We start from the raw sequence: 72,089 nt of genomic DNA on the forward strand, positions 1-72,089 counted from the left end.
ATCTCAAGAACTTATGTGAGAAGTCCTTGTCCTCCACTTTCTCACCAAGTGCTTTGAGATCACTGATAAGCACCTCCATCCGATGGAACATGTCCGACACACTCTCATCTTCATTCAACTTGAAGCTAGCAAACTTCTCCTTGAGAATGTATGCCTTTGCACCCTTCATGGCTTGAGTGCCCACAAATGACTCCTCCAACTTCTTCCATGCCTCATGAGCCCTCTCAACGTTCTTGATTTGCTCAAATGTTCTCTCAGCCAAAGCATCATGAATAGCACTAAGAGCAATGTCATTGTTTTAGAGTAGCACATCTTTGGTGGTGGTGGGAGCCTCTTCATTGGCAATCTCAATCTTGGTCTCCACCATCTTCCACACCTTTCTATTGATTGACTTGATGTATGTTGTCATCTTAGCCTTCCAATAAGGATAGTTGGAGCCATCAAATTGGGGTGGCTTCTTGGTGTTGTTGATTTAAGCTATTTTGACACCGAAGGTTGTTGAGCCTCAAATCACAGTGACCATGGCTCTAATACCACTTGAAAGGTCCTAATGGCTAGACGGGGGGGAGGGGGTGAATAGCCTATTAAAAATTTCTACAACAACACTAAGACAAGTGATTAGTCAATAAGATGGCAAAGCAAATTTTGTGCTAGCACTACACTTGGGGTTGCAAGCAGCCTACCCAATTCTAATTTCTATGATCTCTAGTATGTCACATAAGAGCTATGTTGCTAAATTGCACCTAGGTGAACAAAGCTAGCTATATAACTACAACTAAAGAGCAACACAAGCTACAAGCACTACACAAGGTGAATACAAAGTAATGAGGGAGATGGGTAGAAGTGATATATCACCGTGGCAAGTGATCGATCAATGAATATTAATAAAAACCGAGGAGACAATCATGACATAATGATTTTTCCTCTGAGGTTCACTTGCTTGCCGGCAAGCTAGTCTCCGTTGTGGTGATTCACTCACTTAGAGGTTCACGCACTAATAGGCATCACACGCCTAACCCACAACCGGGTGCCACACAACCAACACAAGATGAGGATCCACAAGCCACGCACAATCCACTAGAGTTACCTTTGGCGCTTCATTGGGGAAGGCACAAGAACCCGTCATAATCACAATGATCGAAGACAGAGATAATCACCTTCCTCCGCTCGATGATCCACCAATCACCAGGTCGTCTAGGTGTCGGCAAACACCAAGAGTAATAAGAACTCCACTAGTCCAAATCGCCCAACTAGTGCCACAAGATGCTAGAACACTAAGCAATGCACTAGAGGCTCTCCAATCTCACTCAAGATGATGAAATCAAGTGTGCAAGTGAGTAGAGTGGCGTGCTCAGCTTTCAAAGGGTGTATACAGCTATTAGAAGTGCCAAGAGAGTGGCCAAGGCCGACCACTAGCTCTATTTATAAGCCCACAAGCAAATAGAGTTGTTACCCCTTTGGAGCAGCATTCTATGAGGTCACTGGACACGGTGGTGCCTGGCACCAGACATGGTGGTGCCCCTCCCAATAGTCACTTTCCAATGGATAGCCATTGGGGCATCGGACAGGGTGGCGGTGACCACCCAACCATCTACCCGAATACCCCCTTCTCTAGACTTTTATGGCAGTGCACCGCCATAAGGGCAGTGGTGCCCACGGTAGTGACCAACTTGGCTTCCCTCGCTCTCGGGTGAAAAGCGGTGGGGGGTGGTGCCACGGCGGTGCACCGCCCTCACCACGGCGGTGTACACCGAACTCACCGGTGCCCACGCTCACTCTGTTGCTTCTTGACCACATCTAGGTGGGCATCGCCCTAGGGGTGGCAGTGCCACTAGATAGGGTGGCGGTGCCCTACCAGAGCACCTCCCTCTTGGTCTCCTCTACCGGTCACTACCACTAGGGTGGCAGTGCACCGGACAGGGCATGGCAGTGCCCCTATGGTAGCACACCGAGCCTAGCAACGCCTCCTTTACTTCACCTTTTCACCACCTTTACAAATGTGCTTGTCGACATAGAATTTTTGTACTGTGCCAAGGACACACGCAGCAAGCCAGAAGGGTCTGCTCGATGGAGCTATAGATCCATCTAGCTTTAGCGCAGGGGTGGTTGATCCTGCACACTGCTCCCGAGATGTGCCAGTCAATTTGACCATGTAATTGACAAGGAGAGAAAGTTCATCAATAATTAAGGGCAAAACTTGCCGGTGTTGCCAGATAGTCCCGAATGTACGGCTATGAGAGCCAATATGAAAGGAGATCGACTAAATAGTCAATTCCAGTATATTCATGAGAATAAATTGATTAAAGCTCATTGGGTTGTATAAGAAGAATTAGTTATCATTCAGGGCAAATATCATTAATCGAACAGATATTAATCAATGGCAATAAGATGTCAACAATGATCGGTTTGTGTTGAGCCAATGATTATAAGTAACCGAACCCCTTTTCATATAAAGAAACAATTCAACATCACTTAACCATTTAATAAAGATAAATCTAATGAACATGTTAGATCTCATCCATCACTATGACCAGTGGGGCATGAGGTAGAATCATGTAGGCCGTAGAAATAACAATAGATTCGACGACCCTAACTCATTACTAATATTAGTAGGGCATGAGACAGAATCATGCAGGCCATAATACAATAATAAGATCATGGGGCTAACATATCTTTCAACTTATCTTTACTTCAATGGTCTCATGATGCGAACTATTTGAGGAAGTGCTCGATATCAGTTAAAACAGCCAATTCAGGCATAGCGCACAGTTAAAGTCATGCCTTATCAGGAATAGATCTACCAGATAACGGTCCCTAGTCCATGGTGCTAACAGTGGGGTGTGAGGCAGAATCACATAGGTCGTGATAATAGGCCATGGAACAGTTCTTGCTAGCCAATAAATCTACTCAAGACGCAACATGCCTTAACCACACGATATGCACGATCAGGATTGACATAAAACAGCCGATAAAACATAACTCATCATTTAAGGTGTAGATTAGATCAATTTGAGGTTAGTAAACGATGGGCTAAACAAGATATAAGGCCAATCTAGATCAATCCCAATCGGGCAGAGTGATATTGCTGTAATTAGATAAATAATAAAAGCAATAAACAATATCGGTAACTTAATGAATCTACCAAAGACTGCTATCCTAAGGTAGAGCCGATAACTCGACCTTGATCTAGTTCATGCAGTGGGGGTCGACCGGGTCGATGCAGCCATACCTGAACTAGGCAAGAATTGATAACTAACTTATACCAGAGTCGCAGTGGATGTTGACTGGATCGATGCAGCCATACGAACAGAGGTATAAGCCATGATGGTACTTACAACAAGCAGTGGAGGTCGACCAGATCGATGTAGCCATACTTGCTAAAGAACTCGCCGAGATCTACTCTACTCCTACTCCTAAGGGGTGGCCGAAGCCGAAAAAAGTAATTGACTTGTATTTGGATTGATTGATGATCTCTTTACAATAGCCAGGGTTTGGTATTTATACCCGGGCCCTGTGCATGACTCCTGTCTAAGCATGACTTATTACAATTTTTGACCCTAGAGAAAACATTCCTAATTTAAGATAACTTGGACTCTAATCTTTCCCTTTTTGTAGAGTCTAGCATGTTTTGTCCTGGCGCCGAATGTAGCCTTTGTCATTATCTGTTGGCGCTATCTGAAGAAAGCCAATTCTAGTTTTTTGCATCTGAATTAGCTGGTTCCGATCTGCACACAATTGATTCCTTGACGACGCGATCTTGGGAGCTTTCGAGTCCCTACGACTCTTCTTCCAAATTTTGGTGTAAACATATGCCCCCCAATTTTGGGATAAAAATAATTTTATTCCAAAATTATCATGTCTGTATCCCTGATTGGTCCATAGTCATGGGTAGAGAACCCTGATCTAGGGTCCACTATTCGTTGTTGCTTGCATCCACTCATGAGCCCATGCCTCAAAACTTTTTACAAGAGCATCGCTGCTTCATGGGCACTTGGATTCATCTTCCCGAGCCGGCTATAAAAGGCCTATCTGACCCTAGCGAGAGTAGTTCAACAATTTAGCCATGTTTTTCTTCCATTTGCTTCCTCGAGTGCTCTCGACTCCGCTGGACCCTCCATGGTCTATCCTTTTGCTATGAAGATCTTGAGTGCCTAGAAGAATTCTTGTGCATAGGGCGACTGTGTCTCCCATCTTAGCACCTTGTCGAGCAAGAGAATTAGCTACTGCGTTTAGAAGAATCCTTGTGATATCACCTGAGTCTTCTCTCCATTCTTGCAGAGCTGTTATAGTGTTTGCAAAGGCTAAAATGTGTGGAAACTTTCCCTTTGTTTGCTTAGTCAAATGCCCACCGAGAAAGCCACAAGCTTCTTTCCAGCGGCTTCAAGAAATCAGTTGGGCATTTGTTAGACAAGCGGCCTTTTCCTTCCCTGTCGCAATTTCATTAAAGGGCCGATGTAACTTGGTTTATGATGACTTTTTGGCCCTGTGGGGATTCAAACTCCCTTCAATCCAAAGAGGCCTTGGTGGGTTGATTGCTGGTCAATGTAAATCTTTTGATCTATCCTATGGCATTCTGTAATTTGGGAGAGCAATAAGTCTAAATCTGTTATCTCTTCGTTATCTATTCCTTGAATTCTCGGAGCGTCGATCCTTTTCCATATCTAATTTCAATTTCACACTGCTGGTGAGATCTATCTCTCTACCTTCTTGGGCCATATATATAGGCCATGGCCAGGGATCGAAAAACAACTCGCTTCACCTCAAACCTTCCACGTCCTTAGTATAGTTTCTGCTTCTTCGTAGGCTTGAGATCATGGAGAACAGCAAGAAGTTGGCTAAGGAGGCCCTCAACAGACCTGCATCATCACGCCAGTGCCTTCAACGGCAGGAGAGTGCAACTCGTGGTGCCCCCACTGCTTTAGGGAATAGGACCGACTCAATTCGGCCTTTAGGGTCTTCCTCTTTAATAGCTTGTCACCAGCTTCCTTGTTATCAAAGGAGGCGGGTTGACAACGACAATCTACTTACCTCCATTGATCGGCATGGTCAGAGTCTCACTAAATGTCTCTTCCTTGTAGAATTAGCTCTGGCCATGGTTCGATATCGATCACCTCCCGAGGCCGATTTAGTGAAGGATAGATTGGCTAAGGCCAAGGCAAAAATCACTGGTGAGACATCTGTCATGACCTTTGCTCCTTTTTCATTTTCATTCTCAAGATCTTGATCACCTTCCCCTTGAATCTTCTTAGATTTGTCTACCCAACTAGAGAGCCTTTGATTAGCCGCAGAGCACGTGGTGGGATTCATCAATGCCAGATGTGCTGTCCTATTGGTTTGCCTGTACGATATCATGAATCGCGTCAGGGAGGTCGCTTTGCATGGCGTTCGTCATGGTGCCACCGTGGCGTGGGCTCCCATGCAAGCTCATTCTGGCCATGAACTTTGGTTTCTCCCCCATGGTCTTCTAGCAATGGCACACCCTAGGGATCACAAACGCCTGATTAAGGATTTCTTTAGTGCTGCTAACTTTGTAGCCTTTATCTCCCAGGCTGATGACATAATAGCCAAAGTGTTTTCTGGCCCGTAGTTTGTAATAGGTGATATTAGCAAACAATTCCTCTGTCTTGAGTGATTTTTCTTTTGTTTCATACTTCATACTATATGCATCACTCTATTTATGTTTGCTTTGCTCCTGCGGGCGATACACATTGTACCGGCTTTTACCCTTCTAGGTTTATTTTTTTGCACCAGAAGCGATATCCTTACGATATCGGCCATTAGAGCTGTCAAACAAGCAAATTGGTTGTCAAGCATTAATCCAAACGTTAGGGTAATATTCCTTCAAATATTCCCCATTCAATTGCTCTGTCGAATCCTTCTTCCCCTTTTAGTGTTTCCAACATATAGATATTACCCGATGCACAATGCTTGATCCGATAGAGTCTCTCCCGATTAGTTGACTACCTTTTGCCAGATTTGTTGTCCTTTGACCTGATCAGCAATTTTACTTTTCAAACCAAATCTCTCTTAGAGAATTGTTCATTCTTGTCCCTTTTAATCATAACATTGCAATCCTTAGTTTATGGGCTTTAATGCTTTTTCAAGATCGCATAGTCGAAGGCAACACAAATCTTTTAAGCTATTCACCACAAAATCCTTGTAGACTTCGGCATAACGCACCTTGATCTGGTTTGAACTCCCCAAGGAGGGACTGTATTATGGCTATACACGGGTCCATAAGGCAACTCTATTAGCCCTTTTGCCCTTGGTCATCAAGGGTAACTCATTCCTAGCCTTCTCGAAAGTCTCATCTCCCTTCCTCATTTGAAGATCAGGTCCTTTGTTCTGGCTGAAGAACCGATTTTAAAAATAGCCGATCCCAGACTCTTGGCTTTGATTCTATCACAGCCTTTATTAAGGGAGCCTTTCGATCTTCCATCCTTAGTCATATGACGCCGTATTCTCTTTGACATTGGTGAAGTGGCATTTCACCTTCTATTAATTGCGGTTCCTTTCGCACGTCCTGAGGCATCCGTCTCTTCGCTTCATGTCTTCAAATACCAGCCGAGGGCTTTGGCCTCAAACACATCTCTATCCATAACTATTCCTTCACTCTCTTCCGCCTGCCAAAACCCTACAGCAGTTCCCTTCCCCTCTTCTATAGATACAATCATTTCTCATGGTCGGTGAAGGTAATCGAGGTAAGCGCGCGGCAGAGGAGATCCTGACAAAAGACATGCCGATGAACTAGCATCTCCGATGCATGAGGTGAGATTGGCAACCTCTATTCATGATGATGATCTATTCAGACCCGCCTATAGGTTCATTGTGAATGATAGCCTTCATCCTTTCCCTAGGACTAACAAACCCACTGATGCTGCATCTTCTGTGCTGGCTTCATCATCAGGTTCTTCCAACTCATATGATGGTGATGATGCCTGGCGCTTCTTCCAAGAATGGAGGGCGGCCGAGGACCGTTATTCCGAGATGATTTGAAACAATGGCCAACTGGAGATTCATCTAGGAGTCCTCCAAGCGGCCCTTAATGCGGCTGAGGAGGAGGCCAGCACCGTTCGAGCGCGGCTGGCTGAGTCTGACGCCATGGTAGCAGGTAAGATGAGCTCCATGAACGTTTCTATTCTGGTTTCTGTTGCCTTTATCTTGATATTCTTCTGCAATCGCCGGCGCAACTGGAATCTCTCTAATTGGCGGTGAACATGGCCACGGACACCGTCAATGCGAGGGGTTCCCTCATTGATGCTCATCTCCAAGACATCCCAGCCTACATCTAGGAGATTGCTCTTTATAGTGTTCATCACGGCGCATCGGTGGCGCTAACTATGGCACAGGTCCAAACCGGGCATGATCTCCACACCATGGAGATTGGCTTCCCGATTAGCGATGGCCCTGAGGGACATGATGATTTGATAGAAGATTTTACCACAGCAGCGGAGGCCATCATGGACATCACGTCCCCTTAGGATGTGGTGAACAAAGTCTTTGACTAGATTGTACTTAGGGGAACCAACGAACAAAGACTTCTCTTTCACGAATGCACCTCAGTGCAATGCCTTACTGTTTTTACCTTTTGTTTTTGCTCTATAGGTGATACGTATCGTATCAGCTTTTATTGTCTTTGAAGATTTTCATTTTTGAACTAGAGGCGATACCTTCCTGGTACCAGCTATTAGAGCCGAGAATGAATCGGCTATCAAATGTTGACCGGGTGTCAGAATAACATACCATAGAACTTTTCATATCAAAGGTCAAACGATTAATCAACTCAGGTCAAGTGTCCTATTGAGCAAAATAGAACTTCTTTAAGAAATCCATTAACTCCGAATCGCACTTACACTTCGACTCAGCATTCACATACGTCGGCCTAAGTTCATCTCAACGCTTATTTTTCCTTTAATCCAATGGCTGATGTGAAGCCATGATTTTTTCTACTAAAACAAGCTTTTAGAGCCGATCGCTTGCATCGACTGTTGGCTTTCATTGCTAATTTTAATGAAGCCTCCTTCCCATGACTTGCCAGAAAAACATTCAAAGTCTCCTAGTTCCCAAAAGACCGGATCGGCTATTGCGATGCTCATGGACTCATCAGCGCAAACCAGTTCGATGCCATTTCCATGCCATTGAATCAAACACTGATGCATGGTCGATGGTATGCAGCAATTTGCATGAATCCAATCACGACCGAGGAGTACACTGTAAGACCCTTTCCCATCAATGACAAAGAATGTAGTGAGCAAAGTCTTGTTTCCAATTGTTAGTTCGACATTTATTACCCCTGGGTCTTAGATGTATTACCTCCGAAGTCCTTAAGCATCATGTCAGTCTCCATCATATCTTCTAGTCCTTTGTAAAGTTTACGAAAAGTAGTGTAAGGCATAAGATTGACAGAAGCACCTCCATCCACCAACATCTTGTTCATCGGCTTCCCATCGACAAGACCTTTCATATATAACGCCTTTAAGTGCCGATGTTTGACTGCTTTATCAAATATTGCTTGCTATACAACCGTCAACTTGGCAACCATCTCCTCATACTCTGATTCATCAAAATCCGAATAAACTTCTTGATCTGTCAGAGCTTTGAATTCCAATGGCAACAGAAAAGCCATTTGGATATTAGCTGATGGTCGCTTTCTATTGGCTATTTGCTTGGTATGCCACACTTGAATCTTACCGGATGCTTGAGCCTGTTCCATCTCTTTATTCCTTAGGCGTTGCACCCTTCTCTTCTGGCTTCTTGTTAAACCTCCTAGGCACCACTAGCCTTCCTGCTGCACAAATCTTTTTTAGTGCCTTCCTCTTCATGATCAGCCTAGTTTTGATCAACGGCTCTTTTTTCCAGCCGATCATGAACACTTTTATTTTTTAGGCACCGATCCATGTTATTATGATGATATGCATCTTGAGTATGGATAGACCGGTGATTGGTTTGAGACTGCCTATACTCTTGATATTGATTGCTGCATTCTGGACAGTCATGTCTAGTAGGCAATTTCAAACCATCATTCCAGCAATGTCTGAAGAAGGGACAATTCCAATGTAATTCGGCCTGTTCCCTCTCATACCTCTCTTGTCTCAGTTGATGCTGGTACGCTTGATCTTTTAACCAATGCTGATAATTCTTTTCCTTCTGTCAATGCCATTTATTCAACAGAATCCAAGATGTGACCCACGGCTTTGTCGTCTCTGTTTTTGTCGTCTTCCCCTGCTCGTATCGGCTCTTTTGCTCATCACGACGTCTTGTAATCTCTCTATACTCATCAGCCGATATTTGCATCTCGGGATCGACTGTTCTAGCTTCTTTTGATTTGGTTGATGTTAGGACCTTAGTTTTTTCTTTGAATAGCCTAGCATCAACCATGTTTTGATCTCTTAGGAAAGGATTATCATCAACTTTCATTTTCCGAGGCATATCAAATTTGAGCCTCCCCTACTGAATAGCTCTCTGTATATGCTGCCTAAAGATTTTGCATTCATTAGTGGAATGAGAAGTATCATTATAGAACTTGCAGAACTTCTTATTCTTCAACTAATCAGGGGGCAACATGACACGACCATCGGGCAACTTGATCTGCCCTTTCTCTAGCAAGAAATCAAAGAGCTTATCTGATTTGGTGACATCAAAGTCATAGCTCTCCTCGACTCCTCTTCCCCAAGGATTTGGCACTATTACTGTCTTCTTGCCCCAATTCCATTCAGCCGCAGCAACCTCTTCTTCCTCATCTTCATAATCATCATCAACTGAGTATGGATCATAAGCTTCGGCTACTGTGGTACTCTTCTGGAACCAGGTATCTCTACGCATGCTCTAGAATTGGCTATTGAGCGCTGCTACTCGTTGAGCCAATTGTCCCAAGTTGTCAAATTCTTGTCCCAGTAGGTTTTCTTTCTACATCGGCATCATTCCTTGAACAGCTAAAGCAGCTAGTTGATCATCGGCCAAGTTTAAGGAAAAGCATAAGTTCTTGGTTTCTCAGAACCTTTGAAGAAATTTAGTGCCTGATTCATTAGTCTTCTGTGTTATAGTTCTCAGATCGGTAATCTTCTTTTCTCTAGTCCTAGTGTAAAAATATGTATGAAACTTCTTCTCTAGGTTAGCTCAATTGGCAATGGAATTGACTGGCAATGATGAAAACCAAGTGAAGGCTGGCCTCAATAAGGATAGAGAGAAGAAATGAACTCGATGGGCATCCTCAACTAACGCTTCACCCAATTGTGTAAGATACCGATTGATATGTTCTATCGTGCTTGTACTGTCTTGGCTAGTGTACTTAGCGAATTCTAGGAGCCTATAATTTGTGGGAAGAGCGACCAAATCATACCATTCTGGATATGGGCGTTTGTACGAAAAGGTTAGCCCTTTTGGCTTTAGACCGAACTGATTCTTCATCATCTCGGTCACCCTCAGCAATAATTCATCAGCTTGCGGATTTGGATTCCTTTGCACCTGCTGACCCATCTATGGATTGAAATCTCGCATGCCTTGATATCCTGGATTTGGCATCATGTGGAGGGTATTATAATCTATGCCACAGTGATACCCTTGTGGAATCTCAACCTGCTGGGTCCTTTGCTGGCTTGCTGCTTGAAGTCTCTGATTATAGATATAAGGATCCATATCCCTATGGATCCTTTGAACTAATGGTGCTATTTTTTGAGCCAACGATGATATGTGGCCTGATGTGCCAAAATTGATCACCTGGTTCTAACTTTGCCTCGCCGGCTGTTGCACATGCTGTACTGATGGTCCAGGATTGTACTGTGTTTGATTTGTAGTAGTTCCTTGAGTTTGTTCAGATGAACCTTGGACTGTCTGGACATCACCATTACCAGCCAGTGCTGCTTCTTGATGGCTGGTACTGACTTGATTGGTCCCTTAGGTCAATGGATCTGGAATGTTGTAATAAGCCGATCTGCCTTGACCAATTGGAAATCCATGAATCGCCTCTTTCATGGCATTGTGGAATACGTCCACAAAAGCTTCGTTATGGCCTGATATGGCATCACGAATAGATTTGTCCACAACTTCCTTAAAGAAATGCCTGTCGTCAGCTTCAGTCGTGTCTGTCTGCCCATGTAACAGAACTCTTGGTAGTGGAAATTTCTAACCAATTGTGTTGTCACGTGTTTTGGTGTAGGACAACAAACATTTATTCTGAAACTCTTCTATAGCTTTGCTGATGATACCCTTATCCCCATTAGGTAGATCTTCATAATGCAACATGAGGATGTCATTGTTGTTGTGAACTGCCATGATGATTGTGGTGTCCCACCGGGTGTGCCAGAAACATGTGTCGACACAGACTTTTCATCCCATGCCGAGGACACATGCAGCAAGCCAGAAGGGTCTACTCGATGGAGCTGTAGATCCACCTAGCTTTAGCGCAGGAGTGGTCGATCCTGCGTACTTCTCCCAAGACGTGCCAGTCAATTTGACCCTGTAATTGACAAGGAGAGAAAGTTCATCAGTAATTAAGGGCGGAACTTGCTGGTGTTGCCAGATAGTCCCGAATGTACGGCTATGAGAGCCGATATGAAAGGAGATTGACTAAATAGTCAATTCCAGCATATTCATGAGAATAAATTGATTAAAGCTCATTGGGTTGTATAAGAAGAATTAGTTATCATTCAGGGAAAATATCATTAATCGAACATATATTAATCAATAGCAATAAGATGTCAACAATGATCGGTTTCTGCTGAGCCAATGATTATAAGTAACCGAACCCCTTTTCATATAAAGAAACAATTCAACATCACTTAACCGTTTAATAAAGATAAATCTAATGAACATGTTAGATCTCATCCATCACTATGACCAGTGGGGCATGAGACAAAATCATGCAGGCCGTAGAAATAACAATAGATTCGATGACCCTAACTCATTACTAATATCAGTGGGGGCATGAGGCAGAATCAAGCAGGCTGTAATACAATAATAAGATCATGGGGCTAACATATCTTTCAACCTATCTTTACTTCAACGGTCTCGTGATGCGAACTGTTCGAGGAAGCGCTCGATATCGGCTAAAACAGTTGATTCAGGCATAGCACATAGTTAAAGTCATGCCTTATCAGGAATAGATCTACTAGATAACGGTCCCCACTCCACGCTGCTAACATTGGGGTGTGAGGCAGAATCACACAGGCCGTGATAACGGGCTATGGAACGGTTCTCGCTAGCCAATAAATCTACTCAAGACGCAATACGCCTTAACCGCACGCTATGCACGATCAGAATTGACATAAAACAACCAATAAAATATAACTCATTGTTTAAGGTGTAGATTAGATCAATTTGAGGTTAGCAAACGATGGGCTAAATAAGATATAAAGCCGATCTAGATCAATCCCAATCGGGCAGAGTGATATTGCTGTAATTAGATAAATAATGAAAGCAGTAAACAATATCGGTAACTTAATGAATCTACCAAAGACTGTCATCCTAAGGTAGAGCCGATAACTTGACCTTGATCTAGTTCATGCTGTGGGGGTCGACCGGATCGATGCAGCCATACCTAAACTAGGCAAGAATCGATAACTAACTTATACTAGAGTCGCAGTGGAGGTCGACCGGATCGATGCAGCCGTACGAACAGAGGTATAAACCATGATGGTACTTACAACAAGCAGTGGAGGTCAACCTAATCGATGTAGCCGTACTTGCTGAAGAACTCACCGAGATCTACTCTACTCCTACTCCTAAGGGGTGGCCGAAGCCAAAAAAAAGTAATTGACTTGTATTTGGATTGATTGATGATCTCTTTACAATAGTCAGGGTTTGGTATTTATACCTAGGCCCTGTGCATGACTCCTATCTAAGCACGATTTATTACAATTTTTGACCCTAGAGAAAACATTCCTAATTTAAGATAACTTGGACTCTAATCTTTCCCTTTTTGTAGAGTCCGGCATGTTTTGTCCTAGCACCGAATGTAGCCTTTGTCATTATCTGCTGGCGCTATCTAAAGAAAGCCGATTCCAGTTTTTTGCATCTGAATCAGCTGGTTTCGATCTGCACGCAATTGATTCCTTGACGACATGATCTTGGGAGCTTTCGAGTCCCTGCGACTCTTCTTCCAAATTTTGGTGTAAACAGTGCTAACACTCCAAGTGTCTCACCATCACGTGCAAGTGTGTTAGCATTTTCACAATCATTTTTCAAAGGTTAATCACTTTCTCACTGAATGTGCACTATGTCTGAAATGCAATGCAAGTATTTCAACACCTAGTGGCACTAGATGATTGAGTTGTCTGATAAGAGCTCCCCTCTTAATAGTACGACCATCTATCCTAAATATGATCACACTCTCTATAGTGTCTTGATTACCAAAACAAAAAGACCCTATTGAGATCACCTTTGCCTTGAGCCCTTTTTGTTTTTTTCTTTCTTCTTTTCCAAGTCCTAGAGCTTGATCACTATCATCACATGTCCACGAACATTACTATGGACTTCATCTTGCTCCACCACTTGGATTGGACCATCCTATCTAGTCACACACTTAGATGATAGGATTAGTCCAACTAGGTTTCATCAATTATCCAAAACCAAACTAAGGCTTTCGCCTCATCGTCCGCCGTACCACGTGGATGGATGCCATGTCCCTGATCTGTGGCCCAGCCTCACCTATGCCAATGGGCAAATTTGGACATGCTCGCCATAGCCCCCGCAGCGCTGATGCCACTGCCCCAACCGCCCTCACCCCTTTTTGGACCGTCGCCACTCCAATTTGAGTTGGTAGCACGCATGTGACCGCGCGGGAGACCCAAACCCTAGCCTAAGGGCCCTAATCGCCCTACACATGCCCCCTCGACCCCTCTACATCCTCCTCTACTGTACCATGGGTGGTTGTGGCTATAAAGCCCCTGCGCCAGGGCAAGGGCTAACACAATGGGTAGTCTAGGTAGGCATAGGACTACCCTAGATTTTGGCCCAAAAAAATTTAGTACTATGCAGCCCAAGAGAATTTTGGCCTATCACTCGTCATCCACTCATCCTAGCATCCAGCACGAGGTCATGGCTTCGCGTTGGCACGCAACCGCCGGATGATACTGTCACCGAGATAATTGGCCACTTAAAATGGTTATTGTGACTATTATCACCAGCCTTCCATCCTTCGTACTAATGAATCTGGGTTGTCCGTGTCACTCATACCTTGAATCGCCGCCGACTCCCACCCGAATTCCCCAAGTCCCCTCAGCCCCTATTGTTGGTGGTTCCCATAAGAAACCCCACCTCTATTCGCTTCATTCTCCTCACCCGATGTTTTCCCCTCATTGAATCCTAGCACAAGTGGTTCTTTTTTTGCCCCACTCTTTGGTTTATATGAAACCATCGTGAACCCAAAACTTTGTGGGATGTAAGTGTTATAACTAAGTCTAAGTTGTTGAGAGACATGAAGTAGCAAGATAAGAGCTACTATAATCTTGTTCCAAATGAGTATGACTATCGGAGTTTTATTTTGAAAATTGAGAAAAAAACTTAAAGTTCCTCAATGGTGAAAATTCCTACCACAACCATATATGATCATACATAATATAAGATTTCTACATAGAGCTACTTGTTGAAAGGTCCTAAATGTCTAGAGGGGGCGTGAATAGCCTAATTAAAAAATGCTACAAAGCACTAGAGCAAAGGTTAGATGACAACAAAGCGATAACACGTTTTTGCTCTATCTCTACTTGAAAAGGCAAGCTACCTACCAAAAGATAATTTGCTATAGTCTTTATGCCAATCAATTAAGCCATGTCACTATTGACAAACTAGTGAGGTAGCCAGAGAGAAAGAGACAACTAAAAACTCTAAGATACACAACTAAGCTACACTAGCAAGCTACAACTACACAAGACAAGTATATCGACAAAGTAATACAAAGAGAAATAGAGATCGATATACCAAGCCCGGCAAGTGTCCAATATGAAATCCAATGAGACAATTGACACAAGATTTATTCCTGAGGTTCAATTGCTTGCCAACAATCTACTTCCTCGTTGTGACAACACACTCACTTGGTGGCTCACGCGCTAATAGGCATTATACGCTTAGCCCTACACAAGGGCATGGTAAGAACCAACACAAGGTGAGGGTACACAAGTCACGAGGAATCCACTAGAGTTGCCTTTTGTGATTCTCCCACGGAGAAGGCACAAGAACCCCTCACAATACTACCGATCGGAGCCGAAGACAATCACCACCCTCTGCTTAAAGATCCCGCTGCTCCAAACCGTCTAGGTGGTGGCAACCACCAAGAGTAACAAGAGAAACCTCAGCAAATACAATCCCAATTGCCACTAGATGCAAGAAGTCAAGCAAATGCAATTGGATCACTCTCCCAACTCACTCGGATGATGAACAATCAAAGGAGAGGAGTGGGAGTGGAATATCTCAGCTCTATGGGGTGTATAATATGTCAAAGTGCCAAGAAATGGCGCCCAAGGCCGTCCCTTCCACTTAAATAGACGTCCAAGAGCTCCTAGCCATTAGAGGCTGAAACCGACCATCGGACCGCCAGCGTGGGACCGTCGGACCGTACAACTCTCAAATACACACTTAAAGAATAGGGTTGGTCCAATAGGTTTCATCAATTAGCCAAAACCAAACTAGGTCTTTCAATCTCTCCCTTTTTGGTAATTAATGACAACCTTCACAAAGATATGAATTAAATTCATTTTAGGGAGAGAGAAGATCTAGCGGACCTTAAATCCGCTGGTGGTGGTGGCGCCTGCGACCACGATTACCGCCCCCATCTACGACTACAACTCCCGCCCAACCGTGGTCGTGGCTCTAGCCCCATCCACGATCGCATTCTGGACTTCGCCCATCTGCCGCCCTCCTTGATTATTGTCCACTCTACAGGCATGTCCTCCCTCTCCTTGCTCTGTTCTTCCTCTCCTCTTCCTTGTCGTGGCTCTCCTCTTCCTCCCATTCTTCCTCAACTCTAGTGTTCCTTCTTCTACTCTGCTCTGCGATCCTCGTGCTGCGGCTCTGCTCTTCCTCCCCTTCTTCCTCTTCTCTGCTCCTTCTTCTCTACTCTGCACTCCTCCTTGCTGCGGCTCTGCTCTTCCTCCGCTTCTTCCTCTGCTCTGCTCCTTCTTCTACTCTGCTCTGCGCTGGTTGGTTGCTATTTGTTGCTGCTATGGGTGCATAAGTCCATCTTTGTTTATACAGCTGATAGACTGCAATTAGAATGGAGATGAAAGATTGCTTGAATGGTCATGTCAAGATGATGTTATCTCACTAGAGTCTAATTTTCTGCTCTAGTGGCATTATATATATTAAGATATGTGTATGGTGTCGCCTCGCCATGCGCATTAAAAGCCTAGGCGTCTAGGAGGTAGCTCGCCGCACCTTGCCTTACTGCCTTAATAACCTTGAACGCAGTAAGATATTAGTTAGGTCTAGTGGGGATCTATGAGCCATCGGATTTTCGTCGACCAAGGGGGTGGAGACCTAGTTTCGTCTCCATTTAGTTTTGCCCCTAGACAGTGGTTCCATGATTAGAATAAAGATGCTGAAACAATCGTACCAAATGATTGTTAAATATCTACCAGCTTCATGAAGTCAAATTAAAAGTAGTTGGATATTGCATAGCCTTTGTCCGTTGTTGCTTCCATTTTAGTAGTCTGTTAAATGGTTAGACTGTTTAAACGGTCTAAACGAAACATTGGTAGTGATTCCCTACAAAAATGGTGGAATTCTTCTAGTGTTTCTAAGTAGTAGTAGAACACTACCACTAGGAGTCATTTAGTAGGGAAAGTTTATACTTAAACACTAGGAGAATCTCACCTCACTAGGAGAAGTAGAAAATTCTGGTTGTGATTGTAATGATAAGATACACTTAAATGGAACGTCTAAATAGTATTTCAGATCTAGTTTATAAAACATTTAATGTATGTAAAGTCAAACTTTATAATCTTTGATCAATAGTGTAGCTAACAACTTTCAATTGTAATACAAACTTGATACTAGGAAATTTATAATCAAATGTACTGTCAGCTAATTATAAGTTTCTAATCATAATAATATAATATAGAATAAATAAATGATCAAAGTATAATTTAGTAGACCATCCTATGTTAGAAGGCGTCTTATAAACAGGACCGATGGGAGTAAGCAAAGAGTGATCGTTTACGATAGCACTGACTATAATCGTTTACATAAGACTTGGAAAAATTAGATGTGTGCCTGCCAAAATCTGTCTTTTCTATTGATTTCTATGCTTTTCTACCCATAAATACGAAAATATAAGATTGTTCATACATATTTCAATGTATTCCTATTTCCCATGTAAACAATATTGTACTATCACTTTGGAAAAAAATACTATCATCAGGAAAAAGGTGAGATATTTAGTATGCAACTTCCTGAAACCTAAGATAGAGTGCCATCGTTTAGAGGCTGAGAAATTCGAAAACCAAATCATGGTAGTAAATGTTCCTGTAAAACAAGAAAACTGAAAGAACATTGCCTTCTTGTTGAGGATGCTACTTCGAGCATAAAGGTGAAGCAACCCACCGCCAGCAAGTGTAAGAGAACCAAACCTTATACAATTATTATACCACTGTTACGCTCGCCATCACACTTGATTCATTAAGAATTCAAGCCTACCACTGTCTCTTTACATATAGAAGAAAGAATTACTCCATATATGCACATGGGCAACTGAATTGTCATAAAGAGCATAAATACACGAGTCTTTAAACCCCTAAGGTCCCGTCCTGGTGACAGCAGCTTGTTCAGAAGCATCTAAACAGTACTGGAAACGCTACCGCATGACATGTACACAATCCGGAAGACTTCACCCTACAGCACTGTTGCCTGCTTTCCAACCACCAGAGGGACACAAAACAAGAAAATTCATCTGTAGGCCATGAAGAACCTTTCCCACACCCTCCACATACTGGCCAAAAAAAGGACACTTTATTATCGGGCTCGTATCCCTCCCTTGTCCTTTTGGAGCTGCTTTGAGTAAGCAGCAGCCTTAGCATCTAGGGTAGTTTGCTTCTTCCGCCTCGACTGCCCAAGAGCTGCTGGGTCAAACAACGGCCCCGACCATGTTTGTGAGGTCCCCTTCTCTATGGGGACTACTGTACTGAAGGAAGCATCCTGGTGCTCGAACATAGGCTCCATGTGACGACAGGATCCCAGCGGATTACCCATACCTCCATCCTGATGTGGAGGAGGAAACTTCTCACTTTTGCTCTTTGCATTCGCATGAGTTATCATCCGTCGCCTCTGCTGTTAAGAAATTTGGGAAGCATATTAGTATCTATTAAGCAATAGCATTTGAAAGTAACAAACTGCCTGAGTTTACTTATGGCACATCAGTTATAGTTTCAATCCATGTTAATTCATCTGGAACAACTCATTTGTGGTCAGAAGCAAAAAAACAAAGATAAATCTCCCAGTTTCGCAGCAATAACAAATGTACTAAGAGACAAGGGATAATTCTTGGAAGGTTTTGCCACAAATTAATACAGAGGCAAATGATTTTGTAACAATTTATTTAGCACTTAGCAGTAGTGCAATCAAACAATGTTGGCTTTTATCATGTTTTTATGTTAAAATTTCATTGTTCTTGAAGCAACAAGGCAAGGTGTGGCAACCCACCATCCTATTACCACGCTTAAGGCGAGGCAGTAAGGCACTAAGGCGGGCAAGGCGGACGCCATAGTCATGTATATCAGAGAAGAAAAGGAAAATAGGCCCATCAATGGACCATAGACACAAGAAGCAGTGAACCAACTGCCCAGGTAGCCTACTAAGGTTCAACCCAAGATTCCAAGTCAACAGCCCATAAAGCACCTGTCTCTTCCAACCTCATGGCCAATTGACTTCCCCTTCTGCGTATGTAGTTCCTCATGCAACCACCCAGGAGCAGTGACGAACTCCACCCCCTTGCACCTCCGCCAGCCATGAGCAGTGACAAACTCCACCCCCTTGCGCCTCCGCCAGCCATGAATCATCCCCTTCCCCCTACGCTAATGGTCACCGTTGCCTCCTCTTTCCAGATCGCCACTACCGCAGTGGAGAGGGCAGAAACACGCCAGCCATCGCGCTTGATCTGGTGGGCAGAGCTGCACAGGAGCCAACAAAGGTGGGGGAAGGCAAAGGGAGAGCCATGCCACCCGCTGGTTGGTTCCCCATATCCTGCCCTTCATTTCTTCTCTGTTGTCTATCTGTCTCTGTTCCCTCAATCCCTCTCTCGTTCCCTATTTTGTCTATGTTACCCTGATACATGAGGTAGGGGCCGTATCCCATACCGGATACATATCTGATACAGATATGTGGCGGATACATATCAACGAAGTATCGGGACAAAAATAAATACTACAATTTCGGATACTTAAGCCAATATGTATCAGCCCATCTACTGGATACAGCCTAACCCAGAACATCGATACATCACGCCCGGCAAAGCTGTGTTTGGTTGTTCAGTGCCCCACCTTCCTTCCCTCGATCCCTCCGCGCCGTGGCCTCCCTCACCCAGACATCCAACTGCCGCCGCACACAGCCCATGCAGAGAATAACGCCAGCAGAGACCTTAAGCAGCTGCCTGCAATGCTCAAGCAGGCATCAGCTGCCAGAGGTGCACGCCGCCCGCAAGGCACACGGCACCTGTTTGTCGATGCTCTGACGAGCGTGACCTGCCTGTGGTAAATAGGCAGGGAGCTCTTTCCTCCTCCCTCTCGTAGTGATTAGTCCCTTCCTGTCCTCTCTCCCATGTCCCACCCCACACCTAGTCAAATTAATCCATACTCTTTGCTTGATTTTTCCTAGCCAAGACTAGATGGCAGCAACAAACACAAGGAGTGCTTTCATTAGTATGTGTTGTACTGCCGGCTTGAACTGGAAGTGGGAGGGAAAGGAATTGGATCAGTTATCTATTGATCTCCTCCAAGCCTGGAAGCCTCGAGTCAAAGGTGATTTTGCAAGCTTGGATTTTGAGAATTGGATGGAGGTGCTTCACAGGCTTGGCAGTTGGGAGTGTTGGCAAAATTGAACTGTGGAAAAGATGAGCAAAACAGTACAAATGCAAGATTGCGTTGGCAAAATTGCTATAGGCTACTACTGCTTTTAGAATTTTATAATATGCCTTATTATCTATTTATTTTAAAAAAACTAAAACATATTCGTGTATTGGGCTTTTACAAAAAATGACATATCCACCTATCCATTACCTGTCCGATGCCACGTATCTGTATCTATGATGCATAGATTTTTGCTAGGCATCAGCGACACTTTGGCACCAGTTAGTGCCTTGTCAGCGACATACAAACACTAGTTAATTTCAACTTTTTACGACACTTTGGCAATTTTGAAGTGTTGAAGTAGTGAATTTTGCCGTATCTATATTTCTTCCCTGAAAGGGAAAAAAGGAAGAGTAAGGACACTCATTTTCTTGTGCAAGCTTTGCAAAAAAAATTGTTCATTGCAGGACAGGTTAGTGAACAGCTCTTGTTTCCCCTAAACAAGGATAACTTATCATGGCGAAATAAAAAAGTGAACTACCTAACAGTATCAGATAATCACAATCAACTTGGCAGTTTCTGTATTTCTCAATGGTGAAAATCATAGCAAGCAAAAACAAGCATAGTCTTCAGTCATAAAGAGCTTTGACTTACGTCTAAGTTCGCTTGAATCTCTGCATTAGCTTCTGGTGCTGGTCCAGTCCTGCGAGATCGATCCCGTGGTCGAGTCCTTTTTGCTTCTCCTTTGGCCTTTGCAGCAGCTCGTAGTCTGAAGGATGATAATGCAACACAGAAACATAAACTAGTTACAAATATGAATATATCCTTACTGCTTACTGGAGAAGTCTCTTGATTGAAAAGAGGAAGTTTAAGCAGTAGCAGTCATGCAGATATATGCCATTCAAGTTTACAAAAGTGTTTAGCCAATAACATGTTGATGGTCTCATTTTCTTTTTTCTTCTTCTTCTTTTTTTTTTTTGGTCTTCTGGCTAATTCCTACTTCATAACAGTAAAAGGTAAAAAACGAACACTAAACCACACAGAAAATAGCAGAAAGTGGCTGCATGACAGTTTTAAGGAAAACACAGGAAGTTCCTATCAGATAGGTTACAAATGAATAACAATAGTTATGGTTAAATGAAGAATGATGTGAATCCATAATGTGTTCAATATCAACATTTCATTATTCATGACTCAAAACACTAATCCCAACTTGACACAAGACGGTTCATGACTCAAAAAACTAATCCCAACTTGACACAAGATGGTTCATGTAACCCAATAAACATGTGATGTAAATGTTGTAGGTAGGGCTCAAACATGTTTATATCCGCATGTATGTCCAGCAAAAAGTAAAAAGGGTAAATGTGACACACCTTCTAGCCTCCTCGTCTCTTAACTTGGCATCCATCTCCTTGCTTGGTGGATATGTTGGCAGACTTGAAGGGTCACAAGCATAAGGCTCGGTTGAAAAAAACTAAGCCATTTTTTTTTTAAAAAGAAAAGAGCACATGATGAGTAACTATTGATGGCGGAATAATAGTTCATTAGAAGCAGCACAAAAGCATAAGGCCATTCAAAAAGACATCAACCATCTTCATCGCCTGATCCTAGAAGAAAAGAAAAGAGAAAAAATGGGGGGGGGGGGGGGGGGGGGGGGGGGGGGTGGAGTGGAGGGGAGCACTTCTTTGTCACCCGTCAACAGAAGCATGTTGCAAGTTTCAAGGAAATGGGGCTAGATAAGGATTGGCAGTAACTCAATGGATAACAAGCCTCTCCTAGAGATCAGGCAGTAATCACGACACTGCAAATCCAAAACTAAAATGGATATACAATACTGATCCTAGTAGGAGAGCACCATTTTCTATGACATACTGTATATATGATTGAATTGCACATTGCACAATAGTACAAGGCACAAGACTGTAGTACAAACATGTGAGTCCAAAATAGAATCATATATTGTTTATTTGCAAAGACTGCAATATATGCAACCCATAAATAAAATTTGAGAATTATATAATACCAACCATGAAGGGTGGGCCTGGTGCAAGCGGTAGAGTCTTACCGCCTGTGACCGGAAGGTCCCGGGTTCGAGTTGCGGTCTCCTCGCATTGCACAGGCGAGGGTAAGGCTTGCCAGTGACACCCTTCCCCAGACCTCGCACAGAGTGGGAGTTCTCTGCACTGGGTACGCCCTTTATATAATACCAACCATACAGATTCCCTCAGCTAGTGGAGTTCTGCTCCATATCTAGTTATTAACATTTTGAAGCAAATATTTTTTTTCTAGATCTAAATCGTTTTCCTGCAGCACCATACTTTGCTTCACAGTAACATTTCTGATTACACACCTAAAAAATTTCTTTCCAACTAAGACGAAGAGAAAGGATGGGAACATACATCACTGTGTAATGCAGCTGTCGCAGTTTGTCTCTCAGCTGGATCAATTGCAAGCAGAGTTTCAACCAATGGCAGAGCCGATGTAGGAAAATCTTTAAATGTCTCCCTGATGCAACGTTTATAGGGTTGTTGAGGTTTGAATATTGTCGCATGTGGCAATTTAGACTTCTTCCAGTACTCCTCAGAAGGGGAACCACATAGCTTGAAAATCTTGTGCAACTGTTCCACCTGGTAAATAGTGTACATCCCAGTTTTAACAGTAGACTAAAAGTGTGGCATAAAAAAAAGAATATATGGTAGCTAGAGGAACATGAACAGAAAACAACAACAACAACAACAACAACAAAGCCTTTAAGTCCCAAACAAGTTGGGGTAGGCTAGAGTTGAAACCCAGCAGAAGCAATCAAGGTTCAGGCACGTGAATAGCTGTTTTCCAAGCACTCCTATCTAAGGCTAAGTCTTTGGGTATATTCCATCCTTTCAAGTCTCATTTTATTGCCTCTACCCAAGTCAACTTCGGTCTTCCTCTGCCTCTCTTCACGTTACTATCCTGGCTTAGGATTCCACTACGCACCAGTGCCTCTGGAAGTCTCCGTTGGACATGTCCAAACTATCTCAACCGGTGTTGGACAAGCTTTTCTTCAATTGGTGCTACCCCTAATCTATCACGTATATCATCGTTCCGAACTCGATCCCTTCTTGTATGACCGCAAATCCAACGCAACATACACATTTCTGCGACACTTATCTGTTGAACATGTCGTCTTTTCGTAGGTCAACATTCTGCACCATACAACATAGCAGGTCTAATCACCGTCATATAAAACTTGCCTTTTAGCTTCTGTGGTACCCTTTTGTCAGAAAACTCAAGAAAAAATGTTTTTGTGGTGTAAGCACTCTCTCAGAATTTATAACTCAATAGATTTATGAATAACCAAAGTACATGTACATGGCCATTGGCAACTCAAGCATCATGCCCAGTCCATACTAATCTCTTAAGCAATTTCAAAAGATTAAATTCAGTATTTTCTACGTTTTCACTCATTCATGTATTGCAGAGTTTATTAGCAACTCCCTCCTAGTTTCTACATAATATCTGGCACATCAGGATTTCACCTTTTACTTTAATCCCACGAGGTTAGGCGGACAATCAGCCTATTTTCTAGAGTTATACAATAAGACTAAACCTTGTATGAGCAGCTGACATTGAGGAAGGGGGCAGGGCTGTTCATGGGATTCATAGGCCAATAAGAGTATATGAATTGGTTCAGTCATGCAAGTCTGAACTTATATAATATATGCCATCTTAATCATCCCTGAACAACAAGTGCCGCAAGAAAGCTCATGGGATACTAATCCTTTAGCTCAAATATAAGAGTTCTTATGAATAAGGGAGACTGAATTGGATGATTCTATCGAGGCCCAATGGGGACTATATATAGAGTACATGAGACACAAGAGGGAAACCCTAGACTAGGAGATTACACTAATAACCCTGACTATTATACCCCAACACCCCCTCTCAAATGCAACATGAATGTAATGTCGGTACATTTAGAGAGTTGGCACTATGCACTAGACTTGAAAAGAAAAGTGTATACATCCAAAATCCAAAAACAAAGATGTTGTCGAAAAGTGCAACTCTTGAACAACGTCGATGTAGAAAATGATCTCCTTGACAAGAGGGTATTACCTTCACAACCCGTACTTCAGCAAATACGTCAAGTCTTCACAAATGGTACTTCAACTCTTCAACTGTGAACCTTGCTTTGGAGACTTTGAACTCAACGGGAATAAAGAGATGTATCAGATCAAGCCAAAGGAATAATAGAGAGACCACTGTTGCTAGATAGCAAGCAGTAAGACAGAATGGTGAGACGACAAACAAACAGCCTTTGATCATGAGGTGTAGCAAAATGGTTACGAAAGAGATCAAGAGGGCAAAGTCGCACCAAGATGATGATGATTAGCTAAATCGACGGGGCTCAGCTAACCAAAGATTAGAAAAGTTGGCTAATCCGACAATAAATTTGTGGATACGAACGACTTGGACAAATTGTAGGTGTAGAACTAGACTTGGATGGACAGAAATGCAATAGATTCAATGAAATTTAGAAAATTGGCTTCAGACAGAAGATAGAAGCAAGGGCGCTCCAGAGCAACCAAACATGGGCGGACGAATCCGCAGACTAGGCGAGATTGATAGCAAGGCGGGCGAGAAGAGTCCACGAGGACAGGCAACGGGCTCGCGGATGGCGGGAGGCATAGACGGCGCAAAGACGGGCGAACGGGTCGCGTGTACGAGCGGCGTTGAAGAGGGTCAACGATGGGCAGACTCCAAGCCACGACGAGCAGCTGGGCGAACGACGGACGAGGAGTCGCGCCGCCGAGCGTCCTCTTCGTACTTGAAGACAGACAGATGGAGAGAGCTTCTATGGAAGATGCCGCAACGAGAGATGCGCAGACAAGAAGAACTACAAGAGGGAGAGCCTAGACTAGGAGATTACACTAATACCCCTGACTATTATACCTTAACAAGAGCATTGTTGTAAATAAACTAAATAGAAGAAGCTGGCTGTTTTATGTCTTGTGCTTTTGGATGCTACTAATATACAATGTATTGATGGTTTCTAATAACTTTTCTAAAAGAACAAAAGTCCTAGACAGCAATGGTTTGTCCACTACAACAGGTTTTCATTAATAAATGTGAAAATACATTGCAACTATTGGCCATATTCGGAAATTTTGGTGACTAATGAAAGAGGTCATCAAATGACAAAAAGCATAATAACTACCACAGGGGAGCAAAGCATTGAATCTGTAAAAATTGATTAAGAATCAATGAAAAACAAGGCGAGGTTCCGCGCTCGCCTAGGCGCGCCCAGGCGCAAGGCGGAGCCTTCCCGCGGGGCCTAGGGGGTGAGGCGCACCTCTAGGTGCTGGGCGCGCCTCCGCGGAGTTCCGCGGCGCCTGGGCGGCGAGTAGGCGGAGGAGGCGGCGCCTAGGCGGCGGGAGCGCGAGCGCGTTTTGGCGGGCAGGAGCAGGCGGGAGCGCGCGCGCGAGAAGCCGGGTGCGCGGGAAAGGAAGCGCCCACGCGGGAAGAAAAGAGCACGGGTGGTAGAGAGGATTAGAGAGAGAGACACACAGAGTGAGAGAGTCAAAGACCCGAGCTCGCCGCCGCCCCTGGAGCTCCCGTGCGGCCCCTCCTCGCCGTCCGCCGGATCCGCCCCGTGCGCCCCGTCCGCCCCATCCGCCGGATCCGACCTGTGCGCCCCGTCCGCAGGCCCACCGCCGCCCCTGGAGCTCCCGTGCGGCCCCTCCTCGCCGGGCCGCCACCGGTGGTGACCTTCTCGCTACCCCTGGTCCCGCCGCTCGGGAACCCCAAGGTAAGGTGAGGACATGAGGTCCGCCCGCCCCCTGCTCCTCTCTCCTCTGCTCGGTTGTGCTGTGCTCGTAGTTAGTTAACTGGGTTGCAGCCCTGTTGGATACATCATAGACAACTGTTTCGAATGTGATAGCTGATAGCTCCTAAACACTAACCAATAACCATTACACATGGTTTCAGGTTGCTGCAAAGGTCATTGGTGAAGTTCAGGCACTGATAGCTTTTCCACTTTTGCCATTCCTGATCCTTTCCATCTTTTATATGTTCTGGTTTTCTGTTACACTCCATCTCTTCAGCTCTGGTCAAGTTGTCCGAAACGATTGCAATACTGATTGTTGTTCGTATGATCTGAAGCTGGGCAAAGTAAATCGTGACAACTGTTGTGGGTACAACATCCATTACACCCCTCATATCAGCATTGCCATTCTATTCCACTTATTTGGCTGCTACTAGGCGACTCAATTCATTCTCGCATGCTCTTCAACTGTGGTTGCGGGATCAGTTGCTTCTTACTACTGGGCGCGTGGTGAAATAACAGTAAGCACTTCGAAGTCTGAAATCTAACTGAATTGTTTCACATAAAAATTATCTGTATTTATCTTTTCCCCATTTTTAGTCTATGTATATAAGTATATTCTCCCGTGCTGACCATTCAAGCAATTTCAATGCAGCATGATATACCATTTCTCAGTATCAACTATGAACTAAGCATGAACATCGCTTTTCTATCAACTAAGGTATGTCTATTGGACCTTCTCTCTTTTTATAAAATTCACTCGGCTACTATATTTATATAATTTATTTAGCTATATATGCTGAGATACAAAAAATGTCAAAACGCCTAGAAAACGCCTAGGCCTGCCTAGGCGCTAGGCGATGGGTCACCGCCTAGAAACCGCCTAGCGCCTAAAAAAACATTGTTAAGAATTAAACATGTATGTTGAATTCAACCTTATTGTTATGTATGCCATTCCACCAGTACCAGATATGTGAACAAAATACTTAGAAACATCAAATCTGTTTGGAAATTTCCAATAATGGATACAGTTGCATCAAAAGCTTATTATAGCAGAAACGGCAGACGCATGTTTGTCAACAGAAGTTCCCACTAAAGGCAACAACCAATGGGAGTCCACAATATCCTTAGAGAAACCTTAGTCAGACACTTACAATAAGGGCAAAAGGCCATCCAAGTCTTCCCATAATGACAATGGCATGTTTACAAACAACTACTTGCCAACATAAAAAATCGAACAAAAGACCAGACAGCGTAGAGATAACGATGTCCTCACAAGGCTATCTGAGTAAAAAGTCTAACATATTTAGCCACTACCACAGAATTCTTTATAATGTGAACAGTGGGAAGGGGAGATTTAACCATAGTTCTGATATTGACAGCATAGCCCCAAGGATTACTACAAAAATTAACACGGTAGAGTACAGAGTGACCCATGTTCAAGACTCACCTCAGTGTGCCCAGGCATTATGGGCTTTCCATACAAGAGCTCTGCCAGAATGCATCCAGCACTCCACAAATCAACGCCTACACTATAATCAGTGGCACCAAGTAACAATTCTGGTGGACGGTACCACAGCGTGACCACTCGGCTCGTCATTGGCCGTTTATGCCGTGGATCAAAGAATGTCGCCAGCCCAAAATCCGCAATCTTAAGAATCCCATTATTATCCAACAACAAGTTTGACCCCTTGATATCCCGGTGCAATACATTATTGTCATGACAATGCTCAAGCCCTAACAACAGCTGCTGCATGTAACATTTGATCTGCAAGATAACACAGTGACATCAAACTCACACAATTTCCACCGAGTAATCATCGACCGTGTCTGAAACAGCAATCAAGTCTCACACACCTGAGGCAACGTGAACCTGACATCAGGACTTGCAGCCAGCCCAGCAAGGTCATGCTCCATGTACTCGAAGACAAGGTAGAGGCTGCACGACATCCTGGAGGTGACCAAGCCCTCCAATTTGATGACGTTGGGGTGGTCGAGTGTCCTTAGGATCAGTATTTCCCTGGCCATAAACTTGACGCTCTCTGACTCGAGGTTATCAAAGCGAACCTTTTTAAGAGCGACGATGCGGCCGGAGACGGTGTCCCTCGCCCGGTACACGTTGCTGTACGTGCCCGATCCTATCTAAGAGTGAATCGCCGGACAAAGCCAACACAATAAAGTAATGGCGAATCAGTACGGTACTCCAGTAGAACGATCAGATTTCAGGGGAGAGGGGGGCTTCCGCCTACCTTATTGAGCTTCTCGAAGGTGTCGGCACGGCGCGGCGCCCAGCCGCGGAGGGCCTCCCCCGCGACAGCGACGAGCCACGGCGGCCAGCCGGCGGCCAGCTGCTCCGCCGCGGCGGCCGCGGGGACGCACCCCTGCCTGGGCCCCGCTGCCCTGCGGCCCCCGAGCCGCCGCCGCGGCCTCCCGTCCCCGGCGGCGGCGGCGACTGCGGAGGGCGACCCCGCTTCGGGCTGCGGGGACGACCTCTCCTTGCCCCTCTTCTTCCTCGGCGCCGCAGGGGACGACGCGGCCGCCCGGCCGAAGACGCAGCCCATAGCCGGTGGCGCACCTCTAGCCTACCCTACCCTCTCAAACCTTCTCGGAGCATCTGACCCCCGCCCGGCCCGAGCCGCTAGGGTTTCTGCTGCCCTCCTCGCCGGGGCGAGGGGAGCGAGCGAGCGCGAGGCGGAGACAGGGGAGTGAGTGAGGCGGGGAGGATCAATCAATCAGCAATGAATGAGAAGCCACGAGAGGCAAGCAGGGGAGAGGGAGGAGCGGTTGTGTCTGTGGATGAGCATTTAATAGGTCACGTGGCGGTGGGGCTGACTAGTGGGGCCCCGGGGGTCAGCTGGGGTCAACAGCTGGCGGGTCGGTAAATCCAACCCAGCGGGTGTGTCATTTGTGTTATTGGGGTGGGACCCGCGGCGTCATGTGTCGGGTGGGGCGGGCGATAAAGGCGGTTTGGTCGTTTTGCTGTTGGCGGCGGGGTTCGAGACGTGCGGGGGCGCTAACCTCAAGCCGTAAGGAATAATCCGTCGGCCAGTAAGGAATAAGGGAGGCTTTTACCTGTGTACCCTTAAAAAAGATGTCACACTTCTACGTACCCCTCAAAAGTTGGTCGTCACCTACGTGCCATCGCTCGAACTTTTCTTTTCCCTCATGCCATTCCGTCGGCATTTGCTCCTAACGGTGGGTAACGGCTCTGGAGAATGACTCAATTGCCCTTGGGCTTGTATGGGTGTCTGAACTTTTTCGTTTCCCCTGTGCCATTGTCAGGCCAATTTTCATTTCCTCTGTGCCATTACTGTTCATCGGAGCCCGGCCAAACTATACTGATACTGTTGACACGTTTGGTGTGGCTGGCCTCCACCTCGATCGATCGATCGTATTCGTCCGCACGCACGCGCACGGGTCGGCGGGAGACGCCGCATCGGGATCTATAGTTTGATTAATTATTTTTCTAGATATATGTACGGCATGGAGTACATACGTACTAATAATGTAGATTATACGGCCGGGAGTAATATTCTTACGACGGGAGTAATATTCTTACGACGTATAGTTTGAGACGGAGGAAGTATGTATCCTGTTGAGTTGTCTGCCTCCATCAGCGATGCAAAGACCGTACTCGATCCGAACAGTTGTCTCGTGGCAGATTTTACATATATATATATATATATATATATATATATATATATATATATATATATATATATATATATATATATATAGAACTACTATCCTGTAGCTGGCTACAGAATAACTTATTCTGTAGCCACTTTGAGTTACGATAATTACTATGTTATTTTACGAGATTATAGTAACTCCTTACTAAGTGGTTTAATATAATGTTATGGTAAATATCCCCATGTGTTATAGTAACCCAACTATCGTAAATATGTATTTATATTATGGTAAATTAGTATATAAAATTATAGTAAATGGAGGTGGCTACAGAATAACTTATTTTGTAGCCGGCTACTGAATAGCCTCTCCCTATATATATATATATATATATATATATATATATATATATATATATATATATCCGCGTGCACGCCAGGGGGAGCGTCGACAGCGACGCCACGTAGTCCTCCAGCGCCTTGTCGGGGTCGGCCGTGATGGCGGCGCGGTCCAGGTCCGGGACGATGATGTGGTCGTCCAGGTTCACCGTCGTGCAGACCCACCGCGGCTCTGCCCCGTCCATCACCTGCATGTTCCAACGTGCATGTAAGTATTAGTTCTAATTCTAAAGTAACACCAACTTGTATATTGCAAAAGAAAAAAAAAGGAAGAAAAACGTATCCATACGCCAGTAAAACAGCTAGCATGCATGTCGTGCACTGTTGCACTTTGCACTGTCGAAATTAATTGAACATGTAAACAGACGAATCGACCTCGCAAAAAAAAGCATACACCGTACCAGTGCACCAACAGTATACATGTTAATAAACCACAGTAGTACGTTCAATCAAAGTACTGTGCTCAGTAGTACGTGTACGTGCATGCATGGCCCCTGCAGTTCATTTCTTGAAAATATGTGTACGTGCGTCGGGCAATGATCCAGCGCCTATCCCCTCCAGTAGTCCTCATTGCAATGGCCCCTCCAGCGCACGTTCAATCAAAGGACCGACATGCTTAAAAATATGGCCCCTCCAGCGCTGGTGAGCTATTTTTGAAAATTTCACGTATCTGATGTGTATTTGTAATTTCCATAGTTATCAAGTGTATTTTATTATGTACTCCTACAAATAAAAATATATTATTGAAAGAAAAAGAATACAAAAAATTTTGTGGCCTGCGCCGGAAAAACAAGCCCTGCCCGTCGTAAAAACGAAACCCAAAACGACTTGCGCTGGCCCCAACTCCGTCCGCTGGCCCACAGGTCACAGGCCCCCCCGACCAAACCACCCGAGCCGGCGCCAGCCTAGCCCACGCTGTTGGCCTCCTCTCCCAGTCGCTGCAATGATCCAGGGGCAAGGATGGTATTTTGCTAGTCCGGTCCCACATGTCAGAGCCGCCAAACGGTCAACACATAACAGAATGCCGACGGAATGGCATGAGGGAAAAGAAAAGTTCGAGCGATGGCACGTAGGTGACGACCAACTTTTGAGGGGTACGTAGAAGTGTGGCATCTTTTTTAAGGGTACACAGGTAAAAGCCTCGGAATAAGGGGGTGTTTGGTTCCTACAGGAAAATTTTAATCCCTGTCTCATCGGATGTTTAGACACATGCATGAAGTATTAAATATAGACGAAAAAATAACTAATTACACAGATTGTGGCTAATTTGCGAGACGAATTTTTTAAGCCTAATTAGTCCATGATTTGACAATGTGGTGCTACAGTAAATATATGCTAATGGCGGATTAATTAGGCTTAATAAATTCGTCTCGTAAATTAGTCTCCATCTATGTAATTAGTTTTATAATTAACTCATATTTAATTCTCCTAAATAGCATCCGAACATCCGATGTGACATGGACTAAAATTTAGTCCATGGAACCAAACACCCCCTAAGCCGTAAGAAATAAGCCGTCATTCCGTTCGCTTGGTTTATAAGTCGTATTTTTTCAGCTAATGAACAATATTTTTCTCTTAAAATAAATTAACCAACAGTACTTTCAGCCATGGCTTATTAGCCAAGCGAACAGAGCTAGGTGTGTTTAGTTGGAGAACGAGAGGAATAGAATGGTTCTATCCCAGGTTTTAAGAATGAAACAGTTCTACACTACACTAGTGTTTGGTTAGAAGGATGGAACGATTCTATTTTTCATGTTTGGTTGAAAGGTGAAAGGATGGGATGAATGAGTAATAGATTTGTTAATCTTGTTTGTCTTGGGACCCACATGTCATACAAATGAGCTTCTACCTCTTTCTTCGTTCTTTGTTCTTCTTTCTCCACAAGATTCTACACAACCGCACACGGCTCTCTAAAACCAGACGCGTGGCACCGCTATCGCCCGGTGGCGCAGCCCCCGCCCCACACCAACCTCGTCGGCCCAGCCCAGACTACGCCAACCTTGACCTCGCCCACCGTTCTAGCTGCGCCGGCTCTACTCGCTTGTGCATCCGTCCTCGCTGGTGTCAGATCCGTGCATCCTCTCCGCCCACGCCCGCTCTCAGCTACACCGACTCTGCCCGACCCCAATCGCTTGAGTCTTCTTCTTCGGAGGCGTTAGATCCGCATCCACCCACCCCCGTCCACACCGGCTCCTTCCTCCCCCGGGCCCTATCGTGCTTTCGCGTACAAGGAGACAGCGTGAGCGCCGTCCAAGTAGAACCAACGCGTTCGACCAAATTTTTGGACTGAGCTAGTGTAGCATCTTAGAGGAATATTCCTAATTAGGGATGGCTCCATTCCTACATCCACGAACCGAACAGTCTAGGAACTTAGGATGGAATGGCTCCATCCCACCTCATCCCATGAACCAAACACATCCCTAGACGCCACAGAAGGCGGCACCGATTACTTGGTCCGCATCTAGACGTTTGCGTGGAAATGTGTGATCATGCCATCGTGTTGTAGGAGCGCAAAAACATGAATTTTTTTATTATTTGATTTGATGATTGACTGAAGAGTAGTATCCGCTATCATTTCAGATATATGTTTTGAATTTCTGGATTTTTTCTCACCATGCGGGTGGGGCAGTGTCGGTGCAGAAAGTGACCAACAAGTAAATATTTATAGTTTTACCATACGTTGTGATCGGAGGTAGCCTATCACTCAATGACACAGGGTTTATACTAGTTCAGGCAACGTACCCTACTTCTAGTTTGAGTCAGTCGGTGACTTTATTCATGAGCTTAGTTGCTCGAAGTTTGTAGTGGGGTTATAAACGAGAAGGAGAAAGATGAGGGTACAAGAGGTCCGGTCGGACTCCGATCGGAAGGGCTGAGAGCGACAGGAGCTTCGCTGTGAGCTAAGTGTCTAAGCGTGTGCTTGAGGTTCAAACCTGTTAGTTCCGTGGTTGTGAACCAGTGAACTTGTTCAATCTAATGAATCTAGAATGACTTGAATGTTGGAAGAGAATGCATCCCCTTTTATAGATGAAGGGGATGGCCTTACAAGTGAGAGGGAGAGAGTATGTATGCTTCTAAGCCTTGTTACCTAGGCCGGCGGGTACAGGATGATGGTAGGCGCTCACAATACTATTGAATGTCAGATGCACGTGGGAGGTGGTGGTGTTGTCTTCTTCGGGCATGACAGACGTCAGCGCCTGCCACTCTGTTGATACCTGAGGCATGCAAGGGGTTTTTACCATGTTCGTCCGGTACGGTAAAAGCTGGCATCCATAACACTGTCGATGCCTAGAGGCATGTGGGGGGCCTTACTATATGGGAGTTAATGGCGCCCACAATACTGTAGAGAAAAATATCGGTGCATACAACACTATTTGTGTCAGGGGGATTGTAGATTACTATTTTCTGTAGGTGTACAGGGTATGGTCCCTAGTATCGTAGTTTGACTTGTGTGCCCTGCCTTGTTTTCTCTATTTGTTCCCCTGTCCTTTTTGAGCGGGCGTCCCCGGTCAGTTGGTCCTAGTCGGTTCTGATTGCGCTAGTCGGAGACAAGTTGTGAGTAGGGTTTTAGCGTATCCTCGATCAAAGACGCAGGTCAGAGTTGGAAGTAGTGCTTTTGGTCAGGCCTTCTGGTTAGAGAGGCCGTTCGGAGGCGGGATGGAGACCGAAGTGAGCCCTCCGATCGGAGAGGTGGGCCAAAGTCAGAAAATGGGCATCGCTCTTCCTCGGTCAGACCTTTTAGTTGGTGATTGGATCGTCCTTCTGCCTTGTTGTCTAGATACTTGGGCCGGCCCATGAGTTGCGCGTTGTCTACTTGGGCCGAGCCTTCGTTGGGAAGCCAGTCCACGAGGGACCCCGGGTTTATGAACCTGACAGGCGCCCCCAAGCCCTTGGGCGATTCGAGAAGAATTATCTGGGGGATTTTTGTCTTGACGGTGGGTGCGCGCGAGTGCACTCGTGGGTGTAGCCCCTGAGCCTCTAGGCAATTCGGGCAGAATCGTCTTGGGGTTTTTCGTGTTGCCAGCAGGGAAGGTTTTTATTTCGTTAGCGGGTGTAGCCCCCGAGCGATTCTGGCATAATCATTTGGGGGTGTTTTGTCAGTCAAGACAGAGTTATCAACCAAGACATCGTTGCGCAGCCAAGGTGGTTAGTTTTTTAGGGATCAGGTGAGATAGAGCTCGTGGATCCTGGCACCAATACGCGTTGTGGGATCAGGCGAGGCAGTTAGTCTTTACGGATCAGACAAGACAGAGCTCGTGGGCCCTAGCATCGGTGCGTGTCGTGGGATCGAGCGAGTCAGAGTCATGGATCCTAACCTTAGCGCAGCTAGGCAGTCAGTTTAGTTAGTTTTAGGGATCGGGCGAGCCAGAGCTCGTGGATCCTGATGCGACGAGTTCAGGGTCATAGACCCAGGCGTTTGGTGTGCAGTCGAAGCATAGCCAGATGGGGCGAGTTCGGGGTCACAGACCTAGGTGTTTGGTGTGTAGTCGAAGCCTAGCCAGATGGGGTGAGTTCAGGGTCACAAACCTAGGCATTTGGTGTGTAGTCGAAGCGTAGCTGGATGAGGCGAGTTCAGGGTCACAGACCTAGGCGTTTGGTGTGCAGTCGAATCGTAGTCGGATGGGTCGAGTTCAGAGTCATAGACCTAGGTGTTTGGATGTCTTGAGCCCCAGAGCCCCATTAGGCTTTGGTAGGGGTCGGTTTTGAGTTGTGTGCGTTACCCCGTCCTTGGTTTCTCACAACTGGAGGAGCTGAGTTTTGTCCCTTGTCCCGATCGCTCGGGCCTGAGTGACGCGCTCGGTGAGTTCACTAACGGGTATGATCGAGTGAAATCTGGGTTCATCGTTCATGATGGGTTGGCATAGCCCACTTGTGATATTCCACTACTCCTTTACCTATAACTCGACAGATGCCTGGGTTATTCCGGAGACCGACCCAGGTGGCCTGACAGCCTCCCCTCAATGGAGATTCTATGGGCTTGCCAAGAGGTTTAGGATCGAACGAGAAGGTTGAGATGACCCTGTCCGCTTCGGGGCGGACTGAGCGACGGCCGCACAGGGCACATCTACGTTTTTCTCCTCTAGCTCTGTTTGATGTGGGGTGGCCTTGAGCCTCTCGTGGGCCAGCCTTCAAACCCTGATCGATCATTGCTCATGTCGAATGAGGCAACTGCCGTTTTGTGATGCAACACGAAGCATTATGAGGCATTTCACTGCATGTGCGATGCTTAGTTCCTGAGCCCCTGGGTAGTTCAGGGCCCGAATCATTCGAGGGGTATGGCCATATGGAATGAATGCACATATGGATGTATGAAATGATTATAAAGAAATAGAGGGCGTCGGTAGTGTTACCTTGATGACTCAAGTGACGGGGTTTGGAGAGCTCCAGTCGAAAATGTCCGACCAGGACCCATGGTCGTCATTCGTGACGGAGTCGGCATGGCCTATATGGGGCATCCCTTCGCTCCCTACCTGTCTCTCGATGTGTTTTTCTGAGCCGTTCGATTGACTTAGGAAGCCCGATGGTCTCTCCCGGTGGAGATCCTATTTTGGGGTTTTCCAAGTCCCGCCTGGGGATGCGAAGAGCTGCCTGCATGTGGTGACGCTTTGGTTTTCATGTCTCATCTCACTAGGTGGCGTTTCATCTGACCAGGCATCGTTCTATCGGTCAACATGTGTCCCATCGGTTAGGGTGTGTCCCATCGTTTCCCATCCGCATTGAATGGGGGAAGGGAGAGAGTTTTTTGCTCTAATCTTTTGCCCCTCTTCGGTTGTGGCATTTCTTCCTTAAATAGGGGGAGAGAGAGGGCTCTCCATCGTAGTCCTTTGCCTGTTCTCCAACTGTTGTCTCTTCTCCTTCTTCCTCCTCACCGAGAGTGCCTGTATGCTATGGCGGTTCCTAAGTGAGAGAGGGGGTGAGCAAGGGGGAGGACTTATAGATCCTTTCATGAATCTGGAGCGTGATGTTGAGCTAGAGGTGCTCGGGGCGGTGCTGGCCGTCTTTGCCTGAGAAGGGGTGACTTCCACCGAAGGGGGTGGCGTGCTGGATTCATTTGCGAGGCCTTCTTAGGGATGGAGCTATGTGTGGCCTTTCTCTAGTGGATCTTCACTGGGCGAGCCTTGTCGAAGGGGAAGTTGCTTAGGATCATGCTAGTGGAGGGTTCCGCGCCTGCAGCTGCTTAGGTTGGCCATTTCATAAAGTTTGATGAGATCTCTTCCAACCATGGTGGCCATACCTCAGTAGCAGCGTCCCTACCTAGGAGCTGCCTTGACTACATGAGAAGGTCAGGAGCTCCATGTTCCTCTACTGAGCATCTATGGGTGCGATGCCCTTGAGGTACCCGTTGCACTCGCCGATGTCGAGGGAATAGGACTGGGTGGGTCCTTCGAGGTACTCGTTGCGTTCGTCGAAGTCGAGGGAACAGAACCAAGTGGGTCCCTTGAGGTACCCGTTGTGCTCGCCAAAGTCGAGGGAACCAAACTAGGCGGTGGTTACATCTAGCGGCGTGTGCCATAGTCTCTCCTTTGGCATTAGGCAATGTCATCAAGGGGCCACAGTAGTATTTGGATTAGAAGTAGTTTAGAAAAATGTAATAGTTATGGGTGAGCCCTTGTGTGAACAGTTTTGTATCAATGAATCCATCAGTTCAGTTCTTGTGATGGAACCACACTATACGTTCCTTGTTTTTTTATCCTGGCATAACTTTTGTTTTTATCCTTTTCTTTTTCGCACCTGCCCGTTAGTTCCATAGGCATGGCCCGTGGGGCTCGACTGCTTGTAACCATAGGTCATGGCGGGGTGCGTTCGGTTGGGAGTAAGAATAGAGTCGCATAGGGCAATCAAAGGAATGGAATGTGCTTCCATTCAGGGACAAAGTTGTTTATCATGCGGTGGTAAAAAAGAGAGGTAATGTTTAGTATTGTACCCTCATGGAGCCCCTGAGCGACCCGGGCTAAAAATGTTTGGGCTGGGGTGCTTTTATAGGAGCAAGTGTTGACTAAAAAGAGGTAAGACTAAATTTAGGGGAAAATAGCGTAGCTGTTCATTGTTCAAAGTGTTGGTGAGAACGTTGTCGTTGTTGTCCTTCAGTTGGTAGGTGCTTGGTCTGATTACTTTGGTCATCGTATAGGGCCCTTCCCATGGTGGAGAGAGTTTGTGTTTTTCCTTCATTGGTTGGATCCTCTGGAGTACGAGATCACCGACGTCGAGTATCCTCCCCCTGATCTTCCTTTTGTGGTACCTACGCAGGGTTTGTTGGTAGTGAGCAGAGCGGATGATGGTCATCTCGTGGGCCTCTTTGAGCAGGTCGACTGTGTCTTGCTAAGCCTCCGTGGCTCGGTCGTGGTCGAAAGCCTTCACTCTTGGGGTGCCATGGTCGAGGTCAGAGGGCAGCACTGCCTCAGCTCCATAGGCTAGGAAGAAGGGTGTGAACCCTGTGGATCAGTTTGGGGTCGTTCTCAGGCTCTAGAGGATCGCTGGGACCTCTACAACCCATCGCCCAATGTACTTGTTGAGTCGGTGGAAGATGTGTGACTTAAGTCCTTAGAGGACCATGCCATTGGCACGCTTGACCTGACCATTAGTTCATGGATGTCCGATCGAGGCCCAGTCAATCCTGATGCCGTATCCATCACTGAATTCTAGGAACTTTTTTCTAGTGAAGTTAGTTCTGTGGTCAGTGATGATACAGTTAGGAACGCCGAATCGGTAGATGATGTCAAGGAAGAATTTGACTGCCTCTTCCGAGCGGATGTTGGTGATGGGCTTGGCCTCTATCCACTTGGTGAACTTATCGACTGCTACGAGTAGGTGAGTGAAGCCGCTTGGGCCCTTTTTGAGGGGTCCCACAATGTTGAGGCCCTAGACCATGAATGGCCAGGTGATGGGGATGGTTCGAAGCTCCTGTGTCGGCAAATGGGTTTGCCGAGCATAGAACAAGCATCCTTCACACCAGCGGATGACCTCCTCTGCATCTTATAGCACGATGGGCTAGTAAAAACCTTGGCAAAAGACTTTTTTGACCAATGACCTTAGGGCCACGTGATGTCCACAAATCTTGGCATGGACCTTGAGGAGGAGCTGCTTCCCCTGGTTGGCGATGATGCACTTCATGAGCACCCCTAATGGACTTCGTTTGTAGAGCTCATCACCAAGCACGACAAAGGTCTTGGGGCATCGAGCGATCCATTGAGCTTCAGTCCTTTTGGGTGGGAGAACCTCCTCAAGAAGGTAGGCGAGTAGCGGCACTCACTAGTCGATTTGATTGAGTGTCAATACGACGACGTTAGCGGGTGACGTTGTCATGGAGGTACTAGGATCGAAGCCCCTGAGCGCTGGCTTGGCGTTGGGGTCAAAGCCCTTAGGCGCCTGCTAGGCGTCGGGGTGTGTCTAGACCAGCCCTTCTAGGATGTAGGCGGACAACTTGTGGACGTCGTTGATGAAGACCCCGCTTGGGGATGGATCCTGCCTAGCGGCCAATTTTGTAAGAAAACTGGCTGTATCATTGTCCTTTTGGGGGACGTGATGTAGCTCAATCCCCTAGAATTTGTCCTCAAGCTTGCGCACCTCTTGGCAGTATGCTGCCATGAGGGTGGTTTTGCAGGAGGACTCCTTCATGACCTAATCAACGACTAGCTCTGAGTCACGTAGCACCAAGCTTGATGGCGATGCGTAGTCTGTTGATGACGACCTCATACTCCGTGACATTGTTTGAGGCTAAAAAGTGGAGGCGGATGGCATAGTAGAGCCTACTCCCATCTGGGGTGATCAGAACCACTCCAACCCCTTAGCCAGGTGCCATTATGGACCCATCGAAATACATTGTACAGTACTTGTGGGTGGCGTCCAGGGTCAGTAGCTGCACCTCTGTCCATTCGGCGACAAAATCCATGAGAGCCTGAGATTTAATGGCGGTACGAGGGATGTACCTCATGTCGTGGCCCATGAGTTCGAGTGCCCACTTAGAGATCTGTCCTATGGTGTCACGGTTGCAGATGATGTCCCCGAGTGGGTATGAAGTGACGACCATGACCTTGTGGTCGGTGAAGTAGTGTAGGAAATTCTGGGTTGCCATCAGCATGGCATATAGGAGTTTTTGCACCTAGGGTTTCTAGACCTTGGGGTCGGTGAGTACTTCGCCAACGAATTATATGGGTTGTTGGACCTTAAGTTGGTGTCCTAGCTCCTCCCTTTCGATGACCAGCGTGGCACTTACCACATGGTTGCTGGCCGTGATGTAGAGGAGAAGGGGTTCTCCCCATTCGGGAGAGACAAGGATCAGGGCAAACGTCAGGGATGCTTTGAGGCTCTCTAGGGTTGCTGAGCTTCCTCAGTCCAGACGAAAGTGTTTGTCTTTTTTAGGTGCTTCTAGAGTGGCATCCCCCGTTCACCGAGCCAGGAGATGAACCGACTTAGGGTAGCCAGACAGCCGGTGAGCCTTTGCACGCCCTTGACATTGCGTATGGGACCCATGTTGGAGATGGCCATGATTTTTTTGGGGTTGGCCTCGATGTCGCGCTCGGACACAATGTATCCTAGCAGCTTCCCCTTTAGAACCCCGAAAACACATTTTTTGGGATTTAGCCTGATGTTGAACCTTTAGAGGTTCGTGAACATTGTGGCCAAGTTTGTGATCAGGTCGCAAGCGAAGTGGACCGTGACGCCTAAGAGGGGGGGGGTGAATTAGGCAACTTAAAATTCTAACTCTAAACTATGGCCTCTTTTTCTAACCTCAGCAAAACATATGCAAAAGATAAACTGTCTAAATGTGCAACTACGGTTTTGCTAGTGTGTTGCTATCTCTACCACAAAAGGAGTAACACAATTAATGTAAATGCGGAAGCTAAAGAGCAAGGTAGAGATATGCAAACTCCCGTCGACGACTCCGGTATTTTTACTGAGGTATCGAGAAGCACACAAGCTTCCCCCTAGTCCTCATTGGAGCCCCTCGCAAGGGCCAAGCTCTCGGTCGGGCAACTCTATGGATAGCCTCGGGCCTTCCCCACACATAAGTGGGTCTCCGACATGCCTTCCGGCAAGCCTCTTCCAGATGCTCCCCGCCGTCTTCACTATCAAGCTTTCGGCCGAAATGTCGTGGGCCTTGTTCCCTCCGGTATACGGTGGCAGTCACACCACAACCATGGTTGATGTGATCTCGCAAGACTACAAGCCCCTTCGATGTGCAACAATGGCGCACGCAAGCACCGAGTGGTAAGAGGTATGCAAACCTCACTAAACACTAGGCCTAAACCTAGAGCAAGCGCATAAGCGGTGGTCTAATCAACCTAAGCACTTTGCAAAAGCACCTACGCTAATCACCTAATAAAACACTAAGCACTATGTAAGTGGAGATCACTAAAATGGTGTATCAACACCCTAGATATGTTTCCTCAACTCCACTATATTCAAATGGCCGGTTGGGGGGTCTATTTATAAGCCCCACTAAAAAAGTAGCCTTTAGGGACGAAATCCCACTTTTCTGTTACTGACCAGACACTGATCACGTCCTGACCTAACGTGTCCGGTCATCCCAACTGTTGGAGCCGTGATCCACTGATCGAACGCTGCCAGCGTCCGGCCGGTCACATGCCACCGGACGCGTTCGGTCGCATTTTCATAGCTGTGGAACCTCTCTGTACTCGATCGAACGCTACCGCCCTATGTTCGATCGGTTTGCTGCCAGCGTCCGGTCCAGCGTCTGGTCACTGCTGATGATGCCTGTTTACTGAGCCTCTTCATTAGAGCATCCGGTCCAACATTTGATTGCTTCTGCCAGCGTCTGGTCCAGCGTCCGGTCACCTCTGTGAGCTTGTTTCTTCGTGATCTTGCGTACGGCTTGGTTCCTGTTGACGAAATATGGTTGGCAGTCTACCTAGGGGTATGCCCAAGGTAGTAGATTATCGGCAGACAGTGCGCGTGATCTGGAACCAGATGGTGACACAAGGCGCAGAGACAGTGATTTAGACAGGTTCAGGCCGTCTGATCGACGTAATACCCTACGTCCTGTGTCTTTGGTGTATTGTATTGAGATGTATACTGTATGATCTGTCCCTGAGGGGGACCCCTGCCTCTCCTTATATACTCTGGAGGAGGAGGGTTACAAGTAAAGTATCCTATTTGGTACTATTACAATATATAGTACAACTTGTAATCTTGCTATGCACGCCTTGATCTTACGGGCCAGGCCACCTCGGATGGTGCGGCCCATGTACCATCTTGTGGTACCCGGGGGTATATCCCCCACAGCTAGTCCCCGAGCGCCATGTATTCTGATGCGACACGCCATTTCAACCTTCTCTGAACAGTGAGGCTTGAGTTCTTGACATCTCCGACCACCGTTGTCGTCGGAGAAGGAGGTTGTCCGAAGAATGTATGGTGCTCTTAAGAAAAAAGAAATAGATTTCCGTCCTAGGAAGTGTGCCCACTTGTATTTCTGAAAAGAAATGTAAGTGCGTCTTGAAGCATAGCATCTTTGATCATCAGAGGCGTAGTGGTCGAAAAACAAGCACATTCATCGCAAGGTGAAGTGTGCCCACTTAGTCCCCGAGCCTGGTAGTAGGTGACTTAGGCACGTGGTGCCAGGGTCTAAAAAGAATTCCCAGTTAAATTGAGAACCCAATCGTCGTACAGGCGATACAAGATGCACCGACAGGTGCATCGTACCGATGTAGTCCCTGAGCTTGCTGGAAGGCGAGGTACGAGCCTTGTAGCAAGGTCTAAGTAAGAAAAAAAAATATCCCAACTGTATGCGAGTTGCCAGTCACATGTAGTCGAGACGCAAAGTCCCTGAGCCGTGGTCGGAGAGTGGTCGAGGCAGTCCCCGAGCACAGGTCGAGGAGCGAGCGACGAAGTCCCTGAGCCGTGGTCGGAGAGTGATCGAGGCAGACAGTCCCCGAGCACAAGTCGAGGAGCGAGCGACGAAGTCCCCGAGCCATGGTCGAGGCAGTCCCCGAGTACAGGTCGAGGAGCGACCGACGAAGTCCCCGAGACGTGGTCGGAGCTCAGCGGAGCTGCTCAAGATGTGGTCGACGTGGTCGGAGCTCGGAGTGGTCTGGCGAGAAGTCCCAGAGCATGGAGTAGTCTGGCGAGTCCCCGAGCACGAGCGTGGTCTGGCCAGAGTCCCCGAGCATGAGCGTGGTCTGGCCAGAGTCCTCGAGCATCGTAGTGGTCTTGGCGAACCCTGAAGCATGAGCTCGCTGATCGAACTGTGTTCCTGAAAAATAAACACCGAGAGCGGTAATACATGATGGTGTACGAAATATATTGACCTCTCTATAGGAGGTGAAGTAAACACTTGGTGTTCGGTTGGCGATGAATTATACTTGGTGTAATATTCAAAAAATAACATTAGCTGTTTTTAGCCCTTTTGTTATGTAGAGGCGTAGCGCGATGTATTAACCTGTCCTGAAGAATGCGCCAGCCCTAGGCTGACCAACATCTCGTAGCGCGAGGTATGGAACGCTGCCACGCGTAGAGTGCCAGTGTTACCAGGGAGCGACTGCCGACTACCCGTAGCGCAGAGGGTGGACTCTCATGCACGTGTGGGGTGGAGCCGGAGACAGTGCCGGCTCTGGGATTCTCAAGCAGGAAGGAAAACGTATCGGCGAACCGTTGTAAAAACGTATACATGTTTTGGACTGTATGTATGGAGAAAATTCAATGCGGAGCGCACCCTAAGGGTGGTCGGCGGAGGTGTACGATGATCGAAGAAATTTTCAATTAAAAATAATACTTAGCTTTATTGACGACCGGTGGGTGTAGTCGGTGTGTTGTGATGTTCGAGAGATGGCTTGACGTGTTGTTGGCGATAAAGTTGTCCGGTCCTCGAGCTTTCCGACTTGTCGTCATGACGATGGTCACGGTTGTCGTAGCGCCGTTCTTCGCGGCGATCATTATTGCGACGTGGTCTGGTGGTCGGAGCTCAGCAGAGCCGCTCGAGACGTGGTCGACGTGGTCCGTGGTCGATGTGGTTGGAGATTGGCGGTGTCGGTCCGCGTACGAAGACATGTCGTCGATCTGCTTCATTAACATGCGCAGCCTTCCTTCCCCATACGTGGATGCATGTGTACAGGCAAGTCTTGGTAACTTGCATGGCGGTGTACATCGGACACGTTGCTTGCGTAAATCATGCATGCCTTCCTCTTGCTAGCTTGCTGTAGTACGTAGGTGCACAATCGTACACGGTGCCGATGCGCTAGTACCTAGCCAGCACATACACGAATCCTCAGCACGTGCACGAAATTGATTCGGAGATTGATTCGACGCTGGAGAGCCGGCGGGCACTGTGCCGATCCTAGATCCATGGGGTCCCATGGTGGCGTTATTCCTCGTTGCTGGAGGATGTCACCGTGGGACGTCAAGTCCTTGCTGGCCGCCACGTGCAGCCACCAAGATCTGTGCCGTGGAGCCGTGTGCGCCGAACAGGATCCGTTGCTTGACTTCACGTATCAAAACTTGCTGCCACGAATTCGCAACAAGTTGCGCCGTAGCGTCAGGTCGTCGCAGATGATGTTGATGTTGATTTTGAGATCCCATCTGGCGACCATGCTGAACCGATCAATCCCCACGTGCGCAAATCGGGCGATGATTTGGTCGACCACCAGACAAGCTCCGACTTGTAGATGGATTTGATGACGGTTGCCGCGCACGATGTTAAATGCCACCGCCGATTTGTCGTAGATGTTGTTGAAGGAGGCCGTCGCAGCAAGATGAGTTGCCGCAAACGACGTTGGTCATGAGATCCCATCTGGTTCGCCAGGGATCAGCACGCACATCCCCTACCTGGCGCACCACTATCAACGAAATATGGTCAGCAGTCTACCTAGGGGTATGCCCAAGGTAGTAGATTATCGGCAGACGGTGCGCGTGATCTGGAACCAGATGGTGACACAAGGCGCAGAGACAGCGATTTAGATAGGTTCGGGCCGTCTGATCGACGTAATACCCTATGTCCTATGTCTTTGGTGTATTGTATTGAGATGTATACTGTATGATCTGTCCCTGAGGGGGACCCCTGCCTCTCCTTATATACTCTGGAGGAGGAGGGTTACAAGTAAAGTATCCTATTTGGTACTATTACAATATATAGTACAACTTGTAATCTTGCTATGCACGCCTTGATCTTACGGGCCAGGCCACCTCGGATGGTGTGGCCCATGTACCATCTTGTGGTACCCGGGGGTATATCCCCACAGTTCCTATCTTTGTGTTTGCACTTTGCTTGATATCTTGGGTCTTCTCTTGAGCTTTTAAGGTCTTGATGACGATGTTGATCATCGGATCATCACTTTGCCTTCATCCAAGTCACGTCTTGCACCCTATTGGACTACAAAACAAACACTTGCAAATTCATTAGTCTAATTTGGTTGTGTTGGTCATCAAACACCAAAATCCAAAGTAAATTGGCCTAGGGTCCATTTTCCTCACAATGACCCCTTTTTTGATGATTGATGACAACACGACCAAAGCAAGCAAATAATAAAAATTTTAAAATTTGAAAACTACCTGCTTGCTAGAATGCAATGCAAGGGGCAAGGTTATGTGATGCTAAAAGAGACTACTTTGTAAAGTTAAAGGGTACTACATAAAACTTATCTTGCCCTTGCAAACATCCCCATGTGGCATTATGGATTTAAGCCTTGCTTCCTACAAATTCTCCGATTACATAGGCTATCCATAATCCACTATCCTCCCTTTGTCGGACCATTACCACTTATAGACCAAATTTGGTCCTACAAAGTAATGCTTGCTTTTGGTCCTCTAAATTCTCCCTCTTTGGAATCAAACACCAAAAAGGAAGACATTAGTAGCACAAAGGAGGGTCAAACTTTGTGATCCTTTGTGTGTAGAGTGGAATAGGTCACAAAATTTGACTCTCACATTATATAGATTAAGCTCCCCCTAAATATATGCATACATATGGTAGAAAACAAGGCATATGCATATTTGGCAAATTATTGCTCAAGGGAATTTAATCTATATAAAGCATGGAGAAAGCATATAAATATCAAAAATGAAATCAACATGACGATATCGGTTTATAAATACCACATGTGGAAACCAATTTGATTTCTACCACTTGCAATGGGTGGTGGATATCTGAAGTATAATGCTTAACTCTGGGGACTCCATTTTCCTTGCAATGAGACTACTACACACATGATAAGCTTAAAAAGGTGTTAGTCTCAAAGCATACAACTTGTAGAGTAACCTCCCCCTAAATTTGTGCACACAAGTGTGAGATACTTGTAGAAGTCATGCACACTGATTTTAGAATCAATAATACCACTTGAAAGATGACATCTCATGAAAGTGAGAATCATTTTTGAAGATGATATTTGGAAGAAATTATCTACAATTTGGACTTTGGCACATATTAGATGAACAATCAAAAGACAAGCTATGTGCCGTGCTCCTAAACAATTTTAAACCATGTAGGTTTGCTCCAAGGGTTAAGAATGAAATCGAGCAAGCCTACCATAAGATATACCTAGTGTATGCATGACAAAAGGTATAAGCATGCAAAGGCAAACATAGGCATGAAGAGTAACTAGATGCCTAAAAAACAAATTGTAAGAAATACCACTTGTAGGAAATGCAAATTGATACTACTTGAAGGTAATTGAATCGTTACCTAACATGGAAAGGGGAATTTAGGTCCATAGTATACACTAACCCACTTGGCAATGATTTTGTCCATTATGATGCACCCCATGAAATGCATCCAAACTTTGCCAAGTCTCCAAATTCCCCAAAGTTCATTGGACTTCTTACTTCCCTTTCAGGATCTAAACCTTCTTGGTGCTCTTCATGTTGAAAATGATCTCCGTTGGCACCCAAAAGCATTTGACCCCATTGTTGGCTTGCTTGTTCACCTTGATGGCCACCACCTCGTCATTTTTCTTCTTCTTCAAGAGATAAGGTGTGGAGGCCTTCTTGTCCACCTTGTTGGTATAGGTGTTGGAGAGCTTGCTTGCTTGTTTCTTCTCTTTCTTCTTTGCTCCTCCCCCATTCTTCACCTTGCACTCATAGGACTTGTGACCTTCCTTGTGGCACACGTAGCAAACCACTATTTGTCCTTCATCAAGCTTCTTCACTCCCTTGATGGTGTTATCTTGATGAAGTTGGGCTTGCTTCGCCTTGCCTTTCACTTGAGTCAAGTCCTTGATGAGGCGAGCTACTTCTTGCTTGAGTTTCTCATTCTCCTTTGCAACCTCTTGTGTGCATGTATCTACAACAACTTTCTCAACACAAACTTGGTTGCACAAAGGTGAGTCTAAATATAAATCATTACAAGAAGTAGAGGCATCCTTTTTAGACATGTTAAAGATATAACTTTTGTTTTTAGATGCCTTGGTGGGAGTTGTATTAATGGCTTCCAGACTAGCAACTTTATTAGATAGCTCATCACAATGTTTGCACATGGTTTCCATTTTTGCAAGCAAACTTTTATAACCATCTTGTGAGCTAGCTAACTTTTCTTTTAATTTTTCATTTTTATTTACAAGTTGCTCATCATTGGTTGTGCATGCATTTGTTGTTGCACTAGCCTTAAGTTGCTCAATTTTAGTAGATAGTTCAACATTGAGATTAGCAAAATTCTCATATTGTTCAAGCAAAGTTTTATAAGCTTCTTGTGAACTATCTAGCTTTTCTTTTAAATTTTTGAGCTTCTTTTGTTGACTAGTACAAATTTTAGCATAATTAAGATTTTGTTGCACAATTTCATCATAAGAAGGCATATCATCATCACTGTCATTCTCACTAGAGGATGAGCTTTCATTACCTCATGCCATAAGGCACACACGAGAAGAGCTTGATGATGAGTGCTTACAACCTCGCCTCTTGTGATAGTGTTCTTCTTCACTTGAAGAATCATCCCATGATCTTATTGATGTGAGGGCTTGGTTCTTGTATACCTTCTTCTTTGTCTTGGGTGTGGGCTTGTTTGGACAAACTTCCACAAAGTGCCCCAACTCACCGCATCCATAGCATCCTCTCTTTCTTTGCTCATTTCTTTGATTGGTGAAAATGAGATCTTGAATTTGGATGGGCACACCCTTGACATTGAGCCTTTGGATCATCTTCTCCACCTTGTTGATAAGTTTGATTGATTCTTCATCAAGGTCGGAGGTGGAGGAGGAAGATTGATCATCATCACTTGAATCTTCATCATCATCATCATCATCATCTTCTTCTTCATCTTCACTTGAGGAGCTTGAGCTTGTCTCAATTTGCTTGCCCTTCATCTTTTTTTTTCTCGCTACATGCGAGAGCTTTGCCTTTCCTTGATGAAGAGGCTTCTTCTTGACCCATCTTGCGTGACATTTCAAATGCCACTATCTTGCCAATGACTATGCGCGGGGTCATGGTGCTCAAGTCCTCTATGTTGTGAAGGATGGTGATGATGCTTGCATATTTCTTTTGTGATAGCACGGAGATGATCTTCCTCATGATGTCCGCATATCTAGCTTTATTAATTCTATTGAATGGGGCTCATTGATAATTAGATTCAAATAAGAATACATATCATGAACAAGCTCATCATCATTCATTTCAAAGGAATCATAATTTTGTTTAGCTAGACAATGTTTTTGCTCATGGACATTACTTGTGCCATCATGGAGCTCTTGAAGCTTTAACCAAATTTCATGTGTCATATTGAAAGTGAACAATTGGCTAAACACATCCATGCTAAATGATTCAAACAAGCAATTTTTAGCTCTAGCATTGAAATGAATTTACTTTTCTTCACTCTTCGTGGGTTTATCAGGATTCTTAATGGGTTTGATCCCATCATGAGTGACTCTATATACACCCAAATCAACCGCCTCAAGATGACAAGCCATTCTCGCCTTATAGTAAGGGAAGTTAGTGCCATCAAAGTGTGGAGGCCTAGAGGTATCCATCCCAACCACTCTAAATAGCGTCGGCTCAACGACGGTTAAGCCAAGGGTCCAAATTGAACCAACCAGCTCTGATACCAATTGAAGTGAACCATGACGCCTAAGAGGGAGGGGGTGAATTAGGCAACTTAAAATTCTAACTCTAAACTATGGCCTCTTTTTCTAAGCTCAACAAAACCTATGCAAAAGATAAACTATCTAAATGTGCAACTACAGTTTTGCTAGTGTGTTGCTATCTCTACCACAAAAGGAGTAATACAATCAATGTAAATGCAGAAGCTAAAGAGCAAGGTAGAGATATGCAAACTCCCGTCGACGACTCTGGTATTTTTACCGAGGTATCAAGAAGCACACAAGCTCCCCCCTAGTCCTCGTTGGAGCCCCTCGCAAGGGCCAAGCTCCCGGTCAGGTAACTCCATGGATAGCCTCAGGCCTTCCCCATGTGCAAGTGGGTCTCCGACGTGCCTTCCGGCAAGCATCTCCCAGATGCTCCCCGTCGTCTTCACTATCAGGCTTTCGGCCGAAACGCCACGGGCCTTGTTCCCTCCAGTACATGGTGGCAGTCACACCACAACCGTAGTTGGTGTGATCTCGCAAGACTACAAGTCCCTCCAATGTACAACAATGGTGCGCGCAAGCACCAAGTGGTAAGAGGTATGCAAACCTCACTAAACACTAGGCCTAAACCTAGAGCAAGCGCATAAGTGGTGGTCTAATCAACCTAAGCACTTCGCAAAGCACCTACGCTAATCACCTAATAAAACACTAAGCACTATGCAAATGAAGATCACTAAAATGGTGTATTAACACCCTAGATATGTTTCCTCAACTCCACTATATTCAAATGGCCGGTTGGGGGGGTCTATTTATAAGCCACACTGAGAAAGTAGCCGTTGGGGACGAAATCCCACTTTTCTGCTACTGACTAGATGCTGATCATGTCCTGACCAGATGTGTTCGGTCGTCCTGACCGTTGGAGCCACGATCCACTAATTGGACGCTGCCATCATCTGGTCACATGCCACCAGACACGTCCGGTCACATTTTCGCCACTCTAGAACCTCTCTGTACTCGATCGGATGCTACTGCCCTACGTTCGACCGGTTTGCCACCAGTGTCCGGTCACTGCTGATGACGCCTTTTTGCCACGCCTCTTCATCGAAGCATCTGGTCCAGCATTCGATTGCTTCTGCCAGCATTTGGTCTAGCGTCCGATCACCTCTGTGAGCTTGTTTTTTCGTGATCTTGCATACGGCTTGGTTCCTATCTTCGTGCTTGGAGTTTGCTTGATATCTTGGGTCTTCTCTTAAGATTTTAAGGTCTTGATTATAGTGTTGATCATTAGATCATCACTTCACCTTCATCCATGTCACGTCTTGCACCCTATTGGACTACAAAACAAACATTTGCAAATTCATTAGTCCAATTTGGTTGTGTTGGTCATCAAACACTAAAATCCAAAGTAAATGGACCTAGGGTCCATTTTCCTCATAACAAGTTTGAGTTGTTTTGACCACTATGTCATCAACGTAGACGGTGATCGTTGGTCTTGTCCCCTTGGCTTGATCAGGCTGATTGAGCGGGTCGATTTGGTCGGCAAAGCATTGCTGCATGCACCTTTGGTAGGTGGCGCCAGCGTTCTTCAAGCCGAATGGCTTGGTTACATAGCAGTATGAACCATACGGGGGTGATGAATGAGGTTGCGAGCTGATCAGACTCTTCCATCATGATCTGGTGATAGCCTGAGTAGGCATCTAGAAAGGAGAGGATCTCGCAACCCGAGGTGGAGTTGACTATCTAGTCTATGCACGACTAAGGAAAGTGATCCTTTGGACACGCTTTGTTGAGGCTAGTATAATCAACGCACATTCTCCACTTTCTGGTCTTCTTTTTAACAAGAATGGGATTGGCAAGCTAGTCAGAGTGGAATAACTCTAATGAATCTGGCTGCCAGGAGTTTGGCAATCTCTTTGCCTATGGCCCTATGCCTCTTGTTGTCGAAACGACATAGGCGCTGCTTGGCAGGCTTCGAGCCCAGGATGAGGTGCATTGCATGCTCGACGACCTCCCATGGTATGCCTGACATGTTAGAAGGCTGCCATGCGAAGACATCGCAATTGTGGCTCAAGAAGTCGATGAGCTCGCATTCCTATTTAGCCGAGAGATGGGTCCTAATCCAAACCATCTTAGTTGGGTTGGTGGGGTCGATTCCCACCACCTTGGTTTCCTTGAGTAGATGAAAGGCCATCGAGGAGGTTAGTTTGTTACAGTCTGGGACTACCGAGATCGATGATTCCCTAAGCCGCAGGAGCTTGGACAAGTTAACAACCGCAGTGGCGAGCTTGTAGTACTCGCGGTCGCACATGAAGGCATGTGAAAAGGCACTGCTCATGGTGATGACATCGTTTGGTCCTGGCATCTTCAGCTTGAGGTAGGTGTAGTTGGGGATTGTCATGAATTTTGCATAGCATGGTCACCCCAAGATGGCGTGGTAGGACCCTAGAAAGTCCACCACTTCGAAGGTGAGGATCTCCAAGCGAAAGTTGGCCCAGTTGCTGAACATGACGAGTAGGTTGATCTACCCGAGCATGTATGCCTGCACTCCCAGGATCACCCCATGGAAGGGAGAGCCCGCCAGGTGGAGCTTTGACCAGGGGATGCCCATGGCATCGAGGGTGTCGACGTAGAGGATGTTGAGGCTATTGCCTTCATCCATCAGTACCTTAGTGAGGTGCTTCTTGTAGACAATGGGGTCGACGATGAGCGAGTAGCGTCCTAGTCTTGTGACGTGGGAGGGATGGTCCCTCTGATCGAAGGTGATCGAAGATTCCGACTAGCTGAGGAAGGAGGGGATGGCCGTCTCAACGGCACATGCCTCCCTATAGCGTACCTTGTGCTGGTGCTTGGACTAGATGGCGTCAGATCTACCGAAGATCATGATGCATTCATCAGCATTAGGGAAACCATCCCCGTCCTTGCCTGTCGTGCCTCCTTTCTTAGCTGCCGCATCTTTGCCATCCCCTTCTTTCGGCCCATCGGCTTGTCATAGGAAACATTTGAGGAGCTTGCAGTCCTTGTAGAGGTGTTTGACGGGGTAGGCATGGTTGGTGCATGGACTATCCATGAGCTTGTTGAAGTGGTCAGGCAGTCCCTATTGGGGCTGCTTGCTCATGCGGTCAGCCATGGTGACCAACGCGATGTTGTCCGATCGGTGCTGATCCTTTTTGTTCTTCTTGCCCCTCTATGTGGAGGGGCCCTCATCTTGGTCCATGCGCTTAGGCTTGCCTTTGTCTCAGCCCCCATTGAAGACTACTCCGACCGCTTCCTCACCGGAGGCATGGTTAGTGGCGACGTCGAGCAGGTCACGGGTGGTATGGGGCTTTAGGCATCCAAGCTTGTGGATTAGGGACTCGTAGGTCGTCCTAGAGAGGAATGCACTGATGGCATCTGCATTGATGACATTAGGGAGGGAGTTGCATCATTGGGAGAACCTACGAATGTAATCCCATAGGGACTCACTGGGCTCCTATTGGCAACTCTTGAGGTCCCAAGAGTTTCTAGGGTGGACATATGTCCCCTAGAAGTTCCCGACAAAGACCCTCTTGAGGTCCGCCCAGTCGCGGATACTGCCATGCAGGAGGAATTCAAGCCATGCCCGAACATGTTCCCCTACGCATATGGGGAGATATTGAATAATAAAATAGTTATCATCCACCCCTCTAGCTCAATAGGCATGCTAGAAATCTTGGAGACAAATACTAGGGTTTGTCTCCCCAGTGTACTTTGTGATGTTGGTGGGTGGTCGAAAGTGCTATGGGAACAACGCTCTCCAGATACGCTAATCAAAGGCCCGTGGTCCCGGTCCCTTGAGGCTGGGACTTCGGTCGTCCAGCCGGTGACCATGCCTGGGGCATGTTTCACCGCTCCCCTCGATGGTTCGGCCAGGATCCATGTCGCCTGCTCTCACCATCGCTCGGTGGACATCATCATCATGCTAGGCCCGATGCTGGTTGTTGACAATGTTGCGAGCATCCTGGTGTGGACCAGGCTGCTCGTGTACTAGTGGTCGGTGCAGAGGAGGCGTTAGGTCGGACCGAAGCACAGCTGCTGCCTCCCGACCCACACCTAGAGGCTGTAGCAGTGAACGGATGGAGCGATCCATCTGGCGCATCCCCGCTCCCCCAGTGGGGAGAGAGGGCGCGTGTCGAAGTCGCAATGCGGAGCTTTCTGCTTGTTGAACGGCGGCAGCTTCTACTAGAACCTAGAGCTTCTAGTAGACCGCTCGCTCCTAGGGGTTGACGGGCTTGGGAATGCCACGTAGAAGCATTGTTGCGGCAACAATGTTCTGACTGCCTGAGCGAACTGTGGAAGATCGTTCCCCTCGTTCATAATGTCGTATTGGACCTAGCGGGCGTGACCCTGGGCGCCGCCCGCCGGGTTATGCGCATGGGGCACAATGTGCTGCACTGAGCTTGTCGGTGCAGGCAGCGGCTAGTTAAGTCACCGTTGTCATAGTTCCTCGGTGTGCCCTGGCGCAAATGCGTGGGCCTCCGCACATGGGTCTAGAGGGGTGTGTTTGTGTGGACTCCGCAATGACCGGTGGCTTCCCAGAGCATCTGCCATAGCGCACTCTCGGGATGGATGGTGGCTAGGTGCCACATCACCGATGATGGAGCCGTTGCTCTTACCCTCATCACCTAGGAGTTCGTGGAAAGTGGTAGGAGCATAGCTCACCATTCCCACGAATTCAGATGTGAGGGGGGATGGCGGCAGCGTCCCTTAGAGCCCCTGAGCGCACACGTCCATGGGGGACACGAGGCCATAGGGGAATCGATCATATGGTGTCCACGATGCGGTCAATACGGTCCCTCTAGATAATCGGTGGGAGATAGTAAATAGAGAGTAAATTATAGTATGCATATTACTCACAACGGGGTTTGAGTAGAGAGTTTGCTCAGAATGGAGCGTAGATGCCTCGTTGTTGAAGTCATCGTGTATCCCGGAGCCGATGGAGGGTGCCCCTCCGATGGGTGGCAGAACGAGTGCCTCCTCACGGAGGTGTAATACGCTGAGCCGGTCGGCGATGAAGTCTAGGCTTCCAAAGATTAAGGCCTAGGATGGTTCGAAGACTGGTGGAACCCACATCCCAAATAGTGGGAGTGCGGAAAACTCTAGTGAGCCAAAGCGAGTCATATTGCCTAAGTCCGCCATGGTGAAGGTGGTGGAAAAGTGGGCCACCCGATGACCAAAAGTGTTGAACATATAATATCTTCCCCATGGACAACACCAACTGTCGGTGCAGAAAGTGACCAACAAGTAAATATTTATAGTTTTGCCGTACGTTGTGATCGGAGGTGATCTAGCACTCAATGACACAGGGTTTATACTGGTCCAGGCAACGTGCCCTACGTCCAGTTTGAGTCGGTCAGTGACTTTATTCCTGAGCCTAGGTGCTTGAAGTTTGTAGTGGGGTTACAAATGAGAAGAAGAAAGATGGGGGTACAAGAGGTCCGATCGAAAGGGCCAAGAGTGACTGAAGCTCTGCTATGAGCTAAGTGTCCAAGTGTGTGCTTGAGGTTCGAACCTAGCGGTTCCGTGGTTGTGAACTAGTGAACTTGTTCTATCTAATGAATCTAAAATGACTTGAATGTTGGGAGAGAGCACATCCCCTTTTATAGATGAAGGGGATGGCCTTACAAGTGAGAGGGAGATAGTATGTATACTTCTAAGTCTTGTTGCCCACGCCGGTGGGTACAGGATCATGGTAGGCGCCCATAATACTGTTGAATGTTAGATGCACGTGGGAGGTGGTGGTGTTGTCTTTTCGGGCATGGCATAGGTCGACGCCTGCCACACTATTGATACCTGAGGCATGCAAGGGGTTTTTACCATGTTCGTGGAGTACGGTAAAAGCCGATGCCCACAACATTGTCGATACCCAGAGGCATGTGGGGGGCCCTTACTGTATGGGAGTTAATGGTGCCCATAATACTGTAGAGGAAAATATCGATGCCTACAACACTGTTTGTGTTAGCGGGGTTGCATAATACTATTTCTATAGGTGTATAGGGTATGGTCCCTGGTATTGTGGTTTGACTTGTGTGCCCTGCCTTGCTTTCTCCGTTCGTTCCCCGGTCCTTTCTGAGCGGGCATCCACGGTTGGTTGGTCCTAGTCGGTTCTGATAACGCCAGTCGAAGACGAGCTATGAGTAGGGTTTTGGCGTATCCCCAGTAGGAGACGTGGGTTGGAGTCGAAAGTAGTGCTGTTGGCCAGGCCTTCCAGTTGAAGAGGCCGTCCGTAGGTGGGCTGGAGACCGAAGTGAGCCCTATGGTCGGAGAGGTGGGTCGGAGTCAGAAAACTGGCGTCGCTCTTCCTCGGTCAGACCTTCTGGTTAGTGATTGGATCACCCTTCTAGCCTGTTGTCCAGATACTTGGGCCGGCCCATGAGTTGCGTGTTGTCTGCTTGGGCTGAGCCTTCGTTGGGAAGCCGGTCCGCGAGGGACCCTGGGTTTATGAACCCGACAGGCAGTATCTGTCATAATCAGATATCTGGTCAGATAATTCGAATAGCTAGTTCGGATTTTGAATTCGTATAGTTCTATCGGATATCCATTAGGAGTGGATTCCTAAGATAAACTTCAGCCCAAAAAAAGATAAATGAAGCATAATTGATTATCTTTTATAAAGTATACATGCTCCTCTATCCCATATTACATGACATTTTAGAAAATTTCTCACGAAGACCAACATAGAAGGCAAAAGACCAAAATGCACCTCAAGAAATAGAGATAGAGACATATTGAAAAAAAGAAATGTGTATTATTAGAAAAGTTGAAAGGTGTAACAGGAAATGAGAAGATTAAATATTTTAGATAAAATTTAGATCCTATAAAGTTATCCATTTTCCCGACGGAGGAGGAATTAGAAGTATGGGCTAAATACGTTCAACTTAACTTTATTAAAATATTTTGATAAACTTGAATAAATTGAGAAAATAAAAAGGTCGCCTATTGCACTTATGGTTTTGCAAAAATAAAGATATTGATAACCGTTTGAGCCATTTGACACAAAAATTTAAATACGCTGTCTTGCTTAGAGAATATACTTTTTTCGATATTTTATTAAAGTAAGAATTGCCTTTGCTCAATATCCAAAAAATATCATATTTGTAACAAAATAAATTCATATTTTGACATTATATGTATCAACTTCAAAGGAAAATATAAAAACAAATATGGCATGAGTCATATTCTTGATTGATCTATCTGCTTGTGTTCACCATCATCATTGCATCTAGCACAAAAGACAGATTGCAATTGCTTTGACCCATGTGATCTTGCTTGCGTTTTTGTAACATGTTACTCTTATTATCGTAAGATTTAGCAAGACGATCAGTGTGGGGGTTTACCACGTTAATTTACATAAACCGGGTGTGTTCCACTTGACCGGACCATTTTAGATACAACCAACACTAGGATCCCCAAGAGAGTGCCATCCGCACCTCCGCTTCTAGGATCTTTAAGTAGAAGTACGTCTCACGAGCCAATCATCAAGAAATTCGCATAACACAATATCACACCAATGGAATTAATTTAACATGTTACATAATTGTTTATGAAATACAAATGATAAATCAACTAAACATGATATCATGATAAATCATTAATTAACTCGAAGTTCTAGCTAAGTTGCTCTTATTCTCATTTCTATTATCATCAGAGTAACGGAAGCTGTTGACACCTAAAGTGGCAAACGGGTAAACCACAAGCATACGGTTGTCAATGTAGCTTTCATCAGGAGTATTCTAGGTATCATATTTCCATGGGGAATGCGAAATGAACTAAGGATCGAGAACGTCGTATGATGAGACAAAGGAGTCTATGATAACTGGGTAGAGAGGATCTATATAGCGAAGATACCAAGTCAAGGTTGTAACACCCTGGGTGTTAAGCATGCATTTAACCTTGACATTGCATGATCATAAGCATCCATGAGCATGCATGTGCATGAGCATTTCAATTGCTATACCTTTGTTAGCTTATATTTCATGTGTATTACTTAATTACCTTACTTAAGTTAGGGTTTTCATGGAACCAAAGTATGAAATGTGTGTGGAACCTTGGGAATATTTTAAACATGTTTAGAATAGCATAAGGAACCACTTTGGTAATCATGACTAAGTCTAGTTTAGTCTCTAAAACATTGATATGGTGTATGACATCTTTTTAAAGTGCTATGTTTGACCTAGTTTGAATTATGTCATAGAGTCTTTGCATGGCAGTGAACCTTTAAGCAAAGTTGTAGTATTTGAGTAGATGAACAACTTTTATTTTTGGGTCATAAGCTAATTCAGTGCATAGCTTGGTCTTTTGAGCTCACAAAATTTAGAAAAACTCAATTTCCAACACTTAGGAATTTTTCTAAGTCGTACTCGGTTTACAGTTTCGTTGGCTCTACTTTGAGATGATTTTACTCTTGATTCTTTGAGAATTAGACTATGATCCTTTAATAGAAGTTGAAGATGGTATATAGAGCTTCACTTTTGTTAAGATTGTTTTCGCTAATGATCCATGGATTAGGAGCTGGATCGTCACCAAGTTGTGCTGTCAGGCTACCTCGGTGCTCTAATGGCTTAGCTGATCACATCTATAGTAACCCGACTGGCTTCAGTATTTGAAAGCCACGTGGCACCGCACATCACCGGTGTCCTGACCGGCTAGGCCACGTCGGGCCTAAGAGCTCCACTTCAAGCCCCAGTGTTGGCCCGTCACTCCTTGTGCTTTCATTTCATCGCCTGCTTCATCCTTCGCCTCAGTGCAACGACCACAACAGCTCTATAGCAGCGCCACTGTCGCCATTGCTGGCTGCCTTGCTTTGCTTTGCGCTCATGATGCTCCTCCATCACCGCCATAGCTTCATCGAACTCCCACCGCACCACCGCGCCCACATTTGATTGCTAGTCGCACCTGGTAAGCCGCCATGCCACGCATGGACCTCGCCGGTGTTCCACCACCGAGCCTCATCGCTGTGGCTGGGACACCTTCGTTCGCCATTCACCGTAATAGCTTGTGCGCTAGCTTTGTCGTGGTCTGTTGATGCTTGGCTGTCGATAGAATATCGTCGGCAGTCCTCTGAGGGGTATCCCACGAAGGTAGATTGATCGGTAGAGGAGCGTGAGATCAAGAACAAGAAGGCAACAGGGACACATAAGTTAGACAGGTTCAGGCCATCAGTATGATGTAATACCCTACTCCTGTGGTCTGTTGGTTTGTATTAGCTATCGTATGATATGCCGTGAATTTAGAGGGGGTCCCTACCTACCTTATATAGTCCGGGAGGCAGGGTTACAAGTCGGTTAGATCTGAGAGATAACTAGAAAGTAATAACTGATTACAGGAATCTTGGGATCATACATATCCTAATAGATCTTGTAGTATCTTCAGGTTATCTTCCTGATGTCTTACGGAAGGCGCCGAGCAGAGTCGTGCCTCGTAAGGCTTCTTCTTATGGGCTGGGCCACCCCTAGGGGCACAGCCCATGTGGTCCACCATGGGTATCTAGGGCCGTACACCCCATAGCTAGTCCCCAAGCACCTTGTACCCGTTGTGCAATGTCATCTTAAGCTTGTCCGAGCAGGTGCGAACAATGCCGAGCAGTCAAGCTCATGGTCCAACCACCATGATGAACTGCCAAGCTGTGTGAGCCGTCGTCGAGCAGTGTGAACCATTGCCAAGCAGCATAACCTATCACCGAGCAGCGCAACCTGTCACCGAGCACCGTGAACCATCGCCGAGCAGAGTGACCAAAGTATGGCTTGCCATAAGGGTGTAAGGAACTCAAGTTTAGAATAAAAAATTTCTCCATAGTGGACCAAGTGTGCCCACTTAGAGTCCAAACAAAGTTGTAGGAGTCAATCTTCCTCTATAGGCATTAGTCTTCAAGAAAAACCCCACACACTCACTGCGAGGTGAAGTGTGCCCACTTAGTCCCTGAGCTTTTCAATAGATGATGTAGTCATATGGCACCAGGGTCAGAAATTTGAAGAATAGTAGAAAACTAGCCAAGCAAGAAGCCAGTCCCCGGGCGTGTCCCAGAAAGAGACAAAGCACATTCATTGCAAGGTGAAGTGTGCCCACTTAGTCCCCAAGCCTAATAGTAGGTGGCGTAGTCATGTGGTGCTAGGGTCAGAAATAGAAAAACAATCAAAGACCAACAGAACAGGCCACCAGTCCTCGAGCTACAGGCAGAGTTATCGGAGAAATCGAATCATGGAGGAAAAACTAGAGTAACAACTATACAATGTCAGTTACTTAGCCTCAATAAATGGTGGAGATGTTGGCAATATTTCAGTGAGGAGCAACTAAAGGCAGTGATAAATGAGCGTCATGGGCTACAGTTATGTAGAAGCCCAGGTAACGACCCATTTACCGTATCGAAGAAATTGCGGCAGCATAGATCACGGGAATGGTTCCCAAAAAACCCTTGAATGTGGAACAGTGGGGAAGATCCTATATAATAGTGCCGCCATAGACCCCATTCCCACATTTTCCACTTCATCTTCCTCCTCATCTCTCGCGCCGCTAAGTCCGCAACCATAGTTTCCTCCATCGTCGAAAACCTAACCAGATCTGAGAGATGGCACTGAAGAGAGGAGCTACAAAATCAAAGATGAGTCCCAAGAAGGTGGATGCCATGGCTCGACGCAATGAAGAGTGGGTGCCATCATGAACAGGAGAAGCTGAGCTAAACTGATTGGTGGAAGCCGGCGTTCTCCCTGACCGTGCGATCACCAGATGGTGGCTAGCTTTCGGTGAGTCCTTTCCCACGCCTCACAGTGATGAAGCAGTAGTATTCAAAGACTATTTCTAGCGTAGGTTAGGGTTTCCTATGCACCCATTTTTGAGGGATCTATTGGAGCTCTAGGGGGTTACTCTATGTAATCTCCACCCTAATACCATTCTACACATCTCTATCTTCATCCACTTTTGTGAGACATACCTTGGCATCCTACCCCACTTCAATCTTTTCCGTCACCTATTCTGGCTAAAGAAGAGAGGCGGCGCTGGTTCCAAGGTGGTTGGCAGGGTGTATCTCCAGCTTTGGGATGGGATGGCGAGTGAATATCTTACCATACCTCTGAGCACGTCGTTGAAGGGGTGGAACACCAGATGGTTCTACATGAGACAAAGCCACCCAGCGGTGCGTTGTAATGCTGACCACATCCTAGAAAGCCAGAGGAGTTGGTCGGAGCTACCGAGCAAGGATGACATGGAGCAAGTGGATGAACTCCTCGGCTTGATAAAGGGCGTGAAGACCAATGGCATATTGGTAGCGGCAAGTTTCGTAGTGCACAGCATACAACCCTATAAAGAGAGGGCACACCTAGGCTTTGAATTCAAAGGGGAGACCGACGGGACTCGAGAGAGGCCAGAAATACTATCTAGGAGCGACGTCAAAGAGCGAACTACCGAGCTATTCACTTCGCTATCCTTCTTCAGGCTATCAGGGTACACAAAGCCCTTCAATTGCAAGAATCTACCTCAGGTGAATGTCCTGACTATATGTTTTCGAGAAGTTTATTTATACTGTCGAGCAATAAACTGATCCTACTCATGTGAAGATCCATTCGCAGGATAGGGCAGTGTATTTCTTGGGCATGCCGAGAAATGATTGGCTGCCGTCAGTAGATGCACGGCGACCTATTCAAATTGAAGAAAGCTCCATCGGTGTCTCCTCAAAATCTAGTGGAATCGACACTGGTCGGACGGAGAGTCCTCCCTTGGTGTCGGTGAAAACTAGGGGAAAGAGGCCAATGGAAGATGAGCAGACCCAGAAGAAAAGAAAAACAGCCACAACTGTGCCCCGTAAACCAGGCAGGATCTCTCTGGATGATTACCAGACCAATTGAACATGAAGAACTGTAGTGTTTGATTGGTCTGACGATGATGAGATTCTCACAAACCCTCTCCTGAGCACGAAAGAGCCTTCGCGCAACCCACGCGCGGAGCAACAAACCGGGGTAAGCGAAGAAGTCCATGAGGCTTCAACGAGGAGAGTCCCCGAGCATCAAGCAGAGGGAATTACTGCGCAGTAGATGTCAAAAATCCCCATGTAACACCCTAGGAGTTTATCACCAGTTAAGCAATGGGTTTAAACTCAAACATGACATGTCGAGTGGTAATGTAGGTGTCAAGATCAAATCTACATGATGGCGCTCCAACTTAAACTTGGGCCACACACATTTGCTTACATATGGACTCTTGTTAAGATTATGCAAGAGTAATGTTAAACATGCTTATTCCATGTACATTACATCCACATGCATCCACCTAGACCCGTGGAAAAGTTTCATGAAGTTTGGAATAAAAAAGTCACATGAAATGATAAGTCATATCTTTGCATGAATTGCTTTATCAAGTGGATGGAAACCTATGAAGTCAACCAAACCTTGGTACTTTGCTCAAACAACTCTACTTGCACTCATGAACAAAAGTTATGAAGGGTTCATGTTGAGCAGGTGGCCAGAAAATGCCTCAATCGGTAAATAACTCTAATTTAAGCTTTATAGTGATGATACTTTGACCTATGTGGACCAACCACTTACAGTGCTTGCATGGAGTTGTACTTTAAATAAAAGTTGAAGATTGAGTAGAGTAGAACAAACTTTGTTTTTGGAACAAGAGCTAGATCAACTTGGAACTAAGTCAAACAGAGGCTCAAAGATTGAATCATCAGCTGTTTTCAGGTACTTAGAATTTTTCTAAGTCTGGAATTCATCGTCGTCGACGTTGGCATGTCACGTTCTCATGTTTTCGTTAAGCAACTCGACTTGACCCAAAAATAAAGGTTGGAGCTAAGTTCATGGAGAAGACCATATAAAAAGATGGCACTCGTTGGACTTCATTTTGACCATCAATTTTGGACTTTTGTTCATCGCTGTCAATGCGCTAACACAATCACTTTGGAGCATAGTTAATCGCTAATCCATAGCCCTTATGGCAGTACACCTTAAATAGAAATTGTAGAGCATTATGTGGGCTGCAACTTTGCTTTTGGGCCCATGTCCAAATTTGGCCTGCAAATGGCCCAGAATCGTGCCCCACGCTGATCTCTTTGCTGCCCGCCACGTGCTTGGTAAAACGCCCCAATGGGCGGCGCGTGTCCAGGGCGTGGCCACCATGCACAGAGCACGTCCGCCATTGCTGCTGCGTGCCTTGCCTCTCTGTCGCGCCCCTGCTTGTTCAACAAGCGCTGCCACACGTTGTCCTAGCCAGTGATCCACTCCGCGCTCTCTTCCTCTCACTCCTCCTCGCTCCACTCCGCACCAGAGCCGCGTCCGCCATGGCCAGGCCAGGCGAGCTCCTATGGCCACCGTGCGCTGCTCTCTCCCTTTCGCCTCCGCCCCAAGCTAAGCTGTGCCACTGCGTGTGCGCATGATGGCCCGAGCCATTCACGCCGCTGCCACTCGGTCGCCGAGGCGCGCCTCAGTGCTCCCGCTGCAGCAAAGCTGCCACCATGTGCCCTAGCTTGCATGGCCAGAGAGCCACGGGCTATTGTGGGCCACGCTGTGGGTGTCCACGGGTGCGCCTCGCCGCCGCGCAGCCCCAGCACTGCCCCTCTGTGGCCGCCAAAGCCCTCTCCAGCCGGCCCGCTGGCCTCCTCTATTCTCCACTGCGACCAAGGACCTCGCGCCAGAATTTGATGAAAGGGAGGGGTGTAACTGCAAAGATATAGACTTGAGTGAATAGTGCCAAGAAGGATCGATTCGCTGATGTTTAATTTGTGTTTTCCGCAGGGACCCCGATGCAAGATTTCAATTTCCTTTTTCTCTGTTTTTACAGATTTGAATGCTCCACTTTGAAAATCCGTATTAATTAGTAGAAAAATCCTAAAATAACAAATGTGGACTTTTTAGAATCCTTGTGAAATTCTCTATGTAGTAGATCAATAATATTATATGTTTTAGTTTAAAGGTTTAGCTGTAAAAATAGATTTAGGCAGTTAGGTTCTTAATGCTAGTCATGTTTTGTTCTTTTTATAACTGCAGTTAGTTTATTCAATTAAATGTGAAATTTTTATGGAGTGTTACTGATGTGATTAGTGATGTATGGTAAAAGTTTCAATATTTTTGGCTTGATAGTTTAAGATCTATAAAAATAACAAATTACCTGTATTGCCTTACCACTATTCTGAATAGGTCTGCAAGATTAAATTAATTGGCTTAGTTAGGTTATGAATCATGACTTGATGATAATACATGAGTTGTAGTACGTTTATTAAGCTTTTCAAAAAGCTAAACATCATGATTTTTGGTTAAGTAGATCTTGAGTTATACTTGCTTAAATATCAGTGGCTGTTTCTGCCCAAACTCTGACAGGGTTACTTTGTTGGTATTGTGGAGCCTCCTTAATTGTAGAATTAGCTTTAGGTTCTTACAACAAAGTAGTTTAGAATTTGATAATATTTCTAAAAAGTCTAGAGCCACATTTATTGGACATGTATAACTCCAATTATAGCTGTTTAAAGTGGCATGTCAGTTTCTGTCTATGTTTTGGACAGAGATGCAATTATTGGATTAATTGACCCTTCTAACTGAAGAATCATCTTAATATGAGGATAATAAAGTTGTAGGTAACTTCCTAGGCTTTTCAAAAAGTTATGGTTCATGTTTGTTGGAGGTCTAGAACTCCAGTTGTGCTTCTCTGAAGTTCTTATCAGTTTTTTGTACCACTGCTGTTGGATTGCATTTGCAGTTTTGCTTGTGCAATTATTTTCATAGTGTAAATGATGTTTGCTATGGTTGTAGTGAATACAAAAGTTGTAGAAAATTCCATGATCTTGCTTGTGTTAAAATTGTAAGGTCATAGTGTAGGAGTTACATGACTTTTAAGTCTTCTATCAGGTTTTGATTGTATTCTAAGCAGATCTGAAAGATGCTAGTGTTTGATCTAGTTAGGAATTGAATGAGCTTTTGGTGATAATAACAAAGTTGTAGATAATTCATATATATAGCTTCTGTTAAAATTTGGTGGTATTTGGTTTTGTGCTTTGTGAGTTATGCCTATTTAAAGTTGGGTTACAGAATTGATTGCTCTCTGTCAATTGTGGACCAGTTTCTGTAAATGGGTATATTTGACTTAGTTAACTTGAGAATCATGCTAAGATGATTAAAAATGAATTGTAGACAATTTATTAAGCTTTCCAAAATGTCTTCTTGTAAGTCATTTGGATTTGTGTAACTTCAGTTATAGCTAAATCTTGTAGCTGTTGTTTGCATGTCCAGAAATTGACAGATTCCAATTATAGTTGTTTGCTTGTATATTGTTATTTGTGACTTATGCCTTGAATGATGACTGAGTTAGAGCACCTGAGATCTTGGGAAACTTGTGTCATGCTTGGTGTTGTCGTCTTCTTTGCTATCGTGGGATGATAAATTGTGCGATATTTAAAGTAGGCAATGCGAAGTGCTTGTGCATGTTAATGTAACCTTGTGCTTGTCTTACTTACTGCATGCGATGCATTGGCTATTGCACTTCCATATATTCATACACTTGCATATTGCATCTCATCTAGGTATGCTAGATGCACCACGTGAAGGATGCGATGTTGGAGCCAAACCCGAAGACAGCGTTTGATGGATCTATCCCGAAGATGGAAGGACTAAGCAAGTGCTAGGACCTAAGATGTCACCAGGACGGTGCAAGCTAACTGAACTGACTTGTGTTGGATCCCAGGCAAGCCCCGGAGCATATTAAGCCTCTTAATTTCTGAAATGCAATTAAAGTATTATTGTTACATATATATTGTTGCATTAAGTTTAGGTGTTGGATGCAAACACTTACTGCATTGGTTATCCAATCCTTGTCTAGATATTGATACCTGAATCCTATGTAGCTCAGGCTCGTGTAGTGCTTAGCCCTGCTTAAACGTGGTAGAAGTCAGGTGATTTCCTGTCACCTACGAGATATAGGGATATACATATGGCACGGTTGGCTATATTTGCTATCGTGGAAAAGAACCAGTCTTAATTTGAAATGAAGACCGAACGGAGGCTTGCTGGTTTGTAGTGACTCCGTCTGTGTCGCTTAAGGACTGAATCTTGGAGCCTTTCCTGTTCATGTTGAACACATGCCTCTCTCTTAGTTGGCCGTGTCTGAAGACCGACCGTGAAGCCGAGTAGCTCACCTCAGGCCGGGAGTCGATAAGTATAAAGTGCGCCTTGAAAGGGAGCCGTAGGCGTGAGTCCAAGGGCAGGTGATTTAAAAGTCCTAATCATCCTAGCAGAAGGGTAATCCCTGAGAGTGCTGGCACTGATCATACCCGCGAATTTGGTTCCTGAGTTGTCCCAAAGGTGACCCACGGCTACCCTTGCAAAGTATACCAGGGTGAGAGTTAGGAATACCCCCTCAGCTGAGTTGTAATTCGATTCGAGTCACCGTCTCTCCCGGTTAGTGAGAACTTGATGGGCTTATCTCCAAAGTAGATACACTAAATAACATAATGGTTCATAAATGATGATATGATGATGACAGCCTTATTATACCTGCTATGGTTAATATTGTTTGCTCTTAATAAGTGAGTGCTCTAGTACAGGTGCAAATCTAGTGGATAGGTAAATGATGATAACTTGATGCGAAGTTTAAATTGGTTACTATATCCATAAGCTCTTTTATGCAACTGTGTCCAGCTAGCCCACCTCATAAGCCTCGCATGACCCTTGGTGTCCTTTATTTCTGGTTTTGATGGGTAAGTCTAGCTGAGTACCTTCTCATACTCAGGGTTTATCCCACCATGTTGCAGGTGAAGTTCTCGGCCTGTGAATATGGTGGCTAACCGCTGGTGGCTCGGTGATTCTATAGTTACTTCTCATCTATATGCTTTTGTCGGATGATGTCACTTATGCTAGCAATGTATTTGGAACATATATTAATATAATCTTTTGAAAGCTATGTTGTTATCACCAAGCGGCTTTTGAAACCCAAACTGGTACTTTTAATTGTGAACCTAGTTGTAATATTATTTCTGCTGCAACCCTGTGTATGTGATGTATATTTGCTTAATCACACGATCTTGGTTGTGATGTTGATTTACCGAGGTCTTTTGGGACACTCGGCGGACTACCGGGTTTATATGAGTGAAAGTATGTGCGTGCCAACGTGTTAGCGGGGACAGCCGTACTTGATCTTGTATAAATTGGGCGGTTCTATTACAGCTGGCATCAGAGCAAGATTAAGCATAATACTGTCATGTACATTGTTTTAAAAATAAAGTTTTGGTTTTAAAAAGCCTATTTTAACTAAAACTTTAGCTACAGGCAAATTTGTCAAAACTAATTTGCAAAACTATGCTAGCGACATCCTCCTTTATGCCCAATTAAGAACTATTAGGTGGCTATCTAAGTACTAACATGGGGGTTTTTACTTTTGTCGTCCATACGGCGTGCTATTATATGGATGCCATTCGTTTGAATGGTAATGAATGGATCAATTGCCTCTACGCCCAGGTAAGTGCGAGTTGTGAGAGCATGACCGTCCCACTATCGGTCTAGAGGAGAGTTAGCTTTGATTACTGGAATATTTATATGTTACACACGTGTATATATGAAGGTACTTAATTGCAGGTATATTTATCGGGTAGCTATGGATATCGAAGTATATACATTTGGGGATGTATATATGCAGAGTATCTTAGTTTACTGCTTTCATTGTGTGCTTATTTATCTCTTGTGGGGATGGGCTGTAATGAATTTGCCTGCAGGTACGCTAACCACGAATGCGTAGATTGAATGTAGCTGACGACTAGCTATATATCGAGAAAGTACGTGTTATGCCATCGACATAGAACGTGATTGCCACCTTAGGCTGGCAATTTTGTGAGGACGAATAGGACGAGCATGCATCATAATTGTGCTTGTGCATAAATATACTTCCCTCACCTTGTTCTAATGCTAAGTAACTTGTGATCAATGTGATGTCACTATTTTCCCTGTGTGAAGCTAGCCAAAATGCCTTGTCCCATGCTGCTTGAATAGCTATGCTTGAAGTTAGTGTGTGATTAGCTTTGCCTCGTATGTTGGTTTCCAAAAGAAATAGATGGCAGGTTATTAATTAGCAAAAACTTCACCCTTAGAAAACTAAATTGCTAAATGTAAGTAAAACTTGTTTTGTAGAGATATCCACCTACTCAGTAGAAAGAAAATAAAAGATAACAGTACCTTACCACCAGGTTCGCATGTTTATGTGTAGTGGTGTTACTATAGGTGACTGCTTATTATGTACGAGCTTTGTGCTTAGCAATAGTCGCTTAAGCTAATTGGATTGAGTGTTTCGAAATGCTCGCTTAAGACCATGATGTAGGCGTGGATGCTCATTATCTAGGTAGTGCCGTAGTTGTTGCCCTTTTGTCCTTGGTAAGCATATGAGTGTGGAAGAGCGCTATCCTAGAGCAGCGTCCAAGTTTTGATAATCTCATGGTTGTCATCTCCAATTAAGTTCTCTCTTAGGAACCTGAGCCTGTACATGTGGTTGCTAGCCTTGAACGTTGTGCTACGAACACTTTATCTATGCCTTTGCTTGACCTTAGGTCCAAGCTTAGTTCCCTTGATTGCTTGCATGTTTCGTGGTTGTCCCGCTCCTGGGTGGGAGGACCCTGCTAAAAAATCCTTATTGGACCTTATTGCTCTTTCTCCTACTAGTGAGCTAGTGAAACGCTAATCACTCTCTACCCTAGCTTTGGAACCTTTTCCTCGCAAATCATGTCATTGCTTTATCAACTCAATCCCTAGTCAGTGCAATGGCTCTGTTCCTCGAATCTCATTTATTTTGCCTCCAACCCATTCAAGTCCCTGGATGTTTATCAGTCTTGATCTCATGTTGCTGCTCGATAAGACTAAATCTCATGACAATCCTTATCTAGTAATCACTTTGGTGGACACGAGGCATTTGTGGAAATTAAGCAAGAGTCTCCTGCTTAGTTGCCTTCAGCAATTAGGCTATGTTCTTTTGCGCTGTGTTTTGATCTTCTGATCGCCTCCTTGTTGATTCCTAACCTTGTGACTATCCTTGTTTGCTATCCCTCTTTTGCACAATGCTTGTTCTTACAATCTAATTGGTGGCACTAGAAATTTTACTTTGGTTGTATGTCCAGTAATGGTGCCACAATTAGTGATCTACGGTGCCGTGACGAAACCGAGAGCCTCCTGTGGGTGCACACACAAGGCTGTGCTGCTTGGCACGTGCTGGTATCGGGGTTTCTAGTCATGATCCATTGCAGAACTGCACCGATGTGTTATTTTCATGTGAGCTCTTCCTTGGTTATCTCTCTATATTTTATCAAAGATCCATATATCAGACTGAAAGTAGTAGAGCTTCCTTTTGAAGTCACAAAAAGGATATCCTTTGAAGAACTGGTCACTGACATAAACAATAATAGACTGCAAGAGGTGGTAAACAAGCGACTCTACCTAACTGTCCCTGCAATGACGTCGATCGTCTGATGAGCAACTTATGTCATCCATGTTGGATTAGAAAGGTATCCAACACTTAATGTTGGACAAGTTATCAATCTAATGATAATGGATGGCGATATCTTGTGGTGTAATAGGTCACCGGGTGCTCATGAACCTCCCATTCAAGTTCTTGATCTGTAGGTGCATGATGGTCATACAGCTAAAATCAACCATCTCTAGTGTGACTCCTTATCTGTAGACTTCGATGGCGACCATCTGTTATGCGTCAATCACAACTATTGTTGGCAAGAGTACAGATTTAGAACTTTTAGTGTTGAGAGACAACTGATTAGTTACTAGTCGGAAGCTTAACCTCCAGCTAGGTGACAACTTTTTGCTAATTATGAAGGTTATGTCTCGTAGAGCAATGTTAAGCAATGTAACAACAAGCCATTTAGCAATGCAGCTACTGCTTTGTTTTCCAAAACCTGTGCTATCAAGTCAATTCCATCTTGGACAATCACACAGATAGTACAAGACGTTGTATCGGCTATGTAGGAGCTAGCGAAAGCACATCCCTAGTTTCAATCAGCATCATTGTGCCCTAAGTACCACAAACGGATTTGTTCAAGGTTCTATTGGACCAAGTGCTAGAGAATATTCATAAACGGTTCCTTGTCCCTGTAGGAATGCCCTACATGTGGAATAATGCTTTGTGCCCTGCGAAAACAACTCACAAGTCCAATGCTTGTGCATTGTCAAGTTGGTGTCTAGATCAACGGCGGAAATTGTTACCTAAGAAACATGTCAGGAAGACTATAGCCTCCATCTTCAGCTAGAGAAAGGCTGCTGCTGCTATGATAAAGGTTAGAGAGTGCAGAACACACACCTCAATGAGTGAAGCAAAAGCAAAGAAAAGGGAGAACACGAAATCTGTCCAGATTTTGTGGTACTAAACCGGTTATCTTCAAGCCGGCGATTAGTGACTCAAATGAAGTTGGATTGACCCCAAACTTGGTGATCTCATTCCTTGCTTAGGACCCTTCACTATCTTAAGTTGGCTTGAGTATTGGTTGAGTAAAACATCGGATTTGAGAGATATCTTGTCGGCTCGGTTTGCTGCCATTTCAGAACGCAGCAGTTTTGGTAAATGAATTGTTTGGATGGTCAAACGGTGTCCGGTTGAGTTGAATTTTGGTGAGTAGTTAGAAGACCCATGGATCTACATGCCCACCAAAATTTGTGCATATTGGTGCAGTAGTTTGTGAGATATGAATAGAAAACAAAAGGGTACGGAATCTGCAATTTCACTGTGACTGCGATCATCCTTCGCATTAGACGGTTGTGTTTGTAATTCATGCCAAGAAATTACAACTTGTAGGTGTATTGCTGTTAGACAACCCTCCATACCCTTGAGAAGACTAATTGCACCCCTATGTGCCTTGCTTTTGCCCTCTAGATCAGCAATGTGTGAGTAGTCAAGGTGTTCTAGAAGTCAAATTGTGCCCTTGCAATTCGAAAGTAATTGGAAAGGTGTCAAACCATAGATTTTTGGATTATGGTTTTTGAGATATTGATTGACCTAAGAATGGAAGCCTCGACATCAAATATAGTTTAAGAAAGCTAGTTTTGCTACGATGCAAGTCAACCCAACTTGCTGTGCAACTGCACCACGAAGGCAAATTGTACTCAACCTACTTGGTAGTGAACTAGTCCCTAGTTTTGTGATTACTTGCAACTTGTGATGTCCTCCAAGCCTCGCTAACATCCTTCTACGTCAATGGTTCTCTAATGCTGACATGTCTTTGGTGCCTTATATGTGTTTTTACCCAAGAAGTTGCATCAGGTTCCACCCAGATCACTGTTGCAACCTAGATCCAAAGGCTCCCTAAGGAATGATCATCGAGAACGTTGAGCCGATAGAGTCAGCTACTATGTTTACCACTCACTCAATAGACTCTGGTAATACAGTATTGTTATCAGAGAAAGAGCACTGCACACATGGAACATTATGTAGCTTTCCATTAGTTGACATATGAGTGAGTGCACCACTACAACCAGTTTGGATATTGGTTAACTAGCTTCTCATGCCCTCAAAGGATGATTACCCCGTCTATGATCACATCCTTTACGAGAAGTTGTGCTCAAGCCACTTTAGTAGAGAACTGCTTTTTAGACCTTACGAGCAAATATAGCACCATTGCAAGGAATATCCATCAACCGGCTGCGATCTAGTGCAAAGTCCATAGGTCTATGCTATATCCACTATGGAAGTAGGTGTTACAAGTATTTAGTCTATGCTTGTATCACTCTTCGTACATCATGGACGAAGTACGTAGGACAGTGCTATCTTGGATTCCTTCCAATGTAACAATGCTTTATGGACGCCAACGAAAGAAATTCTTTAGACAACAACTTACGACGAAGAGCAAGTATCAGAAAGTGTCATGACCAAATTAGCCTCTCTGATACTCTAAAGTTAAGTGGCCTAATGCTATCACTGATGTTGGAAACTGGATGACATGTTTCTCTTCCCTTAAAAGTCTTTCGCACCGAATCTCAGGACGCGATTCCTTTAAGGGGGAGGGTTGTAACACCCAAGGTGTTTATCACCAGTTAAGCAATGGGTTTAAACTCAAACATGACATGTCGAGTGATAATGTAGGTGTCAAGATCAAATCTACATAATGGCGCTCCAACTTAAACTTGGGCCACACACATTTGCTTACATATGGACCCTTGTTAAGATTATGCAAGAGTAATATTAAACATGCTTATTCTATGTACATTACATCCACATGCATCCATCTAGACCCATGGAAAAGTTTCATGAAGTTTCGAATCAAAAAGTCACATGAAATGATAAGTCATATCTTTGGATGAATTGCTTTATCAAGTGGATGGAAACCTGTGAAGTCAACCAAACCTTGGTACTTTGCTCAAACAACTGTACTTGCACTCATGAACAAAAGTTATGAAGGGTTCATGTTGAACAGGTGGCCAGAAAATGCCTCAATCGGTAAATAACTCTAATTTAAGCTTTATAGTGATGATACTTTGACCTATGTGGACCAACCACTTACAGTGCTTGCATGGAGTTGTACTTTAAATAAAAGTTGAAGATTGAGTAGAGTAGAACAAACTTTGTTTTTAGAACAAGAGCCAGATCAACTTGGAACTAAGTCAAACAGAGGCTCGAAGATTGAATCATCAGCTGTTTTCAAGTACTTAGAATTTTTCTAAGTCTGGAATTCATTGTCGTCGACGTTGGCATGTCGCGTTCTCATGTTTTCGTTAAGCAACTCAACTTGACCCCAAAATAAAGGTTGGAGCTAAGTTCATGGAGAAGAGCATATAAAAAGATGGCACTTGTTGGACTTTGTTTTGACCATCAATTTTGGACTTTTGTTCATCGCTGTCAATGCGCTGACACTATCACTTTGGAGCATAGTTAATCGCTAATCTATAGCCCTTATGGTAGTGCACCTTAAATAGAAATTGTAGAGCATTATGTGGGCTGCAACTTTGCTTTTGGGCCCATGTCTAAATTTGGCCTGCAAACAGCCCAGAATCGTGCCCCACGCTGATCGCTTTGCTGCCCGCCACGTGCTCGGTAAAACGCCCCAATGGGCGGCGCGTGTCCAGGGCGTGGCCACCATGCATAGAGCGCGTCCACCATTGCTACCATGTGCCTTGCCTCTCTGTCACGCCCCTGCTTGTTCAACAAGCGCTATGACACGTTGTCCCGGCCAGTGATCCACTCCGTGCTCTCTTCCTCTCACTCCTCCTCGCTAGAGCCACATCTACCATGGCCGGGCCGAGCGAGCTCCCATGGCCGCCGTGCGCTGCTCTCTCCCTTTTGCCTCCGCCCCAAGCTAAGCTGTGCCACCGCGTGTGCGCGTGCAGGCCCGGGCCGTTCATGCCGCTGCCACTCAGTCGCCGGGGCGCGCCTTAGTGCTCCCGCCGCGACAAAGCTACCACCGTGCGCCCTAGCTTGCGTGGCCAGAGAGCCACGGGCTGTCATGGACCACGATGTGGGTGTCCACGGGTGCGCCTCGCCGCCGTGCAGCCCCAGCACTGCCCCTCTGTGGCCGCCAACGCCCACTCCAGCCGGTCAAAATCGGCCACCAGCCGGCCCGCTGGCCTCCTCTGTTCTCCACTACGACCAGGGATCTCACGCCAGAATTTGATGAAAGGGAGGGGTGTAACTGCAAAGATATAGACTTGAGTGAATAGTGCCAAGAAGGATCGATTCGCTGATGTTTAATTTGTGTTTTCCGTAGGGACCCCGATGCAAGATTTCAATTTCCTTTTTCTCTGGTTTTTACAGATTTGAATGCTCCACTTGGAAAATCCGTATTAATTAGTAGAAAAATCCTAAAATAACAAATGTGGACTTTTTGGAATCCTTGTGAAATTATCTATGTACTAGATCAATAATATTACATGTTTTAGTTTAAAGGTTTAGCTGTAAAAATAGATTTATGCAGTTAGGTTCTTAATGCTAGTCATGTCTTGTTCTTTTTATAACTGCAGTTATTTTACTCAATTAAATGTGAAATTTTTATGGAGTGTTACTGATGTGATTAGTGAAGTCTGGTAAAAATTTCAATATTTTAGGCTTGATAGTTTAAGATCTATAAAAATAACAAATTACCTGTATTGCCTTACCACTATTCTGAATAGGTCTGCAAGATTAAATTAATTGGCTTAATTAGGTTATGAATCATGACTTGATGATAATACATGAGTTGGATTACTTTTATTAAGATTTTCAAAAAGCTAAATATCATGATTTTTAGTTAAGTAGATCTTGAGTTACACTTGCTTAAATATCAGTGGCTGTTTCTGCCCAAACTCTGACAGGGTTACATTGTTGGTATTGTGGAGCCTCCTTAATAGTAGAATTAGCTTTAGGT

At 45.4% G+C, this 72,089-nt stretch overlaps 1 protein-coding gene across 5 annotated transcripts; it reads right to left on the reverse strand.

Moving 5' to 3' along the window:
• Positions 1–17,466: 17,466 nt before the first annotated feature.
• Positions 17,467–28,563, reverse strand: LOC136449984 (probable serine/threonine-protein kinase At1g54610). 5 transcript variants are annotated; one of them, XM_066450229.1, is made up of 7 exons: positions 28,041–28,563; positions 27,649–27,933; positions 27,242–27,559; positions 22,391–22,618; positions 21,365–21,465; positions 20,643–20,757; positions 17,467–18,252 (listed from the first exon to the last, which is right to left on the reverse strand). In XM_066450229.1, the coding sequence occupies exons 1-7, from the start codon at positions 28,350–28,352 to the stop codon at positions 17,941–17,943; spliced, it is 1,671 nt and encodes a 556-aa protein (XP_066306326.1). In that variant the 5' UTR covers positions 28,353–28,563; the 3' UTR covers positions 17,467–17,940. The 5 variants fall into 5 exon arrangements, with proteins under 5 accessions (XP_066306326.1, XP_066306325.1, XP_066306327.1 ...); XM_066450228.1 differs by having other exon boundaries at positions 17,467–18,255; XM_066450230.1 differs by lacking the exon at positions 22,391–22,618 and having other exon boundaries at positions 17,467–18,255.
• Between the last annotated feature and the right edge of the window lie 43,526 nt (positions 28,564–72,089).

The sequence above is a fragment of the Miscanthus floridulus genome, chromosome 5 (assembly GCF_019320115.1).
Source record: "Miscanthus floridulus cultivar M001 chromosome 5, ASM1932011v1, whole genome shotgun sequence".
Taxonomy (NCBI): Eukaryota; Viridiplantae; Streptophyta; class Magnoliopsida; order Poales; family Poaceae; genus Miscanthus; species Miscanthus floridulus.

Coding starts and splice junctions, on each gene's coding strand:
- LOC136449984 (XM_066450228.1), bottom strand. CDS start 28,352: ATGGGCTGCGTCTTCGGCCGGGCGGCCGCGTCGTCCCCTGCGGCGCCG. Junction 27,560..27,648: donor TCAGGTTCACGTTGCCTCAG/GTGTGTGAGACT, acceptor GTTATCTTGCAG/ATCAAATGTTACATGCAGCA. Junction 20,758..21,364: donor AGAGACGAGGAGGCTAGAAG/GTGTGTCACATT, acceptor ATCATCCTTCAG/ACTACGAGCTGCTGCAAAGG.